A 66,322-nucleotide genomic window follows, 5' to 3' on the forward strand; every position below is an offset into this window, starting at 1 on the left:
CAGTGCACGTGTACTAAGTCATTTCAGTCTTGTCCATCTCTATGACCCTCTGGACTGTAGCCCACTAGGCTCTTCTGTCCATGGGATTCTCCAGGCAAGAATACTGGTGTGGATTACCATTTACTTCTCCAGGGGATTTTCCCAACACAGTAGCAATGATCAAATAAAAAATGAAGTCAAGAAAATAATTCCATTTAAAGTAGCATCAAAAAGAATAAAATACTTAGGAATACATTTAACAAAGGAAGGGTAAAACTTATACTCTAAAAGCTACAAAACATCATTGAAAGAAATGTAAGACCCTAATCAACAGGAAAACATTTGTTTTCATGGAAAATATTTATTGCTACAATGCCAATATTCCCCAAATTGATGTACAAATTCAATGCAATCCCTATCAAAATACCAGCTAACTTTTCTGCAGAAATGGACACGCTGATCCCAAAATTCATATGGAGACACAAGGCATGCAGAATAGTCAAAATAATCTTGAGAAAGAAAAACAAAATTAGAAGACACACTTCCCAGTTTCAAAACCTGCTATGAACATATAGTAGTCAGGACAATGTGGTACTGTTATAAACAGAGACAAATAGGCAAAAGAAATAGAATTGAGGATCCTGAAATACACCCTTATATTTATGATCAATTATTTTTAATAAGAGTGCCAAGTGTTGGATCACATACACACATACATCACACCATACACAAAAACTAGCTCAAAACGGATCAAAGATCTAAATGTAAAAACTTAAACTATAAAACTCTAGAAGAAATGATATAAGTAAATCTTCATGAACTTAGATTAGGCAATGGTCTCCTAAACATTACATCAAAACAAGAACAAAAATAAATAAACTGGACACTGCCATTTTTTAGTTAGTTTTCTGTTTGTTCTGTTTTTTATTTCTGTTTTCTTTTTCTAGTCTTTTTATTGGTTTTCTGTAACAGTTTTTAGAATCGTGCTTTTGAACTGTGGTGTTGGAGAAGACTCTTGAGAGTCGCTTGGACTGCAAGGAGATCCAACCAGTCTATCTCAAAGGAGACCAGTCCCGGGTGTTCATTGGAAGGACTGATGCTGAGGCTGAAACTCCAATACTTTGGCCACCTCATGCAGAGAGTTGACTCATTGGAAAAGACCCTGATTCTGGAAGGGATTGGGGGCAGGAGGAGAAGGGGATGACAGAGGATGAGATGGCTGGATGACATCACCCAACTCTATGGACATGAGTTTGGGTAAACTCCGGGTGTTGGTGATGAACAGGGAGGCCTGGTGTGCTGCGATTCATGGGGTCGCAAAGAGTCGGACACGACTGAGCGACTGAACTAAACTGATAGCATTTCTTAGTTTATTTGTTTAGTGTTGTTAGGGGTTGCTCTAAATATTACATTGTATACACATAACTTATTACTGTCTATTTGGCATTGTCATTCTACTAACTTAAATGGTACATAGAAATCTTACCTGGCTTTACATTCTTTTACTCTCCTCCACTTATAAATGTAATAAATATTTCTACATATGTTCAGAGCCACATCGGACAGTGTTACAATTTTAGTTCAATTGTCAAGCAATTTTCTGTTTAGAAAACTTCCTTTGGTCATTCATTTATGGTAGATTTGCTGGCAACAAATCCTCTTAGTTTTCCTTCATTTTAAAATGTCTTTCTGTCTCCTTTCAGGCCAGAAGTATGTCTTCTCTAGGTACGTAATTTGGGGTTGACAATTCAGACTCCTAAACCCTAAGTGCATGGAATAGAGCATCTGCACCTCTGAACTTTAAAGGATCACAGACTTTTCAATGGTAACCAGTGAAGCCTACATCTCTGAAAAGTCTAGTTAGCCAGATTCCTTGCATAATACATTAAAATATGGAGAGAGTCCCAATAAATTTACAGTCTGTGGTATTGAAGCTTACAGTCAGATTTAATTTGGTTTGATTTAAAGGAAATAGATATTATGTCTTGCACATTTAGCTTTGTAAAATACAATATAAATCTCTTATACAGTTTTTGCTGCTGCTGTTTAGCCGCTCAGTCGTGTCCAACTCTTTGCCACCCCGTAGACCATAGCCCACCAGGCTCCTCTGCTCATGGGATTTCCCTGGCAAGAATACTTGAGTGGGTTATCACTTTCTTCTTCAGGGAATCTTCCCAACCTAGAGATCGAACCCGCATCTCCTGCATTGCAGGCAGATTCTTTACCACTGATCCACCAGGAAAGCCTTTTTGCTTTTTTTAATTTGTGTGTTTAATTTCTAGATCACTGTAGCCTTCTACGATACTTATATGTTCTTGGTTTTTAAAAAAGAAACACCTAAAATAAGTCAGATTTTCTTACAGAGCTAGGATTTCACACTGTAGAACTACCTTAGCCTGGGCCCCAGTGTTCAAAGGAAATATATCAAAGTGAACATGGGTTTCAAGTGTGATGTTTCTCTCACCTTGCACTGGAATGTCATCCGTGACTTTAAAGGTAAAAATTCCTCCTGTTGTACTCTCTATTCCCTCTGTGGTCCGGGAAATGCAGACTGTGAGTAGACAGTGTGAGTAAAAGTTTGTAGTAGACAGATTGGACGTTACTGGTTTTATCTGAGATTTCTGGTGTACCATATTCTCCTCCCAAGGCTGCATTCTTTATTGCTTTTTTCTGAGTACTCCCAAGAGTTCCATCCTCCTCTTCTGCTTAAAACCTTTTTAGAACTATTCTGGGATCCCATTTTTTTCTAATTATTTTCTCAATTATTAATTTTTTTTAATGTGGGTGTCCCAAAGATGCTAGAGTTGTAAATATACTCTTTACTATGAGATGTTTATCTCAAGGTTCAGTCTTTACCCCAGGTGGCACAGTGGTAAAGAATCTGCCTGCCAATGCAGGAGACGCAAGATAGATTCAATCCCTGGGTTGGGACGATTACTTAGAATAGGAAACAGCAACCCACTTGAGTATTCTTGACTGGGAAATCCCGTGGACAGAGGAGCTTGGCAGGCTACAGTCCATGGGTCTCAAAGAGTCGGACATGTGTGAGCATGCACACACGTCTGTCTCTGTCTGAAGCCAGAACTCTCCAGCTACATATGGACATCTCACTGCGGATATTGCAAATGTATCTCAAACTCATTACTTTCAAAACCAGACTCTAACTTTCCCATGAAAGTCAGCACCTCTGCCTGTGATCCTCATCTCAGGAAACGGCACTATTGTTTAGCTATCCAGTTATCCAAGCTATCTTCTCACCCACTTCTAAGTCAAACTGTTGCTGAGAATTAAAACTAAATATCATATAAAATTCTTCCCCCATGGCTGCGTCCCCCGTTGCCACTCCCTTGACTTAGCTTCCATTCATTTCTCATCTAAACACACTACCAGCTTTACTGCTACTTCTGCCTTACCTCCCTGTGCTACCACCGCGAATACAGCTGCTAATAATAGTACTAACCAAACAGTAACAAGAGCCAGCATTTACTGAGCACTTTCTATAAGCCAATGCCTGACATAATTTGATTAATTTAAGGCTCCTCACACAACTTTTAAGAGTAAATTCCACTTTTATCCCCATCATATAGACAAGGAAACTGAGGGCTCTGGGAAGTTAAATCTTTTATGCTAAGTGAAATAGCTAACTAAGAGGAAATTCAGGAATTCAAGCCCAGGAAATCAGGCTCCAGAGCCAGGAGAGTTAACCACTACACCATCGTCTCCAAAATCACCTCCACTCTCACTCTCCTCCTACCTCACTTCTGCACATGGCAACCGTGATGACGTTAAAATGGATATCCGATCATGCTACTCACCTCTGTAAAATCCCTGGGGCTTGAGGACAGCATCAAATGGCTTCCTGTGTCATTTAGAAACATTCGTCCCCTGCACCATGCAAGTTCGTACCCCAGAGGAATCAGGATCTTTTGCACAGATTTCTCTGACTTCACTGCTTCCGCCATTTTCTTCCCCTGGGTGGAGTCTGTTCTTACTCCAAGAATTAACTGGGTAGGTTGTAACTTCTCAGTAATCTCCAGGGCAGGTGGCTTTCATTCACCCTTTTTTCCCTCCAAAAGGTGGCAGGTGTATGGCATTAGTTTAGCCTTGGCAGCAGCTGAGGAAAGGGTCTACCAGCCAAGGAGTGGATATATGGCAACAATCACATCTCCCACAGCCTCTTTCATGCTTATTGCTCTGCATGCAATTGTCTTTTTCCTTGTCTTCACTCCTACACAAGGAATTTTTTCCCTCGTAGTTTTTTCCCTCTGGATCTTATTTGCAAACAGATTGTCCAGTAAACTGATGAATGAATGGATTAAAGATAATTCAGTGCATCAAGGAAACCCCATCATAAGTGGAAAGTGAAAGTGTTAGTCGCTCCCTCCTGTCTGACTTTTGCAACCCCATGGACTGTAGCCCACCAGACTCCTCTGTCCGTGGGATTCTTCAGGCAATACTGGAGTAGATAGCCATTCTCTTCTCCAGGGAATCGTCCCAATCCAGGGATTGAACCCAGGTCTCCTGCTATGCATGTAGATTCTTTACCATCTAAGCCACCAGGGAAACTCAGTTATAAATGGGTAGATATACAAACAAATTCTTATAAAATAAAACTGTGTAGTGTAAAAGAAATAGAAAGGAGTGACTCAGCCTTAGGTTCAAGAGCAGCCTCATGAGAGCAGGGTTTCTAATAGGCTTAGTCTCCAGTGTATCCCTGGAGACTGATAAGAGTGACTGGCCTTTACCTGGCACTCAATAAATACATGTGATTAAATAAGAGAACTTCTGTGAACTGAATTCCTGAAATCCAATTGATTAAAATTAATTTCTTGTACTAGCTTGTACACATCACAAGTCAGTAACTTCCAAAACAATTCTCAAAGGGAGGTCCCAGCATAAGCACCACCTGGATAACTGTTATAAATGCAAATTATGGAGTACCATTCCAGACCTAGCAGAGTAATGCTCAAAATTCTCCTAGCTCCTCTTCAACAGTACGTGAACCGAGAACTTCCAGGTGTTCAAGCTGGATTTAGAAAAGGCAGAGGAACCAGAGATCAAATTGCCAACATCCATTGGATCATAGAAAAACCAAGAGTATTCCAGAAAAACATCTACTTATGCTTTATTGACTATGCCAAAGCCTTTGACTGTGTGGATCACAACAAACTGTGGAAAATTCTTAAGATGATGGGAATACCAGACCGCCACCACTATCTGCCTCCTACGAAACCTGGATGCAAGTCAAGAAGCAACAGTTGGAACCGGACAGGGAACAATGGGCTGGTTCCAAATTGGGAAAGGAGTATGTCAAGACTGTATATTATTATCCTGCTTATTTAACTTATATGCAGAGAACATCATGCGAAATGCTGGGCTGGATGAAACACAAGCTGGAACCAAGATTACACAGAGAAATATCAATAACCTCAGATATGCAAATGACACCACCTTATGGCAGAGAGCAAAGAGAAACTAAAGAGCCTCTTGATGAAGGTGAAAGAGTAGAGTGAAAAACTGCCTTAAAACTCAACATTCAAAAAACTAAGATCATGGCATCCACTCCCATCACTTCATGGCAAATAGGTGGGAAAACAATGGAAACAGTGACAGACTTTTTTTCCTTGGGCTCCAAAATCACTGCAGATGGTGACTTCAGCTATGAAATTAAAAGACGCTTGCTCCTTGGAAGAAAAGCTATGACCAACCTAGACAGCATATTAAAAAGCAGAGACATTACTTCGCCAACAAAGTTCTGCCTAGTCAAAGCTATGGTTTTTCCAGTAGTCATGTATGGATGCAAGAGCTGAACCATAAAGAAGGCTGAGCATCAAAGAATTGATGCTTTTGAGCTGTGGTGTTGGAGAAGACTCTTGAGAGTCCCTTGTACTACAAGGAGATCAAACCAGTCCATCCTAAAGGAAATCAGTCCTGAATATTCATTGGAAGGACTGATGCTGACACTGAAACTCCAAGACTTTGGCCACCTGATGCAAACAGTTGACTCATTGGGAAAGACCCTGATGCTGGGAAAGATTGAAGGTGGGAAGAGAAGGGGACAACAGAGGACAAGATGGTTGGATGGCATCACTGACTCAATAGACATGAGTTTGAGTAAGCTCTGGGAGATGGTGAAAGACAAAGAAGCCTAGTGTGCTGCAGTCCATGGGTCATGACTGACTGAACAATGATTCCAGACCTAGAGAGTTAGAGACTCTAGGGGTGGTACCCATATATGTATATATATAAGCAAGTTTTTCAGGTGGTTCTGACATATAAGAAGGTTTGAAAGCAATTGTTCTAAAGCAATGATTTTCAACCCTGCCTGCACATTAGAATCACCTGCTGTGTTTGTGTTGTGTCTGTGTGTGTATTATAGACTGAATATTTGTATCCCCCTAAAATTTATTTGTATCCTCCTAAAATCCACTGGAGAAGGTAATGGCACCCCACTCCAGTACTCTTGCCTGGAAAATCCCATGGACGGAGGAGCCTGGTAGGCTGCAGTCCATGGGGTCGCTAGAAGTCAGACACGACCGAGTGGCTTCACTTTCACTTTTCACTTTCACGCATTGGAGAAGGAAATGGCAACCCACTCCAGTGCTCTTGCCTGGAGAATCCCAGGGACGGCGGAGCCTGGTGGGCTGCCGTCTATGGGGTTGCAGAGTCAGACACGACTGAAGCGACTTAGCAGCAGCAAAATCCACCCATAGGGTCACAAAGTCAGATATGACTGAAGCGACTTAGCATGCATGTATGTGTGTGTGTGTATGTACATGTATGTATATATGTATGTGTCTGTGCATATATGCACACACCTACCATGGTCTCCTTGGCTGCTGTAACAAAAAATACTGGGTGACTTAAACGAGAATTTATTTTCACAGTTCTGGAGGATGGAAGTTAAAGATAAGGATGCCGGAAAGGGCCACTGCTAGTGAGGCTCCTCTCCTTGGCTTGCTGATAGCCGCCCTCTCTGTGTTTTCACCTGCTGGTGGTGGGTGTGGAGAGGGAGCGGTGAAGGGAACAGGGAGACAGAGGGGGAAAGGAGGGGAGGGAGAGGGAGAGGTGGCTCTAGTCTTTGTCCCTTCTTATAAGGACACTAACGCCATCATGAGGATGAGCTGCACCCTCATGAATTCAACCTGAAACCAGTTTATCGCCCAAAGACGACTCCTCCAAATACGCATTGGAAATTAGGGCTTGAGTATATGGGGACCTTCCCAACTCAGGGATCGCACCCGGATTTCCGGCATTGACAGGCAGATTCTTTACCACTAGTGCCACCTGGGAAGCCTACGCATTTATTCAATCCTTGGTTTTTCCTCAAGGAGCTTGATTTAATTTGCATTTGCAAGATTTGCAAGGTGTTTCCTGGGGCTCCCAATGCTTGGGGCTAAGTCTCAGAAGTCCCAGGTTTGTTCTAAGAATCAAGCGTGTATTCTGAAGCTCACAGATTTTTACTATTCCCCAGAGCAGGGCATTTTCTTGTTCTTGGCCCCTCACCCTTCACTTCCTTATTCTTGGACACTGTGAGCTGGTAGAAAGAATGTGGACTTTGAAGCCAGAGACACAGATCCTGTTTATATCCAGCTCCACCACTTAATGGCTTTGTGAGCCAGAGCAAGTCACTTAGCCTTTCTGAGCCTCAGTTTCTCATCCCCCCAAAAAGTAGAGGGGGGATAATGGGATAACACCTACTCTCTGAACAGTGTAAAGATTAAATTAATTAAGATCGTATATAAAATTCTAATCTAACATTTAATGCAAAACAAATATCAGTTATTGCATAAATAGCTGTCTTCTTAAAGATCATATTATAAATTTAAAGACTTCCCCAAATTTTGTAATCATAACAAAAAAATAAAAGGTGTATTTTTGTCATTTCTGACATGTGTATATTGAAAGAATAGAATACAGAGCACTTTTATTTTAGAAAATATGTTTTCTTCAATGAACATTATTATATTTGCATATTTACTGATAAATAGTATTCACCTTGATATTCCAATTATTAAAATACCAAGTGATAACAAAGCTTTAAGCACTATTTTTAATAAGGGATTTTAATAAAGAATCTGAGACATGTTCCAACAACCTTCAAGAGAGTCTTTACCATAGTCTTACTTCCTTGGTGAATGAACACAAGAAATTACATTTTACGGTTATCCTCCCCTGAGCTAAGAGAAATTTTCAGTTTCATTTTCTTACACTTATCTTCTTACTTTCTCACCTCAGAAACTGACCAGAGGCATTAGGTGACAATCCTAGAGAAAGGGTGATTATTCTTACTTCCATGAAAAATAATTTAGTTTTCTTTTGCAGTTTTTTTTTTTAATTTAGCTTACTGAAGCATAATTTACATACAATAACATTCACCAGTCTAAATCAGCAATTTGATGAGAATGGATAAATGTACCCAGTTGTAGAAATACTACACAATCATGATATAGAATATTTCCATCACATCAAAAAGTTCTTTTTCTTTTTGAGGTTAATTCTCCCCTACTCCTCAAACTCTAGACTTTAAAACCTAAGGGTCTGCTTTATATCACTGTAGTTTTGACTTCTCTAGAATTTCGTATAAATGGAATCACACAGTCTTCTGCATTTGACTTCTTTTATTTTAGCATTATGTTTTTGAGGACATTGGATTTGTTTCCAATTCTTGGCTATTATGGATGAAGTTTCAATGAATATTCCTGTACAATTTAATATGTGGACGTGAATATGTTTTCATTTCCTTGGATCCTTAGAGTGGAATTTCTGGGTCATATGGTGGCTATATGTTTTGGCTCATAATAAACTGCAAAATTGCCAAAGTGGCTGTACCATTTTATGTGTACATACGCAATGCGTGAGAGTTTTGTTATTTCCACACCTTACCAGTACTTTGTATTGTTATTTTCATTTTAGCCATTACATTGTAACTGCAGAGCATCTACTGTGGTTTAATTTTATATTCCTCTGATAACATAAGTTTTATGAGAGATTAATTTTGTATTAAGTAATACAATTTTAAAATATTTTAATATTAATTGTATTAATTTCATGTTATTTTAATTTAAAGTCAATTTAATAATATAACTCATTTGACATTAATGCTATATTTAACTTATTTCAGCAAATATTAATCCTATTACAGTCTAAAGTAGGCTTCCGCAGTGGCTCAGTGGTAAAGAATCCACCTGCTACTCAGGAACTGCAGGAGACTCGGGTCCAATCCCTGAGTCAGGAGGATGGGTCCCTGGAGGAGGGCATGGACAGAGGAGCCTGGTGAGCTAAAGTCCATAATGTTGCAAAGAGCCAGACACAAATGAAGTGGCTTAGCATGCGTGCATGCACAGCTTTAAGTATATAGATCTTACACATATTTTATAAATTCTTTCCTAAGTGTTTTATTGTTATTCTAAATGATACTTATTACATATTACTTTCCAATTTATCATTTCTCTTATATAGAAATACAACTGACTTTTGTTCATTGGCCAGGCATCCTGCAACTCTGCTAAATTTATATCACTCAGTAATTTTGTACAATATTTCTTAAGATTTTCAGCATAAATTTGTGGTCTGAAAATAAAGGCAACTACACTTTTTCTTTCCCAAAAGCTCTGAAACCACAAGTGAAGTTTTATCTCATGTAATAACTATATTCATTTAGCAAAGCTTCATTTCAGTTCCTGAAAAATTACATCACATTTTGAACTTTTTTTTTCAGAATAATATATTTTTTTCACTCGAAGTCACACTAAATTACACAATGAAATGTGATATTTTGACATTATACCCTGACTTATTTTCTTGGTACCATGGTTTCTAGCCAAGGAATATTCCATGGAAACCAACATAAATTGTGTGCCCATTTGGATGACTCCAACATACTTTGTTTATATAAATACATGTGCAGGTGTACAGATGTTTTGCTTTTACACACAAACACAGAGCAAGGGGGTTGAAAAAGTAGCATCTACCACGTTTCTGGCTAAGTTGGATGTGTGCTAGTTTCACTCGTTTTTAAGAATTCGGTCTTTATTTTGTCCTAAAAGGGACTTTGTGTGCTATAACTTCAAGGTGTAGTCTGATTGTAAGATAAGAATGAGCCCCAAAGTACTGTCAATTTATTTGCTATAGAATTCCCATTTGCTTCCTTCCTGTTCTTGTGACTGTAAGCACCTGCTTAACAACGCTTTTTACCTTGGAAGCAGCAGCTGCTTTCAAACACAGCAGCTGAATCCAGTTTTCAATTTTTCTAATACTGGTAGAACCATCTTCATCATCCACCCCGCCCCACCACCCATCGTCCCAGCCCAACACAAGAAGATACCCGCAACAGCTAAGCAGAGCCTCTCTGTCATTTAAAGTCTGACTTTCAGCATCACAGACCTCTCTTCCAACTTCTAGGACTTAACATTTCCAGCCTCTCCCCCTTGCCCCCCAACCCCAACCCTAAGAGTGGTGGCTGCTTCCTTCAATAGCTACTTCTGTGACACCTTCATGCTTTGTCTTTCTCTTGCTCTCACTCTTTTCATTTTTCTATTACATAAAATAAAACTTTAAACACAGTGACTATTTCATTAAATGAAATTACTTCATTTCAAAAAAAAAAGGTTGATATGCTTTGTTTTTGAGGAACCCTGAGTGATAAAGATATTGGCACGAGGCATAGTCCCAATCAAACATAGTCCATTAGAGTTAATTTGGTCATTTTGTAGGCTGCAGTGAGTGTTGAACTGTTTGTTAATGTGAAATGGATAGTTAGTGATCCATGATAAGAACTGGCATATGACTAATCAAGGCATTGCTGGTGACTGATGGTGAAATGCCAGTGGAAGCAGGTCCGTAGAAAACCAAATGGTTCCTCTCCTTCAGCACTGTGGCAATGAAGATAACGAGGACTACAGTGAGGGGCAGATTTTGAATGTGTTGGAGCATTTACAGAGAGGAAATGAAGAATACTGTGAATAGATCCTCAGGGTGTTTGACCAAGGAGGATGGAACAGGATTCCAGAAAGAACCAAGCATCTTGATATTGATGGTTTTCTGAGTGTTTCTGGATGGAAAATGTCCATTGGAAGTGGTTCTGATGGTCTGTTTTGATTGAGTGGCATTTGACTCTTTGATAGCCTGCCTGTAACAAGACTGAGATGCCAGAACATCCCTGGGAAAATGTAGAAAAGCGGGTCTAAAAGGCTTAGGGTAAGGGGCAAGACTGTTCAGGAGATTTATCACCTTTGACCTACATTCCCACCCCTCCACTACCTTTAACCCACATCACATTCACAAGAGGGCTCCAAGGTCTCTCTGTTTCCACTGCTGAGGGGGGGAACCTGAATCTTGGGAAAGCTCTCTGGTCGCTGTCATTTATAGCTGCAAAAGTAAGAGCTGCTGCCATTGAAATGCGTTCTCTGATTTTCAATAGGAAACTGTGCTGAAGTGGCTTAACTGACGTTTAACCAAGCGTCTGTGCTTAACTGACAAAGACAACGTGGAGGCATTTACCATAATGAGCAGAAGGAATAAACTGGTAATCAATTTGTTTTGACTTGCAAATATATCTGGCAGTGGAAAACTGATTTGAGTGTCTCTAGGGAAAAGACCCTGATGCTGGGAGGGATTGGGGGCAGGAGGAGAAGGGGACGACAGAGGATGAGATGGCTGGATGGCATCACTGACTCGATGCACATGAGTTTGAGTGAACTCCGGGAGTTGGTGATGGACAGGGAGGCCTGGCGTGCTGCGATTCATGAGGTCACCAAGAGTTGGACACGACTGAGCAACTGAACTGAACTGAACTGAAGGATGAAAGATAGAGACAGGTTACTAAAATGTTACTTGATCTATAAAATACAAACAATTCAAATGCCTGATAGAAACTAGGCATGGACTGATAAAATGCAGCGTCAAAACCTCCCACCTGGTTTCTGTACATAAGCCTGGAACCCCTTGATCATAGGGGAGAACCTAGGTTCGCTTGAAATTAGAGCCTGCTACCCTGCCATACGTATATACTATGAACCTTCCTTCAAGCCTTTTCCAAAGGAAACTGTAGGCATTTATGAGTATGATTGTGCTATGGCAAAAAGAAATATCTGAATCTTTCAGGAGCTATGAGGCACTGGCTTTGAACTGGCTCTGAATTCTAGGAATCCTAAATGCCACTTGGTCCACCAGTCATATTGAGGGTTTACAGGGGCCATGTAGCAGACAGAGTCGATGCTGGAGAAACATGTGCGATGGAGATAGAATTTTGGAGTTATTAGAACACAGACGAATATTTAGAACCACGAAACAGGATGATATCACCAAACAGTGGTGTGGATAGATAAATGAAGTCCAAGGGTTAAGTCATGATCGCACTTCAAATTTTAGATATTGATAATATGAGAAGGAACTACAAAAAAAGATAGAGAGGCAGCAGCCAGAAATAGAGTTAGGGGTAGCAGTGTGGTGTGCTGGAAACTAAGGGAAGAAAAGAGAAGAAGCAAGTGTTAAATGCTGGTAATCAGGCAAATAAGAAAAGGACCGAGAAATTGCAGCTGGGTTTTAGCAACACTGATAACCTGGAGTAAAGGAGATTCAGAGCAATGGTTGGTGCAGAAGTTCAAGGAAAAAAAATAGGAGGATACACTGGAAACAGCAGGTACAGACAGCTTTTTCAAGGAATCGTGCTATAGAGAGAAGGAGAGAAATAGGGCGACATCTGGAAGTAATGAGGTCAGAAGAACACTGATGTTGTTGTTGCAAATTGAAGAAGTAATCGCATATTTTATATTGATGGAAATGTTCCAGTAATGGGGGGGGGGGGGCTGTGATGATGCAGGAAAAGAAATGAGAATTGTCAGACCAGTGTTCTGAGTAGGAGAAAGGAATGAAATTTAATGCACAAATGACGGGGTTAGACTTTGCTTTGAGCACAGAGAGTCTGTCCATAATAATAGGAGAGAAGGTAAAAATTATTAGTACAGATTTAGGACATACATAAAATAGAAATAATCTGCAAATTTAAAAGTTGGTTCTTATGAAATTCTTATAGATTTATAAGCCATATACATATTTAAAAGTTCTTATAAACTTATAAAATTGACAAAACAATGGCAAGGTTTATCAGGAAAACAGATAATGCTTTCATAGGCAAAATTAGGAATAAAATAGAAGTCATAACTAGAGATGCTGAAGATATTTCAAATATAACAAAAGAATATCACGACCAACTTTATGGCAATGGATATGAAAACAAATTCTAGGAAAATGTAACTTAGTAAAACTGACTAAGGAACAGAAAATTGATAGTCCTATAATTGTCTTAAAAACTGAATCAGTGCTATAAAACTGTCCTACAGAGTTTTATTTAATGATGAAGTATTGAAATCATTTCCTTTAGGATGAAGGTAAGAAAAATTAATCTATTACCATTTATATTCATGACCGTATTGGAGAACCTATCCAAAGGAGTAAGACAAGAAAAAGAAATAAAAGCTTTGAGAGGGCTTCCGAGGTGTCTAGTGGTTAAGAATCTGCTTGTCAAGGCAAGGGACACAGTTTTGATCCCTGGTCTGGGACTATCCCACATGCAGCAAGGCAACTCAATCCATGTGTCAGAACTACTGAGCCAGCACTTTAGAGCCTGTGAGCCGCAACTGCTGCGCCCATGCACCACAGCTACTGAGGCCAGGGCGCCTGGGGCCCGTGCCCTGAGACGAGAGGAGCCGCTACAATGAGAAGCCCACGTACTGCAATGCAGACCTGCCCCTGCTCACCACGATGAAAGAAAGGCCGCATGCAACAACAAAGATCCGGTGCAGCCGAAAATAAATAAGAAAATAAGTCTTAAAAAAGAAGGCTTTGCAAACCAGAAAGGAAGTAAAAATAATTCTTGATATTTGCAGATGCCATCACTGTCTACATAAATAAAAGAATCAATAAAATCTAAAAGAATTATTAAAAGGCATCTGGATTAAAACCAGTATTTAAAAATCAATTGCATTTTAATACTCTGTCAATTTTTGGAAAAACAGTATCATTTCAGTAGTAAAATCATAAATACTTAGAAATGTACAAGACCTATATAAAGAAAATTCTAAAACTCTTGACACATTAAAGAAGACCTATGCAAATGGAGATATACCATACTCATGGTTCATAATACTCAATGTCATAAAAATGTCTTTTGCTTCAAAATTAATGTACAGCATCAGTGCAGTTTATCAAAATCTTAACAGGTTTTTTGGTATGTGTATCTGTGTGTGTCAGGGTGCAACCATACATGTGTAAATGAATAAGTTAAACCTGAAAGCTAATTCTAACTTCAATAAAGAAGTTCAAGTTTATAAGAAAACCTAAAATTCTCTTAAAGGATGAGTAGGAATTGACAATAGATTTGAAGGAAAAAAATGATAAAATTTATCATTTATAAAAATTTTTAAAGAATCCTGTGAAATTTTAAAAAATAGTTTTATTGACGTAAAATCAAGTACAATAAACTGCACATGTGCTAAGTGTACAGCTGAACAAGCTTTGTCATTTGTATACCTGTGAAACCATCACCCTCTGAAAGTTCCCGTATATTCCTTTGTGATGCTTCCCTCGGCATCCCCGCTCCATTTCCACGCAACCAGTGATCGACTTTATGTCACTATGGATTGTTTCTTTTTCCTAGAATTTTATATAAATGGACTCATACAGAATGTCCTGTTTGTCTGGCTATCACTGGGCGTAATTATTTTAAAACTCATTCACATGGTACCATGAATCAGTAGGTCATTCCTTCTTGTTGTTGAGCGATATCCCCAAAGTGAAAGTGAAAGTCGCTCCGCGACCCCGTGGACTATACAGTCCATGGAATTCTCCAGGCCAGAATACTGGAGTGGGCAGCCTTTCCCTTCTCCAGGGGATCTTCCCAACCCAGGGATTGAACCCAGGTCTCCCACATTGCAGACGGATTCTTTACCAGCTGAGCCACAAGGGAAGCCCAACAACACTGGAGTGGGTAGCCTATCCCTTCTCCAGAGGATCTTCCCAAACCAGGAATCGAACTGGGGTCTCCTACATTGCAGGTGGATTCTTTACCAATTGAGCTATCAGGGAAGTCCCCAAGTTAGATTTTAAATGGCAGCTTCCTGAAAACATGGGCAAGTGGAGACCAGGTGGATGATCTCACATTCTAGAAATCCTCATAGCAATGGGCCTTTACAAATTTTCTTACGTTGGCCCTAATTTGGCTGCCGCACTTTAAGAGGCTGTGGTTTTAAGGAACCAGATTCTCAAAAGAGCCTGTTGCTGAACATCATCTCTCCTTTTCACAGACTTTGTTTAGCTGAATACAGTTTATTGTTACAAATTTGTCACTATGAATGTGGTTTCCCTGTGGGCCATTTAGGCTTTACTTTACTCTGTTTCTACAAACTGTAGCCCTGTGCTACAGTTTATTGTTAGCTGTTGATCCCAAGAAACGGTTTATGGAGAGGTAGGTCGTGTTTGAGCAACTGCAAGAAAAGCAATTCGAAGAGCAAGCTGACTAATTATCAGGAGAGAATTCTCGTCCAAGAATTCTAACGGATACATCATTTATTCTAATGCAGTCATGCAACCAGTATTTACTTGAGTATGTTCTATGTACTTGCATTGTTATCAGAGTTTTACATTGCATTGTCTCCTTTAATCCTTAATTCCCAAAGAGATTGATGCAATTAGCTCTCTTATACAGAAGAAACTGAGGCACGCGGACAGTAGGGTCACAGAGGAAATGGCAGAATACAGAGCATACCGTCCAGAGACAGATATACTCTGCTGTATTCCAGCCCTGATATTCTAGAAGTAACCAGCTTCCTTGGTTAAATAGACTCCTGTAAAATAAATAGTATAAAATAATAGTGCCAGCATATAAGGTTGTTGTTTGGCTTAAATGATACAATACTTGCAAAATGTTTGGCAGAGTGCCTGGCACCAAGTAAGTAATAAATGGTAGCTATAATAATTATTTTATTACCACTATTATTATCATGACCAAGAGTAATACTTTCAACCATTATCACCAGGAGCCAATCACTTGAAAGTAAAATGTTTCCAAACCTCCTAATCAAAAATGAGATTGTGTCACATCTAAATACTGGACATTTAAGAAGCATGGGAGATTAATGTTAATTAAAATACATTATGATCTTCCACAAAAAGTGTTGATTTATACTCTGTCACTAATCATGTTTTCTTACTTGGAGACAACTAATTTAAACACACACACACACACACATACATCCATCCAGAGAGAAACACACCTGATATTTTAATCCTGTGACAATGGTCTTCACCACATAGGTATTATCTGAAAGTTAGCAGTTTGACTCCACAATCAACAATCCCTGCTTTATTTTGTTCATTTCAGGCAACTCCCATTTCTTTTACATTTCTCAGCACATAACGTGATGAATGTCCCTGCTGCAATCTGACTCACAGGGGACGTGAGAGGTTGTCGAGGCACAGATACAAAAAGTCTCACCGGGAGATGAGGAGGGTAATGTACCAAGGCTGCCATGGCATTCTGGGGTTCTTCATGGCTGGGAAAAACCTGAGGGCTTTCTCTAGAAGACAGGTAACCTCATGGTACTTGGGAGTATAAATGTTTTCTTCTCCTACATCCGATCACAGCCAAGGACTCTGGGCTCCTAGCTTAGAAAAGTAGACCATTAGCTTGCCACTTGCCCTTGCATGCCACATGACAAAATTAGCCTTGCCAGTTACATCTCTCTCTACCCTCATTCCAGCTCAGGATTAGTGCAATGACCTTTTCTAATTGGATGACACAGATTCTTGTCTGGAGTCTTGCTCTGAATTGTAGCTACCAATCATATGACTGTAATAAAATACTCTAAGCTGTTACCACCAGGCAGCTGGAGAAGGAAACCTAGGTAGGAATCCTTGTTCTACAAAGCTGGCCTTGGCGCTTCCTTTATAACAGAACAGAACTGGAAATGCTGTCTAGTCTTGTGGGAAAATAAAGACAAGCATTTGGCTATTGTCACTCAGAGCCATCAAGTCCTTCTCTAATTTCAGCCTCTCTTGGAAACAAGAAAGTTGGAAGTGACCTTAGCCTAAACCCACCACCTCCTCAGCTTAGGTCTATCTATTGCCCCAGTCATTTGCTTTCAGGTTCCATCACATTGCATGGTTATGTCTCCCTCATTAAGAGCCCCTCCTGGAACTTCCCTGGTGGTCTAGTGGTTAAGAGTCTGCTTGCCAGTGCAGGGGACATGGGTTCGATCCCTGGTCAGGGAACTAATATCCCACCTGCCACCGAGCAACTAAGCACAAGCAATGCAACTACTGAGCCCGTGCTCCAAGTCCTGAAGCCCAAATGCAGACAGCCCGTGTTGCGCAAGAGAAGTCGCAGCCGTGAGAAGCTGACGCACCACATTGACAGAGTAGCCCGCACTCGCTGCAACTGGATAAAGTCTGCATGCAGCAACGAAGACCCGGCAAGCCAAAAATACATAAATAATTTTTTTTTAATTAGCTCCTCCTGCACATCCAAACATTGAGCCCTCAATACCATCTAGGAATACGACAATATATCCTTTGTTGACACACTCTTCCATTTGTCAGCACGTGTGCCCAACTCTCGTGCATGTGTGCCAAGTCACGTCAGTTGTGTCCAATTCTTTGCAACCCTCTGTGTGCAGTCCACCAGGCTCCTCTGTCCATGGGATCCTCCAGGCAAGAATCCTGGAGTGGGTTGCCATGCCCTCCTCCAGGGAATCTTCTTGACCCAGGGATTGAACCTGTGTCTCTTATGTCTCCTGCATTGGCAGGCAGGTTCTTTACCGCTAGCGCCACCTGGGAAGCCCCCTGACCAACTCTCAACTCTCCTTAAATACCCAGCCTCCCTTACTTACCCATTCCTTTCCTGTAAGGAAAAAAACACAACAGCAAACAGCAAATCTTCTCAAACCTAAAAGATACAAGCATCAATGTATCTTGCATCCTTCCACAATAAGGAATGATCTCTTTATTTAAGAGGATAACCACTCTATGTGTACTATGGATCCTCTAAGAATTTGCCTTTCTAAGAACCTAATCCTATGAATTGGTTGGTTGGTTGGTTTAGTCATTAAGTTGTGTCTGACTCTTGTGACCCCATGGACTGTAGCCTGCCTGGCTTTTCTGTCCATGGGATTCTCCAGCCAAGAATACTGAAGTGGGTTGCCATTTCCTTCTCCAGGGAATCTCCCCGACTCAGGATTTGAACCCAGGTCTTCTGCACTGCAGGCAGGTTCTTTACCACCTGAGCTACAATGGAAGCATCCTATGGTTTGTCCCAACTCATTAATTCATCTTCATCCTTCTTTCTCTGTGATCTCTTTATATTTTAATAACCCAATATATCTAAAATACTATTTCAACATACAATTAGCATAATCAATGAGTAATGTTATACCATTTTTTATACCAAGTCTTTGAAACCTACTGTACACATTTCTACCATCTTAATTGGTTTTTTCCCTTTTATTTATATATTTTTATTGAGATATATTTGACTTACTCTCTGTGGCCTCTTTGCCATCAACATTTAAACATTCTTAAGTTTCTCTTCTCATAAAAAGAAAAAAAAATTCTTCAACTGTATTCCCCCCACCAGCTAGATCCTCAGAATCTTGTTTTCTATCCTACCACAATCCCCTGAAACAGTTCTTGTGAAGGTCACCAAAGACCTTGATATCCTCAAATTTAATTGGTCGAGCTCTGTTTCAGGGCTTCCCAGGGACTCAGTGGTAAAGAATCTGTCTGCAGTGCAGGAGATGCAGGAGATGTAGGTTTGATCCCTGGGTTGGGAAGATCCTTTGGAGGAATAAAATGGCACCCCACTCCAGTATTCTTGCCTGGAAAAATCCCACAGACAGAGGAGCCTGGGGGCTACAGTCCAAGGGGTTCCTAAAGAGTAGGACATGACTGAGCACTCAGGCAAGCTCTGTTTTCCCGATGTCTCCTTGGTATCTGACACACTCCCTGCTCGAGACATTCTCTACTCTTGACTTCAGGACACAGCAATCTCTTGTTTCCTCCCATAATTGCTATCTCTACCTTTTCTCAACTTTCCCAGCTCATCCTGCTCTATCCCACCAGTAAATGATGAAATTTCCCAAAACTTAGTTCTAGACTCTCTTCTCATGTAAAACTATAAATTCTCCCTAGATGATTCCAGCTGCTCTGCACATTTTAATTTATCATTAATATGCTAATTAGGCCAAATTAACTTTGCTGCTAGCCTTCTATGAAGTCCATTTCTAAACTCTTAATTATTTATTCATCTTGTTCACACATTTCAAAGGCATCTTAAAGGTAACTTGTTCAAACCAATCTCAGTATATCTTCCCAAAAATGGTTCTATAGAACCTTTCCCCATCTAATAGCAGTATAGTATATTCAATTGCTCTCACAAGAAACTGGACTTATTCTTGTTACTTTCTTCTCCTTAACTGTCATATCTAGTCAATCATCTGGTTCTCTACTAGCAAGAATCCCTATTTTCCTCTGGTCGTGTCGCCTAAAAGGAACTTCTTAGTCCTAGGAAAGAATTGTGTTGAATAAAACTTCCTGTTCTTGTCCCATCCTTCCTCCCCCAACTTTCATCTTTTCTTGTCAGAGGAGAAGAAATGAATCACCTTACTGGGGAGTTTAGGTGTAGAAGCCAGGCCATTCACCATTTCCCTCTTTTGGCTTTTTACACTGCAATAGTGGCTGTATTTTAAAACATGAAGAAATAAACTTCATCAAAAATGCAAAACTTGTGCATTGTAAAGTACAAAGCATTGTTGAAAGAAATTAAAGAAAATCCAAATAAACAGAAATACATCCCGTGCTCATAGATCGGAAGATTTAATTTTATTAAGATTTTCCCCCAAAATGATCTACAAGTTCCCTGCAAACTATATCAATATCCTGGCTGAGTTCTTTGCAGAAATTGACAAGCTGATACTAAAACTTGTATGAAAATGATGAGATAGGACAGTCAAAACATTCTTGAGAAAGAAAAACAAAGATGGAAGACTAAGCTTCCCAATTTCAAAACATTAAACATCTACAGTAAGGAAATAGACATATTCTTATGGCTGATTCACATTGTTGTACAGTGAAAACCAACACAAATTTGTAAAGCAATTCTCCTCCAATTTAAAAAGAATTTTAAAAACTACAGTAATCAAGACAAAAAAAAAAAAAAAAAAAACTACAGTAATCAAGACAGAGTGGTACTGACACAAGGAAAGACAAATCAATGGAATATATTCATTCTAATTAAGAATTAATAAATAAAACTTTACATTTATGGTCATTTGATTTTTCAACCAAAATTCCAAAACAATTCTTAGAATAGCCTTTCTGACAAATGGTTCTGGGATGACTGGATATCTGCATACAAAAGAATGAAGTTGAATGCCTACCTCCTGGGTGCGTGCTAAGTTGCTTCAGTAATGTCTGACTCTGTTTGACCCTATGAACTGTAGCCTGCCAGGGTCCTCTGTCCATGGAATTCTCTGGGCAACAATACTGGAGTGAGTTGCCATACCCTCCTTGAATGCCTACCTCTTACCATGTATAAAAATTAGCCCAAAGTGGATCAGAGACCTAAATGTAAAAGACAACTTAAAATAAGTTGTATAAAACTATAAAACTCTTGGAAGAAAACAAAGGAATACATGTCTATGATCTGACTTAGCAACAGTTTACTAGATAACACTTTAAAAGTACAAGCAGCAAAAGAAAAATTAGATAAATTGGACTTCACAATCAAATACTCTTGCACTTTCAAAAGACACTATCAAGAAAGTAAACCCACTGAACTGGGGGAAGTACTTGCAAGTCATATATATTACAAAGGACTTTCATCTAGAAAATATAAAGATAACCTCTAAGAGCTCAACAATAAAAAGATAAATAACCCAATTAAAAAATCTTAGCCCATAGGCTAAGAATCTGAAGAGCTGTCCAAATAAGCTATTCAAATGGCCAATAAGCACATAAAAAGATGTTGAGCATCATAGTCATGAGGGAAACACAAATCAAAATCATGATGTGACACTACTTCATGTCCACAAGGATGAATAACATTTTAAAAGCCAGACAAGTGACGGTGAGGATGTGAAAAAATAGAAGTCCTTATATATTGCTGGTAGAAATATAAAACAGGGTAGCCACTTGGGAAAACCATCTGACAGTTCCTAAAATGTTGAACATAGAGTCATCATATATGGACTTAGTCACTCAGTCATGTCTGACTCTGTGACCCCATGGATTTGTAGCCCACCAGGCTCCTCTGTCCTTGGGATTCTCCAGGCAAGAGTACTGGAGTGGGTTGCCATTCCCTTCTCCAGGGGATCTTCCTGACCCAGGGGTCAAACCCAGGTCTCTCACACTGCAAGCAGACTCTTTACCATCTGAGCCACCAGGGAAGCCCATCTGATGACCAGGGAAGAGTCATCATATGATCCAAAAATGTCATTCCTAGTTATATCCAAGGGAAATGGAAACTTTGTGTCAACACAAGAACTTGTACATGAATATTAGCAGCAGGATTCCAAATAACCTAAAAGTAGAAATAACCCAAATGCTCATCAACGGATGAATGCATAAGCAAAATGTGCTACATCTGCACAGTGGAATACTATTCAGCAATAAAAAAGAATGAAGCAGTAATACATACTAGAATATGGATGACCCTCAAAAACATTAGATTGTCACACAACGTCACATTATAGTCACAAAAGACTACATATTATATGATTTCATTTATATTAAAGCTTCAGAACAGGCAGGTCTATAGGGATACAGTCAAAATCACTGAAATGTTCACTTTGCTTTTTTGTTTGTTTTTGTTGTTTTTCTTGGCCATGCCATGCAGCTTGCAGATCTTAGTTCCCCAACCAGGGATTGAACCTGGGCCATGGCAGTGAAAGTTCCAAGTCCCAACCCTGGACCTCCAGGGAATCCCCTGAATTCTGCATTTTAAACAGCAGATGGCTTTTATGGTATGCATATTACTTTCTTACCCATCTTCGAAGTTAGGAAAGTCATCTCTCTCTCACCCTTAATACACTGTCATAGCTTTCTAACCCAGCCAGTAACCCAGATTCCTAGTAGGAGTTTTTTCATTTAATAAATGTTAACTGCTTTTTCAGTTGCTTGGGAAAATTTTAGCCAGGATATTTCAGTCTACTTGTCTTTAGAGTAGGTTTGAAGGACTTTCTAAAATATATAATTAAGACTCTAGGTAATGAGGCCACAGAGCTACCTACAAAAAGACTAAATTATACGAAATTTGAAAAAGACTAGTCAGGGCTATTGCAGAACATAGTTCTACAAACTGTTAGAAAACAAACTGGCAATAACATAACAAAAATCTTAAAATATTTACACCTTCCAACTTGTGTAATAATCCACAATAAAGTTATTATGAACAAGGATGTTCATCTTAACTCTAATGACTAAAACATACAAAAATACTAAAAATCCAAATAAAAGAAAATCAACGTAAGACTCCACATAAACAGTCAAGTGATGTTCTAGAAATACTAAATGTTCAAAAAGAGTTTTTAGTTGTATTATACCATAGACATTTTCTCATTTATTATGTTCTAGGTCAGGGACTGGCAAGCTATGTTAGCCTGCGGGCCAAACATATTCTGCCACCTGTCTATGTATGGCCCATAAGGTAAGAAATCATTTTTACCTTTTCATGACTGAAAAAAGATCTAAAGATTTTATTATACAGGAAAAAATAGATGAAACTCAAATTTCAGCCCCATAAATAAAGTTTTATTGGGAACACAGCCAAGCTCGTACGGTTATGTATTGTTCATGGTTTATTTGACACAACTGTAGAGTTGAATAGATGTGAAAGAAATTTTGTGGTTCACAGAGCCTAAAACATTTATTATGTGGCCCTTTACAATAAAATTGTTGCCAAACTCTGCTCTAGGAATCAGTGTTATTTCAGGTTGGTCTGATTCCAGAGCTCCTTCCTCCATGCCTTGCTGCTCCCTCATGTGCATATGGGGTCCATATAGTAGTGGGAGAAAATTACCCTTGCGAGAACAGCATCTGGCCCATGACAGACACTCAATGTTTTTTGCATGAATAAATGTGTGTATGGATACTGATGCACACAGAAGGATTCACATGGAATAAGTGTTCTTGAGTAGTCCTATGTCAGTCTGTCTCTTGGGATTATCTTCAGAGAAGTGGACTTCCCTGGTAGCTCAGACAGTAAAGAATCTGCCTACAATACAGGAGACCTGGGGGTTCCATCCCTAGGTCGGGAAGATCCCCTGGAGAAGGAAATGGCAATCCATTCCAGTTATTCTTGCCTGAAGAATCCCCTGGACAGGGGAGCCTGGTGGGCCACAGTCCATGGGGTTGTGAAGAGTTGGACCTGACTAAGCGACTTACACTCACTAAGAGAATTATCCACTCAGTGAAGAAGCCAACAGTTGCTCGAAGGAGTCTTTGGGTTCCTTATGACAGTCAAAGTGTTGGTCGTACAGTCATGTCCAACTTTTTGTGACTCCATGGGTTGTAGCCTACCAGGCTCTTCTGTCCAAGGGATTCTCCAGGCAAGAATACTGGAGTTGGTTGCCATTTCCTTGTCCAGGGATCTTCCCAGCCCAGAGATTAAACTTGGGTCTCCTGAACTGAAGGCAAACTCCTTACCATCTGAGCCACTAGGGAAGCCCTATTGTGAGATGATGCCCTGTCTTAAGATCTTCTAGAGTCATGGAATAATGGGGGAAAAGTCTTCTCCCACTGAAGTCTGATTTCCAAGAGGGCCCTTCTGACCCTCCTGAGTTCAACAAGCCAGCATAGCCATTGGAATTAATGCTGCTTAGTCCAGAGGCAATGAAATAGAAACTTCTGGTACAAGTTGTCTCTATACCTAGGCCACTAGCAACATGTGGCTCTTGAATTTGTATACAAATTAACTAAAATGAAATAAGATTAGTATTTTAGTTCCTCAGTCACACTAGTCACAGTTCAATCGCTGATTCACAGCTAGTGGCTTTTGTTCTGGATGGTTCAGAATAGAACATTCCCATCATCAGAGAAAGTTCAACTGAACAGTACTGCTCTAGACAGCAGAACTGCTCTTTCATGCAATTATAGTGCTGTGTAGGGTTGAGATTTTGCCCTAAGTCATCTGGGTAATTTGTTAAGCTTCTGTTCCCAGTATTCTCCATGATGACACATCTCTAAATTTAGAAATCACAGGGAGAGGAGATTTGCTTTCCAAAATTCTGTTTTCCAAATATCAAGAATCTCTATATCTCTTACTTTATGCTTGAGATCCAAAGATTAGACATGGCTCTCCATCTCACATTAGGGACACAAAGGCAGACTTTGTCTTAATTCTTAATTCTTCTCATGCAATTATGATACAGGAAAGTCTGTGGATACACATTGGCAATTACTTCTTTCCTTTCTGTACTTCTCTATTATGTTTTCAAATCCTTGTGGACTATAAATCAAGTAATTGTTGAATGTGTACTGGCTTGCAACTTTACTTAACACTTCTCTAATCCCAAGGCCTTTTATCCAAACTGAGAGTACTTTATATTTCTGTACTCACTAGAACATCTCATTCTCCTGGGCAGATGATAGAGATTAAAATCTGCTCACAGATGGAAAGTCAAGGGAAAGAGAACTACATGGTCACTTTATGACACTGACTGTTCTGAGAACTGAATCTGCTAAACCAACAATAACTGATCCAGTGCTAAAAATGATGACTTGAACTCTAAAGAACATTCCTCATCCAAAATTTTTTTGCAGGTATTTTTAATTTCTGGAACTACTTTCTACATCTGTGGAAAAGGGCAAGCAAGTCTTTTTTCTCTCACTTCCTTCTTTTTAGGAATTGCAAAAATAATGAATACTCTTTTTTTTTTTAATTTAAGCAAGAATGAAGGAGAAAAAAAATCTAAAAATCACTTGCTAATTAATTTACTTTTTCATTCAAGGAAATGAAAGCATTTATTAAATGCTTATTACATGTCAAAGACCTTTTTACTTTGAGACAATTTTCCACTTGACCTGTTTGTGTTAACTCTTCCCTTTGTATACATTTGGGAGATAGCATGATATGGTGGAGACGGCATGAGCTTCTGCATCAGACCAATGTGTGTGTCTAAATCCTGACTCCAACACCGTGTGAAGTTGGGTAAGTCATTTAAACACTCTGAGTTCTGTTTCCTTACACGTAAAATCAGTGTGTTAATAGAGCAATGCAGGCTTTCTAAGGATTTGAATAATTTCTGCTCTGCTGGGCTGTGTGGGTCACAAACCCACCAGCCACACCCAGATCTTTGTTCTCTACCAACCTGGAGTGACACAATTAAGCAGGATCTTTTTTTTTTTTTAATCATAAAAAGATGGCTGGAGTAGGGAATCAGGGAATATGAGCCACTGGGATAGTGGCCAAGTTTTTCCAAGATTCTGAGAGGGAGGACAGATTTCTTTTTCCCGGGCCAAACTTGCAAATTCCCAAGTGTATCACCAACTACAAAGCCCTCCATGTTAACACACCATTCAGGGTGATTAATGTTAGGTTCTCAAGCAAGTTGTAGACTCAACACAGAGGAGGATGTATGCAGGGCAAGTAGGGCTGTGTAATCTTAAATTATAGTGAGTTAAATGGGAGCCTTTGAGAAATGATTAGGTTTATCCATAGTATTTGCAGGTCTCTCTTGCCAGCTCACATACTGCGGCCACAATGAGAACGAGGGAATCATGGAACCTTCCATACAGCCTTGCCAATTCTCTTTTTTAGTAGGAAGCTGATTATTCAGTTTGGAAATTAACCCAGATTCCTTGTTTCTCTTTCTGCCTACTTTCCTTCACTGTTTTCTGATCAGTTGGCTTATTAGAAGCTCTGCCAGAGGGTAGAAAGGAACACGTTCAGGAAGCACTGAGTCAGGGTTTCATTGTTTTCCGGTAACACAGATAAAAGTTATTTGGGAGACTATACTCTAAGATTGTCCTTTACTCCTGATTATGCAAATGACAGATCAATCAAAGCCCTGGTAGGATTATCTGGTTTTCTACACTAATACTCCATTCTTTAGAACTGGACATTCAGGAGTTACCATCTCCTTTTCCCCTCATTACCATGGACAAATTAAAATCTGGGTGTACCAAAACTCTCCCAGAGGTTTTATATTTATTTTTAGCTCTACGCATTGATGCAAAACTAGTTTAGGAAAACAAACAAAAAAAAAGTGAATTTCATCTTTGAACTGGTGAAAACAATTTATAACATATTGAATAACTTAGAGAGTTTCCAATGTGTAATAAGCCAACAGTTGATATAGTTTACTTTCTTGCCTTATAACTTATTTGATGAAAAGTATAGCTGGCTTCTTAGAAAATGTGTAAGGACGTTGTTTTCTAACCACCTAGCCACCATGCAATATTTATTGTTACTGCAGAGATTTTTTTTTCCACCCTTAGCCTCAGCCTGAGATCATTTTACGCCCTAAAGCACATCACAGTATGCCCTGAAGCAATCCTGGGAATCAGAAGTGAATCTTTAAATCACCTAATTTCACATCCCAGCAGCTATGGTTTGGTCAATATCTGTGCAGAATAGACACTGAGTCAAAGGTTAAAAACACAAAGACAAAAACCCCAAACTGAGTGGAATAAATAACTTGTCTTCAGGTGGAAAGAGTCTGTATCTTTGTCAACTTTGCTTCCATAATACCCATTTTCAAAAACATTAGCATCTCAACATCCACAGAACAACCCTCCTGAAGTACTTTTCGAATAATTAGGCACTGTCTTTATTACATGTGAGTATAGAGAGAGACCTGGCTCTGGAGTCTGCTTCTAGGTGATCATCACTTTTGATCTTTATTTGTTCAAACTTGAAGATTATTGCTTTTCGTATTGCCTGTGAGCCCTTGGAAGCTAAAACTGAGATCCAGCTATCAAGATCTAGGCAAGCTATTGATTCAGAATCCTTTAAAAGTGCTCAAATGTGCAGATTCAACTATAGCCATACATATAATTTTATTTTATTCTTAAAATGATAGAATATACATGGACTTTGGACAATGGCAAAAATTGTTGTGTGACTTTCATCAATTTAATTAGGCCAAGTCTTTTGTTTTGCATAAACGATCTAGAAATACTTATTTTGTAAGATGTTTGTAAAGTATAACACAGTTCTCATTGTAAACTTTCCAGAACATTACCTGTTATATGAGAGCTATGCAAATGTTCCCTCTCTTTATAAGCAAACTTGAAAAGTTAGTTGAATATCTTTTTCTTATGTTATGGGCTAACAGGACAACACAATTTGGAAAAATAAATTTTCTGGAGTGTTGTTGAAGTGTCTAAAGAAGGAAGATTACTTTGTTTGGTTTTGGCTTATTACTTCTGTGTGAGGTCCTGCTATGTACACATGGTAGGCTTGTTGGGGTTGTTGTTTGGTTCCTAAGTCGTATCCAACTCTTTGCGAGCCCGTGGACTGTAGCCTGCCAGTCTCCTTTGTCTATAGGATTTCTCAGGCAAGAATACTGGAGTGGGTTGCCATTTCCTCCTCCAGGGAATCTTCCAGACCCAGGGATCGAACCTGTGTCTTCTGCATTGCAGGAGAATTTTTTACCACTGAGCCACCGGGGAAGCCCACACACAGTAGGCTAGCCATTCAATATTTATTTCTATCTGGACTAGAGCAATAGGAGTGGGCTCCCTATTATCCACTCCATCCTCAAAGTATTCACTCAAGTAAATACTAATAAGTCCATAAGTTCTGTCAGTGATGGGGTCAGGAGTAACCGATCCTGGACCAAGAGGTACTGGGGCAGGGACTTCCCTGGTGGTTCAGTAGCTAAGGCTCCATGCTCCCAACGCAGGGGACTCGGGTCCCATCCCTGGTCGGGGAGCTAGACCCCACATCCTGCAACTAAGAGTTCGCACACCACAACGAAAAATCCTGCAGGCCTGCAGCTAGGCCTGCCGCACCCAAACAAATACAGTAAATACAGTTTTAGAAACAGATATGGGGCGTATTTAGAAGGACACTTGCTAAGAGATTGCCACATGATATAATAACTTCTCTCCCACCTCTGGACTTGGTGATTTGGGGGCATCACTCTCAGAGTTATAGCAACTGTTTTGTGACTAGCGTGAGAATAACACAAAATCCAGGGGTGGCAGAGGGGTCTCCTTGATGACGTCATGGAGTTGCTGAAACAACCAATCCTGGAGTCCACCCTGCTACTGGACTTTTTATATATGAAATGAAACGTGTCCTTTTGTAAGTCAGTCTGAGTAACTTGGATTTAACAAATCAAAACATCTTTCTAACTAAAGAGAGTAGCCTCCAACTGATCCCCTTGCTTCCAGTGTCTCCTCTCACAGCTTATTCTCAACACACCAGCCAAAGTCATTTCTTAAACATAGATCTTCTCCTTTTCTGGCTTAAAATCACCTGGTGGGCTCCTGTGACCTTTAGAATAAAATTCAAAATCAGTACCGAGGCTTCTGTAAGTCACCTTCTATAAGTAACTCCAGAGGGGCCTCCAGTAAGGCGGACGCCAGCACCCCGTGTGCCCTGGCCCTTGACCACTCCGCCACCATCAGCTCCTGTCCACCTTATCCTCTTCAGCTCAGCTATAGCCAAAGTGGCCTTCTCTATATTCCTCAAACAGCTCTTTCTCACCTCCAGGACTTTAGTCTTGCTGTTCGCTCTGCCTGGAATTCTCTTTTCCCAGTTCTTTATGTCAATCTCATCTCAGCTCATAGTCACCTTCTAGAGGAGTCTTAATCATCCTATTAAGAATGAGAATTCCAAAAAAGAAGAGCTTACCTACTCAACTAAATCTAGCTCTCCACCTCATTAGGCTACCTTATTTTCTTCACAGCATATATCATTATTTGAAATCATATTATTCATTTGATTTCCACATTAAAATGAAAACTCCATAAGGGCAGAGATCCTGCCTGCCATCTGTGCCCTTGTATCTCTAAATCCTTGATTAGTGTCAAGGATATAGTGTTAGTCACTCAGTCGTGTCCAACCGTCTGTGACCCTATGGACTGGAACCTGCCAGGCTCCTCTGTCCATGGGACTTTCCAGGCAAGAATATTGGAGTGGGTTGCCAATTCCTTCTCCAGTCGAGGATATAGTAGGCATTCAATAAATATCTGTGGAATAAATGAATGGAAGAACTAGTGTTGGGACAGGAGCAACTCAACCTGAGACAATTAGACAATACAGAAAGTGAATCAAATGAGACAGGGAGAAAATATTCAAGAAAAGTCTTCACAGAGTAATCACAATGTAAAAAGTATAGACAGAAACATGCATTACAAAAGAAATAGCTGTAAATATCAATGGCTAAAAGCCTAGCTCTGAGAGAAGAAAAACAAATGGATGTTGTTTTAATACAACAACAAATCTTAATATGAAGAGGAAGACATGGTACCCAGATTCCAAGGGGAGCTTCCCAGGGAGGAGTAAGCCCCACCAGCCCAAGAAGTCAAAAGGACCTGAAATCTAAATTGAAAGGCCCACAAGTGTAAATTTAATTGTAACTGATCAAAGACAAAAAATTGGAATTATATAGTCCCTCTCTTCTTTCTGGGGAAAAAAAAAATAAAAAAAAGATTGGAAAGAGATATGAGCTCTGTCTCTAGGAAACTGCTGTAAATTTAGAACAGTATGTAAATATGGGGGGCACACTATTTTAAACATACCCTTTTAAATAGTATTAGGATGCCATGCTCTTTGAAAGAAACATACTATAAGTTAGTGAATTAGGAAAATGAACACAAAGAACAAGGAAAGAGATAAGGAGCCAAATGAAATATTAAGGGTTATCTCCTCCATTCACACAACAGTATACTCAAAAATCAGTTTCCTAAAGTTTGCAAATCAGTTATACAACCAAAAGGAAAAGTGTGAGATATGCCAGGAAGTAGTGAAAACATGCTTGAGAGGGGGATCAAGATGCAAGCACTTTTTAACATATATTTTAAAATGCATCAATAAAGAGTTAAATTCAAAAGCTTTAAAACACTGAGAGGTCCCCATCTACATAAGTGGCTGGAAAGAAGGACAAAAAAAAAGCAGTTTTCATGGACTTCAAGCAGCATAGAAAAATAACAATTGGTTTAAGAAAACATACAGTGGTCTTTCTGAACAGTTGGTTCCCAACCAGAGCTCAGCACCTATGACTCTATGGTTACATAAAAGATAACCATTAAGTTAAGGACAGCACTGTCACTATAAATAAACCAAGGGGAAAATATATTAAAAACAGTGGTCTTCAAAACAAACAAACAAAAGCCTTAGAAAAATGATGCTCACCTAGCAGACACAAGAAAAGAGGAAAATAATGAAGTCATCTGTCAACTTCCCTGGTGTGTCCAGTGGCTATGACTCCATGCTCCCAATGCAGGAGGCTGAAATTTGATCCCTGCTCAGGAAACAAAATCCTTCAGTTACTCAATTGTGTTAGCCTCTAGACTCTTCTCCCAGTAGTCTCTCCCTCGGAGAGCTATCCCTCCTCTTACCTTCAACTATTAGTTCCAGGCAGACAAAAGTCAATATTATGGATCTTACCTCTGCTCCGGGAGTTGGTGATGGACAAGGAGGCCTGGCATGCTGCAGTCCAAGGGCTCGCAAAGAGTCCGACACGACTGAGCAACTGAACTGAAGTGACCTCTCAGTCAGTAGATAACATTGGTAGCTGAGAGTACTGGTTCTGAGCTGTTGGCCTAAGGGAAACTTTATACCCTACTACCTCTTAATTATACTACAGACAAGTGAGAAGAGAGCTACTCCTAATGATTGGAGGATGCCTATAGACACCTTATCTTTGACAAAGGAGACAAGAATATACAATGGAGAAAAGACAATCTCTTTAACAAGTGGTGCTGGGAAAACTGGTCAACTACCTGTAAAAGAATGAAACTAGAACACTTTCAACACCATACACAAAAATAAATTCAAAATGGATTAAAGATCTAAATGTAAGACCAGAAACTATAAAGCTCCTAGAGGAAAATGCAGGCAAAACACTCTCTGACATAAATCACAGCAGGGTCCTTTTTGACTCTATGACCCAGAGTAATGGAAATAAAAGCAAAAATAAACAAATGGGACCTAATTAAACTCAAAAGCTTTTGCACAATGAAGGAAACTATAAGCAAGGTGAAAAGACAGCCTTCAGAATGGGAGAAAATAAAAGCAAACAAAGCAACTGACAAAGAATTAATCTCAAAAAATATACAAGCAGCTCATGCAGCTCAATACCAGAAAAATAAATGACCCAATCAAAAAATGGGCCAAAGAACAAAACAGACATTTCTCCAAAGAAGACATACAGATGGCTAACAAATGCATGAAAAGATGCTTAACATCACTCATTATCAGAGAAATGCAAATCAAAACCACAATGAGGTACTATTTCATGCCAGTCAGATGGCTGCTATCCAAAAATCTACAAGCAATAAATGCTAGAGAGGGTGTGGAGAAAAGAGGACCCTCTTACACTGTTGGTGGGAATGCAAACTAGTACAGCCACTATGGAGAACAGTGTGGAGATTCCTTAAAAAACTGGAAATAGAACTGCCATACAACCCAGCAATCCCACTGCTGGGCATACACACTGAGGAAACCAGAATTGAAAGAGACATGTGTACCTCAGTGTTCATCGCAGCACTGTTTACAGTAGCTAGGACATGGAAGCAACCTAGATGTCCATCAGCAGATGAATGGATAAGAAAGCTACATATACATACGGAACATATACACAATGGAATATTACTCAGCTATTAAAAATAATGCATTTGAATCAGCTCTAATGAGGTGGATGAAACTGGAGCCTATTATACAGAGTAAAGTAAGTCAGAAAGAAAAACACCAATACAGTCTATTAACGCATATATATGAAATTTAGAAAAATGGTAACAATGACCCTATGTGCAAGACAGCAAAAGAGACACAGATATAAAGAACAGACTTTTGGACTCTGTGGAAGAAGGCAAGGGTGGGATGATTTGAGAGAATAGCATTGAAACATGTATATTACCATATGTGAAATAGATCGCCAGTCCAGGTTCGATGCATGAGACAGGGCACTCAGGGCCGGTGCACTGGGATGACCCTGAGGGATGGGATGGGGAGGAAGGTGGGAGGGGGGTTCAGGATGGGGGACACATGTACACCCATGACTGATTCATGTCAATGTATGGCAAAACCACTACAATATTGTAAAGTAATTAGCCTCCAATTAAAATAAATTAAAAAAAAAAAATAAAGAATACTGGAGTGGCTTGCCATTTCCTTCTCCAGGGGCTCTTCCCAACCCAGGAATCAAACCCAGGTCTCCAGCATATCTCCAAGACCATTCCAAATATCATATACATGTGACTTTCTAGAGAACCAGTATTTGGACACCTATTGTATATTTGGACACCTATAGTACAGCAGGCCAGTTGCGTTGGCCAGAGAAGCAAAGACAATCTACAGAAAGAGAACAACCTGGGCAGCTGAGTCAAGAGACATCTGCCATTCTTCCCCTGTTTTCCCTGACCCTCCCTCAACACTAGAGTTCATCCACCTTGAAAAGAGAATGAGAGAACCAGATCATGACCCTAATTACCAACCCCAATATACACACACAGTGCCAGGCCAGGAGTGGGCAAGGAGTGAGAAGAAATCACAACTTTCCCCCTTCAGGTCTCTTGAATCCTAGATGTAGCTGTTGATCCGGGAAGGAAAGGTCTTACTCTGGTAAGACTGGAGCTGTGAATTGATTCATTTTTTAACACCAAAAGTGACTTAAGTTATAATTCTGTTCAAGACATGGCTAAGGAATTTATAACTAGGAAAGGAAGGGGGCTGCGAGATAAGACACTGAGGAAAGTGTTTAAACAAAAATAAGTCCTGTTTCATCTTTAGGCTGACCTAGTTGAAACTGGTCAATAAATTGGGTTCTGCCTGCAGTTCAAGAGACCTGGGTTTGATCCCTGTATTGGGAAGATCCCCTGGAGAAGGAAATGGCAAACCACACCAGTGTTCTTGCCTGGAAAATGCCATGGACAGAGAGCCTGGAGGGCTACAGTCCATGAGATCATAAGGGTTGGGCATAACTTAGCGACTGCTGCTGCTGCTGCTAAGTTGCTTCAGTCGTGTCCGACTCTGTGCGACCCCATAGACGGCAGCCCACCAGGCTCCCCTGTCCCTGGGATTCTCCAGGCAAGAACACTGGAGTGGGTTGCCATTTCCTTCTCCAATGCATCAAAGTGAAAAGTGAAAGTGAAGTCGTTCAGTCGTGTCTGACTCTTAGCGACCCCATGGACTGCAGCCTACCAGGCTCCTCCATCCATGGGATTTTCCAGGCAAGAGTACTGGAGTGGGGTGCCATCGCCTTCTCCGACTTAGCGACTAAACCACCAATAAACTGGAAGTTTCAAATGCTGGACTGTCCACTGGCAGCTGTTGACCTCAGGCAAATTACTTAACTTACTTTTGTCTTATCCATGAAATGGGAACCCATGAAATGGGAAGACATATAAAGTACTTAGGGAAAGGGATGAACCCATAATGTGTTCAATTCACACCAGTTTTCATCATTAGAATTCACATTATCTCATATTCACCTTAAAATCAATGTGTCTGGCAATAAGTGGTGATGGGATTAATAGGGGACATAAACTCAAATGCATTGCAAGGCAACGGTTCAGTTGCTAAGTGGTGTCTGACTCTTGTGACCCCATGGACTGTATCCTGCCAGGCTCTCTGTCCATGTGATTTTCCAGGCAAGAATACTGGAGTGGTTTGCCATTTCCTTCTCCAGGGGATCTTCCTGACCCAGGGACTGAAACTAGGTCTCTTGCACTGCAGGCAGATTCTTTACCTAGTGAGCTACCAGCGAAGCACATTCCAAGGTATGGAGTGTCAAAAAGAAAAAGTAGGGAAGCTAAGGAGCTGGAGAGTAGATGACCCACCTAATAGATTCAAATTCAAATTTTTAAAAATCTAAAGGGCCAAACAAAACTACTCTACAGACAAATCCTGCCTTGGAGACTGCAGTTTCCAGGGTAATTTCAAGATCTCACTCAACTTTAACCTGGACTGACCAACCAGTCAGCTTTGACCCTCTTCTCCATTTGTTGCCTCTTTACCCTGTCAATTCCCACATCCTCTTCCTGCCTCCATTCAATGAATCCTTAGTCTTCTTTCCAAAATAAATTCTGAATACTTCCTCTCTTTGCCCACTTCCACACCTGTACTGGTCAGCTATTCCTGCAAACCCAGAGTCTTCAAAGATGTATTTTTCTTACTCACTGCTCTGATGGTCAGCAGAAGCAGATTTGCTTCCATCTAAGTTTGCTGGCTCCAGGCTTTAGATCAGGAACAAATTTACATCATATATCCCTCATCATTCTTAGACCAGCAGTTATTTGTGGCATGTACTTCCTGTGGCAAAGGGCAGGAACACAAGAGGTCATACAGGGAAAGCACAATTTCTCACGTGGTCTTGGCCCCAAACTGGCCAATTGTGACTTCTGCCCACATTTCATCGGCCAAAGCAAACCACGCAGCCAGTATCAACATCACTGAGGGTGTGAAGTGTTGCAAAATCATATGACAAAGGATATAAATGTATAATTCTAGCAAAGGGAGGGTTCATTTGTGGATTCTAGTAAAGGGAGGGTTCATTGTGCCAATGAATGAATCAATTGGCAAAATCCCATCCTTTGGACACAATTATCCATGTACTTCTCATGTTCAAATTACATTTAAACCCTGCCCTGATAACACTTCCCGGATGGCACAGTGGTAAAGAATCTGTCTGTCAATACAGAAGGTGCAAGAGATGTGGGTTTGATTCCTGGGTTGGGAAGATGCCCTGGAGAAGGAAATGGCAACCTACTCCAGTATTCCTCCCTGGAAAATCCCATGGACAGAAGAGGCTGGCAGGCTCTAAGTCCATGGGGTCACACAGAGCAGGACACGACTCAGGAACTGAGCGTGCACACACACAAATAACACAAGGCTGGGGACGTATGGAGCACAATGGCACCCGACCCGGGTCTAACGGCAGCTCCAGTTGACTTAGGCGACCTGCAGCCTTTCACAGAGCTACTTGACTAATGCAGCCTCAATCAGCAGACCCGTAAGTGTGAAAACAAGTGCTCGTATTAGACACTGAGCTTGGGAGTTATTAGGCAGTATTATGTGGCCTTGATGATTAATAGAATGCACTTTCTCATAACTTTTCTATGTCCTTGACATGACTTCAACACTTTCTCAATCTTTTTACATCCTCCCTGTGTCTCAGATTGACCCAAAGCTTCTCTCAGTTCCTATATCTTCATCTCATCTCCAATAATGTCTACAGAGGCTAAGCTACTTTCTACTTTAAATATAGTCATTCTGTGTATTTTTGAAAACTTGTTATTCACTCACATTTCAACAGAGATTTTTGAATCCTCACTATATGAACAATGACAAGAGCTGGGAATACAAGGATGAAAACAGAATCCAGCTGCTTGGACTGTACAGTCTAACAGAAATAAAACAGTAACAATTAAGAAGGTACATGAAAGCTCTAATTCCAATACATCAGTCTTAGCTGCTTAATTAAATTTTAAGGTAAGGCAAAGAGTTAAAGGTGAGGATTATTTTGTTCTTTCCTGATCCCCTTATAGTACTAAGAAACAGAGTTTAGGGTAAGTTTTCAATAAGCCATTGATTGTTTTGTTATTAAATGACCCCTGTATCCCAGCTGCCTTTGTGCTGTGTCTAGCAGCTGACTCTTTCATCCACTGTCCCCAGTCAAACATTTGCTAAATGGTTATTATGTGCCAGACATTGTGCAAGGCCCAGGTGGTCCTGGCTGTCAAGAAGAGTAGAGTCTGGCCGAGGCAGACATGTATATACATAAATACGACAGCACTTAAGACACGAGAGTCCTGGGAGAGCAAGGAAGAGGGACAAGTTCATGTTGGGAGCTACTTTCATAATTTCATACTTGGATCTTTACCATGTAGAACTTTTCCGGCAGAAAAAAAAAAAATGGGAAAGGCTACTCTAGGTCACAAGAACATCCTGTACAAAAGTACATAGGCATGAAAAAGCAGATGGGTTTGGAGATTAGCAAAGCACTAAGTATGGATAGAATTTAGGTTAGGCGGGAGCTGAGTGATGAGAGATGAGGCCACAGCTGAGTTGAGAAGAGCTTCATATGCCAAAGTAATAAACTGAGAAATTATTCTATGGAGTTCCAGCCAGAAAGCAACATTTTAAGAATGAAAGAATTGTGATTGTTTTGTTTACTTGAGGCCAACTACCTCACGAAAATGTGGAGATTGGAAGAAAGATAACTCGATCATAGAAGGAACAGTTAGGAAACAGCTCCAGGCCCAAAGTGATAATGGCTCATCTAGACTGGGGGCTGGACTGAGAGGAGTTTCTGGAAGAGTCGACAGGATGTATGAGACGGTAGATGGGAAATACAGAGAACAGGAGGGTAAAGCAGGTCAGTGCTGTGTCTAAGCTTTGGGGACTTCAGTGACCATACAATAAGAGGAACGGCAGGTTCTGAGTAGAAAGGGCCACCTAGTTGTAAATCCTGGCCTACCCATTTCTTTGCCATTTGGATATTTTACTTGTCTGAACTACAGATGTATCAACTTTAAGTGGAAAAACAGCATCTACTTTATGTGATTGTCATACGGTTAAACAGGAGCAAAAGATAAAAACATTGAGCATACTGCATGGAGAGAAAGATCCTTGATAAATATTTGTTGAATGAAGGAAACTGACAGAAGTATTGTAGAAGGAATAGTGAGATCAGGGTTTTACTTGAGGCTTCTTGATGTGACCTTGAGCACATTACCTAACCTCCCTGAGACTCAGTTTCCTCACATGCCAAACACGGAAAATCTGTCCTACCTCACCAGCTTGTTGGGAAGATTAAATCTGAAATACTATGCAGAGTCTGATGTCATCACTGGCACATAATTGGTGCCAAATAAATAGGCATTTCATGAAGGTATAACCAACCTAGACAGCATATTCAAAAGCAGAGACATTACTTTCCCAACAAAGGTCCGTCTAGTCAAGGCTATGGTTTTTCCAGTGGTCATGTATGATGTGAGAGTTGGACTGTGAAGAAAGCTGAGTGCTGAAGAATTGATGCTTTTGAACTGTGGTGTTGGAGAAGACTCTTGAGAGTCCCTTGGACTGCAAGGAGATCCAACCAGACCATCCTAAAGGACATCAGTCCTGGGTGTTCATTGGAAGGACTGATGTTGAAGCTGAAACTCCAATACTTTGGCCACCTGATGCAAAGAGCTGACTCATTTGAAAAGACCCTGATGCTGGGAAAGATTGAGGGCAGGAGGAGAAGGGGACAACAGAGGCTGAGGTGGCTGGATGGCATCACCAATTCAATGGACATGAGTTTGGGTGAACTCCGGGAGTTGGTGACGGACAGGGAGGCCTGGCATGCTGCGATTCATGGGGTCGCAAAAAGTCGGACACAACTGAGCGACTGAACTGAACTGAACTGATAAATTCATTCAGTTGTTATCTGGCTTAAGGAAGTAGATGGAAAACTACCTCAGTTTAGTAAATATTTACATTCATACTCAGACACATACACAAAAGAGAATCATATATGTTTTACATTAAAAATGGCGAGCTTCCATTATTTGGAAAGTTAACTTAGAAAAGTTCATTCTTCAATAATGTTTAAAAAATTGGCATGCCTCTCTAATATGCTTATGTTATATATTAATAAAAACTAGAAACTACCTTCATATCTTCTCATTAGAGACAAAGCCATGTACACAGCTAAATCTTTGTTCAAAAGGTAGTGACGGGTAAATTTTACACCAAAGAAGTTGTACTAGATTGAGAAAACTTGAGAGTCACTACTTTTAAATAACACAAGCACTCAGTTCAGTTCAGTCGCTCAGTCGTGTCTGACTCTTTGTGACCCCATGGACTGCAGCACACCATGTTCCCTGTCCATCACCAACTCCCAGAGCCTACTCAAACTCATGTCCATCGTGTCGGTGATGCTATCCAACCATCTCATCCTCTGTTGTCCACTTCTCCTCCTGCCCTCAATCTTTCCTAGCATCAGGGTCTTTTCCAATGAGTCAGTGCTTTGCATCAGATGGCCAAGTATTGGAGCTTCAGCTTCAGCATCAGTCTTTCCAATGAACATTCAGACTGATTTTCTTTAGGATAGACTGGTTGGATCTCCTTGCAGTCCAAGGGACTCTCAAGAGAGTGCTTCTCCAACACCACAGTTCAAAAGCATGAATACTTTGGTGCTCAGCTTTCTTCACAGTCCAACTCTCATATCCATACATGACCACTGGAAAAACCATAGCCTTGACTAGACGGACCTTTGTTGGCAAAGTAATGTCTCTGCTTTTTAATATGCTGTCTAGGTTGGTCATATCTTTTCTTCCAAGAAGTAAGTGTCTTTTAATTTCATGGCTGCAATCACCATCTGCAGTGATTTTGGAGCCCAAAAAAACACAAGCACTACCAGAATTATTTTTTAATTATTTGATTGCCTTTGATGGTTCCTTGTGGATACTATGCATTTTACTTTGTATATAGTGACTATGACAGATACTGGTAGATGCTTTCCAGTTATCTTTTATTCTCCACCTTCTTTTAATAGATGAACCCACCCCTCCACCCTTCCTCCTCCACTCTATCTTTTAAAAGAATGGTCTCCCAGTTACAGACTACATTTCCCAGCATCCCTTGAAGCTAAGTAAGTTCATGTGCTAAAGTTCTGGGCAATGAGAGAGGAGTAGAAGGATATCTTTCATTTCTGGATCAGCTCCTTAAAGACACTTGCCCTGGACTCTCTCCTATTCCCTTCTTCAATGGGCTGTAGCACAGACGTGGTAGAGACTCAGCTTTCGGTAACGCTGATGAGCAGATCAGGGAATGGCAATGCAGCAGAAAGGAAGGAAGAGACCTGTGTATTTTAATGACCTTCACCACCTGGACCGGCAGGACTGTAATGTGAGAAATACATTTCTATCTATGTAAGCCACTCCATTGGGTTTTGTTTGTTTTGTAAAAAATAATTTCGGGGGTGGGGGGAGGCAAGTTAGAGCATCTTAACTTTTACCCCAGGGAATGTAGGGTTTTACCTTGTTTTATAAGAAGAAACTTGTTTCAATTGTGAAAATTGCCCTTGGGACATTATGGGAGGAACAGATTTTTACATATGATAAGTCTGAAGGGTCAGGCTGACCTTTCTGAATACTTATCATGCCAAGGTTACTATAAGGAGTTCTTGACTGCTCCTTATATGTTAAGAGTATTTTGAATTCTAAGGGAGAATATATGTTTGTCAACTTGGTTCGTTTTGATTATGAGTATGCTGTTTTCGTAATGAAGTAGCAGTTTCCCATTTCTTTGACTAATTCTGCCAGCAAGGGCCGGTTGAATAAACTAAATACCTTTCAATTTGCCTGTCTCTATTAAGCTTAACCATAAATTAAAATGAATGGGTATCTCCAAAGAGAATGTCTAAAAAAATGGTTAATCAAATTTTAACCTTGCAAAAAGTATCAATTTTGTAATACCATAATCTCTGATTTCTAGTAAAAGTTTTTTGTTGACTAAAGGACAGTATTGGAAATTGACTTTCATCATATGATTCAAGGTTCCAGTTCTGTATACCTTCACAATCTTGCATCAGTATTTTCATTACTAGTGTAATGAATAGCAGCTATGTGATGGTTTGCCAAAAATAAAGTTAATAAAAAGATAGTTAACATAAAAGAATTAGAGCAGCATTGCATAATATAGACAGAACATAGCAAAGTTATCATACATGGTCCTTCACATAACTCGCTCACACACAGGACTGTCTTAGATCAGCTGGCTTTGGAAAATCACGGCACTGATGATATTTCAGTCATGATCAATAATTCTCAACTTCAGAGAAGTTAAATCAGTTTCTTCCCCTCAGCTTCCCAATAACCAGTGACAACTGTTCCAGTGGAAAGAACTCTTGGCCAGCAATCAGGAAAGTTCCTTGCTAGCCCTGGCTTTCTTAGTGTGAAATTGGGCAGGTCATTTAACCTTTGCACAGGTTAATTATGGAGTTCAGTAAAAGATCATCTATAAAAAGCCTTTTGCAAAATAAAAGTCTTTATACCAATTCACAGTGGTACATGTATATATACATATGCGTCCCTGGTGAAGGGAACGGCAACCCACTCCAGTATTCTTGCCTGGAAAACCTCATGGACAGAGGAGCCTGGTGCATTACAGTTCACTGGGGTTGCAAGGAGTCAGACACAACTTAGCAACTGAGCATGTACACATGTATATATATGTATGTGTGTATTGCTTAAGGAAAACATCATTAACAATATAAAGCCACCTATAAACGTATTTGTTCATATACATACAAACCCATATACACATGTGCGCTTATAAAAATATACACATTAGCTAAATTTAAAATTTTTACTATTTAGGATTTATTTGCTGGCTGCTTATAAAATGAGTTAAGGCATTTATGGGTTAACACAGAATGCAAAAGTGCAATGAGAAGCTTTAAAACCAAACAAAGTCCATGCAGATGCCATTTAAGAAGCGTTTTTAGTGGAGTCCTCCTGTTCCTCCTTGATGGCTAAAATCAGATAAGGGGACTTCTGTAATAATAATAACAACAGGTTACTAATGGTTTATTAAACAGTTGTTGACTGTCCCCTACAAATCAAAGAATCTAACAATGACCTACATCTAACCGCACAGAGTCACCCTGATGTCATTCCTCTATTGCAGTCTCCCTGGGTGATAAAGTTAATAAGCCAGATTTGCCAGAGTTTTCTGGAAGTAACAACTGAGAGTGTCAAATTCCCATAGTGGAGTCCAAGGCACACATTAGGCTTGTACCTTAAATTCAAGAGGACTGTAACATTCCTTTGAACTTTTTTCCTTAGTGATCACCTTTAATCATGAGATTAAGGAATCGCGAGATGATAAGAATGAAAATGACTAATCTTTCCTTTTCCTAGACCCACACCACCTGTTAGTATTAAGTGAGCTACAATCCTTTTTATATACAGGTAAATAAATTAGGGTTTAAATTGATTGTGAGGTAGAGGGTAATATTGACACAAACAACTTTGATTCATCAGCTCAGGTAATACCATCCTATTTGAAACCATCCATAAGTTTCCTTTGATCTTTATTTTAAAACTAAAAGCAAAGCATTGCATTTTATGGCCTTAGTCCTTAACATGAACAATAAATATCTTACACTGTGTTTTTATTAGATAGGTTACTATTGAGGGTCATCTAACTCAAACTGGAAGTCTCAGAGTAAAATCACTAGGTTAACATTGGGATTAGCAAAGAATGGCATTGGAGATTCTCCCCCATGTGCCTGTCTTTTAAGAAATGACAAAATATAATAAAATGGGTTATAAACCTCTGTGCAGATGTCATGGAAAGAATAAAGCAAGAGCTGGTCATTGAATATCACTTTCATACTTAATCCTAATGGTATGCTTGGCCTCATCGCTTAACCAAAGCATCACTCCAAAAGGATCTCTGGGCATCAAAAAATGCTCAGAGCTGGGATACAGGTCTTTCAGAAGTTGAAATTTCTGGGTGAGATGAATTGGGAGATTGGGGTTGACATATACATACTACTATTTTTAAAGTAACTAATGAAAGCCTGCTGTACAGCACAGGGACCTCTACTCAACGCTCTGTGGTAACCTAAATGGGAAGGAAATCTGAAAAAGAGGGGATATATGCATACACATAACTCATTCACTTCACTGTATAGCGGAAAATAACACAACATTGGAAAGCAACTATCTCCAGTAAAAATTAGCTAAAAAAAACCTCCCCTACCCGAGTCTTGTGACTGATGCCTGAAAGTCCATATTACAGGCTCCTTTCATCACTTCAGAACATTTGATCACTGAGTAAATAAAAATGCCTACTAGACTAAAAATATTTTAAGCAATTATAAAAAAAGAAGTTGGAATTTCTTCTCCAGACTAGTATTTCTACTTTCTGACACTTAAAAGAAAGCAGTTCCTAAAGAAGAATTCTGCAGCAATATATTCAAAGTTTGTCACCCTAGAACCAAATCGTAACATGCCTTTCTTCCAAATGCAGCCTCTTTTAGTATCACAGTGTACCTGCCAAATAGGCCGCAGACCATGCCAGCCCCGTCTGACAAATGGAGGCCTGAGCGTCATCCCAGCCTCTCCCGATGCAGAGAAAATGAAAGGAAGCAGTGGCGGCCATGTATTCTACTCATTTCTTGAATGTGCATTTGTGGGCTCACATGTCAATGGCTGACTCCTTTAAGCAGGTTCAGAGTAAACAAGTAGAATACATTGGGAAGGCTGGTCCTTATGATTCAAATTTAAGTCTCACAGAGCAACTGCAGAGGGACAAAATGTATGTAAGTCTAGTTGATCCCAGACTCACCTGACTCCTTTTGTCCTCTTGGAGTTGTAGAAATACCTGCCCAGATTGGCAGGTGTTGACTAGAACAGAGACAGTGGAGCAAGAGAGAGGAGCCCCAAACCCTTAGTCTTTATATGCACTCTCTCTTCACTCTGATTGGCTTCTGGTTCCCTCACTGCCCCTTGCCTTTGAAGCGTTCTGGACTCAGCAGCACCCAAGGTTAATGCCTCCAACTTGCCCGCAGCACCTACGCGTGTCCTGGGCACGTGTATTTCCACTGACCCAGAGTGACAGTGGGAAGTAGCTTCTTGTAACTCCTTTCCTGGAGACTTGTCTCTCCCTTGCACTGCTTGTCTTGGCTCTGCTAAAAGGCTAAGGGAGGATATCTATTCTTTTCACCCACAGGTTATAAAACACAACATGGTTCAGTTTTAGGAGGATGGCTGACATGACGGTCATATCACTGCCAGGAAGAAACCTCAGGTTCCATATTTGAACCCCCTACCTTGTATTCCAAATCAAGCACCTCCGAAAAAATGATGCATCCGTTACTGCCTTTTCCTTTGTCATTCCTCCTCAGATTAACATTTTCCTTTCCTAATATGATTTTTTTCATTTTTCTTCTTTACAAAGTTTTCTTTATAAAGTTTCTTCACACCTCATTGTAGAATGAACACATGTGATTTCCAGTGAACAATAATTGGAATAATTCTGTTTGTCATTCTATCTTCATTTTTTAACTACGAAAATGAATATTCAGGTCAAATTCTGTTGTAATGAGGCAAGGAGTTTGCGAGCTCCTTTCTTAGGATGAAGTTTTATTATACCCTTTATTGAGTGAAAGCAAAAGAGAAGCTTAGGAATGAGCTTCTTGGCTATGAGCTGTCTTTGCTCTTACAATGGTATTTGCTGAAATGGCAAATATCCAATATACCATTGTTGAATTTCAAGATGACTGTTTTCTGATAACCAGAATGTGATAGCATGATCACCTACATGTAATTGAATTTTAGTTTTGGTCTACACAGTGACTGCAAAAACATTTTTTTGAAAAATCATGTTTAATTGAATTTAACTGATTTCTGCCAAATAGATAAATATCAGCTTTCCCTGAAGTCTTTATTTCAGTGAAATTCAATTACTAATGAGATTTAACACTTCCAACAATAAATTTATAACGTACTAAATTTAATCTCTTGAAATTCCGAAACAAACTAACACATCCCTCCCTCCCAATTATTCTAGATGGAGATACACTGGATGTCCTCTCAGAATTCTCAAACGTTGAGTTATTTTTGATTCAGAACATTTCCACTGGTTGCCCTTGAGTAGACATGCCATATTATCATGTTACCTTTGGAATCTCTTTAGACTGTGACTGACATTCTCAGCAAGGCAACTAGATATGAACACCTTCTCTACCGACTTTTTTTTTTAATGACATCTCCCTTGAGGAAATGGTCACTTTGCAAGGTCTCAATCCAGAGTTGAGAACATGCGTTACATATTCCAATGAACCATAGGAATTGATTTTCTGCTGTTGGTGTTTAACTTAGAAGAGAACTTTGTTAATATCTCCCTGCATATATGAGTTGTGAAGTATACAATATTGTCCTAAAGAATTACATTCCTCAATATTTCTTGTACGTTCTTTCTTGCATCCCAACTGTACACACACAAGTATCATTCACTCTTGGAAAGTTTGCTTTATGCAACTCTGCTTTTACAAAATATCTACGTTAGTATTTGTTGTCTCTAACCAGAAGAAATCCAAAAAGGATTTTTGCATATATATATATATACACACATAATATATATGTATATATATGTATATATATATACACATATATGTATATATATGTACACATGTATGTATACATGTATATATACATGTATGTATACATGTATGTATACATGTATATATATATACATAATATATATATTATGTAACTATTTCTTTGCTTTATGTCATTTCAACTTATTATGGAATTCTCCAGGGAAGAATATTGGCATGGATAGCCATTCCCTTTTCCAGGGTATCGAACCCAGGTCTCTTGCATTGCAGGCAGATTCTTTACTGTCTGAGCCATGAGGGAAGCCCAAAGGTGTCATCAGTTCAGTTCAGTTCAGTCGCTCAGTCGTGTCTGACTCTTTGCAACCCCATGAATCGCAGCACGCTAGGCCTCCCTGTCCATCACCAACTCCCAGAGTTCACCCAAACCCACGTCCATCGAGTCGGTGATGCCATTCAGCCATCTCAACCTCTGTCGTCCCCTTCTCCTCCTGCCCTCAATCCCTCCCAGCATCAGAGCCTTTTTCAGTGAGTCAACTCTTTGCATGAGGTGGCCAAAGTATTGGAGTTTCAGCTTTAGCATCAGTCCTTCCAAAGAACACCCAGGGCTGATCTCCTTTAGAATGGACTGGTTGGATCTCCTTGCAGTCCAAGGGACTCTCAAGAGTCTTCTCCAACAACACAGTTCAAAAGCATCAATTCTTTGGTGCTCAGCTTTCTTCACAGTCCAACTTTCACATCCATACATGACCACAGGAAAAAACATAGCCTTGACTAGATGGACTTTTGTTGGAAAAGTAATGTCTCTGCTTTTGAACATGCTATCTAGGTTGGTCATAACTTTCCTTCCAAGGAGTAAGTATCTTTTAATTTCATGGCTGCAGTCACCGTCTGCAGTGATTTTGGAGCCCAAAAAAATAAAGTCTGACACTGTTTCCACTCTTTCTCCATCTATTTCTCATGAAGTGATGGGACCAGATGCCATGATCTTCATTTTCTGAATGTTGAGCTTTAAGCCAAGTTTTTCACTCTCCTCTTTCACTTTCATCAAGCGGCTTTTTAGTTCCTCTTCACTTTCTGCCATAAGGGTGGTGTCATCTGCATATCTGAGGTTATTGATATTTCTCCCGGCAATCTTGATTCCAGCTGTGCTTCTTCCAGCCCAGTGTTTCTCATGATGTACTCTGCATAGAAGTTAAATAAGCAGGGTGACAATATACAGCTTTGACATACTCCTTTTCCTATTTGGAACCAGTCTGTTGTTCCATGTCCAGTTCTAACTGTTGCTTCCTGACCTGTATACAGGTTTCTCAGGAGGCAGGTCAGGTGGTCTGGCATTCCCATCTCTTTCAGAATTTTCCACAGTTTATTGTGATCCACACAGTCAGAGGCTTTGGCATAGTCAACCAAGCAGAAATAGATGTTTTTCTGGAACTCTCTTGCTTTTTCGATGATCTAGCAGATGTTGGCAATTTGATCTCTGCCTTTTCTAAAATGAGCTTAAACATCTGGAAGTTCACGTTTCATGAATTGCTGAAGCCTGGCTTGGAGAATTTTGAGCATTACTTTACTAGCGTGTGAGATGAGTGCAATTAAGGTGTCATAGGAACACTCTATTTTAGGGTAATGTGTGTATATGTGTATGTGTGTATGTGCATGCGTGTGCTCAAACATCTGTTGAATTCAGTCACTTAGTCATGTCTGACTCTGTGACCCCATGGGCTCTGCACACCAGGCTTCCCTGTTTATCACCAACTCCTGGAGCTTATTCAAACTCGTGTCCATTGAGTCAGTGATGCCATCCAACCATCATCCTCTGTCATCCCCCTCTCCTCCTGCCTTCAATTTTTCCCAGCATCAGGGTCTTTTCCAAGGAGTTCTTTGCATCAGTTCAGTTCATTTGAGTCACTCAGTTGTGTCTGACTCTTTGTGACCCCATGGACAGCAGCACGCCAAGCCTCCCTGTCCATCACCAACTCCCGGAATTTACTCAAACTCATGTCCATTGAGTTGGTGATGCCATCCAACCATCTCATCCTCTGTTGTCCCCTTCTCCTCCCACCTTCAATCTTTGCCAGCATCAGGCATCAGGGTCTTTTCCAATGAGTCAGTTCTTCGCATAAGGTGGCCATAAAAATTTAAGTTCTACATCAGTCCCATCTATCTAACTCATAATTTAGGCTTTGGTAAAACAAATTTTTTTAAAGGGGGCAGAAAGGTATAAATTTCCTGCTGTAAAATAAATAAGTTTGTTATAAAACTAGAATAAAACCAAACGTGAGTGTAAGATAGGCTAGAAGGAAGCACTGTACAACATGGGGAATAAAGTCAAAATTCTGTAATAACTGTAAACGGAATGTAGCCTTAAAATTGTATAAAAAATGATTTTTTTAAAAAGAGAAGAGGGATCAGTGAGCTATATACTTCTAAATAGAATTATTTAGAAGACTATCACTAATAAAAATTGCATTTAAAAAGTCACAGACATGCTACGTATAGCATGGTGACTATAATTAACAGTCCTGCACTGCATGTTTGAAAGTTGCTAAGAAAGACCTTTAAAGTGCTTACCCCAAGGAAAACAATTTGTATAATTATGTATGGGGAATACTGGTCATCTCGCAAGGTCAGGTGGAGACAGATGTGGTGAGAGACAGGTGTGTTGTACACTTGAATATAATGTTATATGTCACTTATACCCCAAAAAACAATAAAATTTTCACTAAAAAATGAAAATTTTTACGAAGCTCTTAGTATTGCTCTCTGTGGATACAGATCAGGGTATGCTATCTTTCGTAATCATCTTTCTCATATGGTTTATCCAAAAGCATCTGTGAAGTCCCTTTCTCCTTGTCTTCATCTCCCCATTCTGGGTACCGATACTAGTCTTCAGAAGTATGTTTAGCTAACAAAGACTTCAAAGGATCTGCCTTCTCCCGCGATTCCTTCATTTCAATCAAGGATGAATCTTACTGAATTTCTAAACAGGAGGTTTCTGGATACCCTTCATGGGGTAAGCGGGGACTGGGGTGGAAACATTGTAAGTGCTCTGAAACGAAGGGACAAAAAAAGAAAGTGGCAAAATGCATAACCTGAGTGTGATTTTAAGGAACAAAATTGTACCAACTAATAATAGTGTTTTGATACATTATTTCTGATCTTCACCCTGCGCAGTGGGCATTATTATTAGCACCATGTTTACAAATAAGGAAGCTGAGGCCCCCAGTTGTTAAATGATTGGCCCCAGGTCAGGTAGCAGAGAAATGGCAGAGCCAGGATTCACACCTAGTCTTTGGGTGGCCCACTCACGTGTGCCTACACCTGTCAGAAGGCTTCGGGGAAGGAAAGATGAGAGCTTGGGCTTGTGAGGTGGGGCTAGTGGTAAAGAACCCGCCTGCCAACACAGGAGACATAAGAGACATGGGTTCAATCCCTGGGTCGGGAAGATACCCTGGAGAAGGGCATGGAAACCCACTCCACTATTCTTGTCTAGAGAATCCTGTGGACAGAGGAGCCTGGTGGGCTACAGTCCATAAGGTTACAAAGGGTCAGACATGACTGAAGTGACTTCACACAGCGCACCACAGGTGAGAGCTCAGAATCTCCAAGTACCAGCTACAAATGTAGAATTTGTACAGTAAGAGAGACTGGACCAGAAAATATATATGGAGAACCAAAAAATGCCCCTCCCACCATCTTTTTAAAAAGTCAAGGAAAGAATAGGAAAAAAATAGAAGGAACATGGACTTGGCAGGCACTGGATCAAATTCAGTTACTGCCAGTTATTATACTAGCTCTTACCTTGGGTAAAATTACTTACTTTTTTGGTGCCAAATTCTTTTATACAAAAAAATGAATATAGCAATATCTATTCCATCAGGCTATTGTGAGGATTAAATGAAATGACTTACATGAAACTCTCAAGATGAGTGCCCCACTCATTGTAGGAGTTCAATAAATGGTCCTTCCTAATCCTTTCATTCATTGTTAGAGTTTATTTAAATGGACGCAAAGGAAGTGGCTTTTAAATCTGTAACAGCCTATTCTTATGAGCACTGGACCACAGCTGTGCCATCATGCCTAAGAGCATGAACTCTAAATCCTAACCTCTGGCTCAAATCCTGGCTCTAATTTTTAAAACTTGTGTAATCTAAGCACATTTGCTCCAGACTCGGTTTCTTTATCTAGAGAATAGAGTTAATAATGGAATTTACCCTGTGAGATTTTATAAGATTTGATTTCATTAATGCAAGTGAAGTGCTTATTACAGTGACTGGCATTTAGTAAGTGCTCCATAAACGCTATTACTATTAACCAAGCAAATAATATAGTTAGAACACCAATTCTCCATCAGGGGTGATTTTGTGTCCCCTGAAAATATTTGGTAATGTCTGCAGACATTTTTGGTTGTTACAACTCATCAAGGAAATGGCATTTAGAGGGTAGAAGGCAGGGATGCTGCTAAACATTTTAATATACACAAGACAACCACCATGACAAAGAATTACCCAGTGTAAAATATCCATAGTGCCAAGGCTGAGGAATACTGAGTTGAGAAAAGTCATCCCAACTCAGTAGGGATCCTGAGATATTTTCCTCATGAGGGCATAAGAGGTCGCCAACCAAATATTGCTGGAAAACCAAATACCCCTACACCCCATTTAATATACAATGGACTTCAATGGTGGCTCAGATGGTAAAGAATCCACCTGCAATGCTGGGTCGGGAAGATCCCCTGGAAGAGGGCATGGCAACCCACTCCAGTACTCTTGTCTGGAGAATCCCACTGACAGAGGAGCCTGACAAGCTACTGTCCATGGAGCTGCAAAGAGTCAGACACAACTAAGGAACTAACACTTAAGCTAAAACATTGGAAAAAGTAAAAATAATTATTGAGCATATGGAACTATAACACTATGTCTTAGAGTTATGGTAAAAATACTGTTTTAAAAGGGTAATATATCTCATTATTATTGCCATTCTAAAATTCACTGAATAAGAATTTGAGAGTGGGTGAACGATACACAGGGCTTTAGAGACCACTCCATAAAAATTAATGCTTGCAAATACACCTGGATTCCCTCTGCTGCAGGAATGAGCAAGTGAAAATGGTCTGCCAGTAATGGATACAGGTAGGAAAGTGGGCAAAAATTTTCATGCTCCTTGTTCATATTTTCTTCCTCCTCATCCTCACCCAGATACTTCGTGGGTGATGGGATTACTTAGAGAAAGGTAAATGTGAAGGGCTCAAAGCATCTTTCTCGCAGTCTTAGTATCTCAGGTGAATTCAGCAGGATCTCCAGCTGAGAGGATTCCTTACTGATTCCGTGTGCTTTTGTACATCTCCTGCAGCTTGAATTGATAAAGGTACACTGGCAACTTGAACCAGAAACTAATAAGCCCAGGGGATAGCTCTTCCTTACTGAAAAAAATACAAACTCTCAAGTCTGAGGAGGAAAATAGGGAGCACTTTATGAGGAACACACACTTAATCCTGAACCTCGTTATTTAGGACTTAATGGTTGGGACTTAGGGAATTGGAAAGTTACAATGAGTTCCTTTTTCAGTCATTAGCAGGGAGGTATTGCTCACACACAGAACACTGTCCAGTGAACACAAGGCACATGAAGAGGTAAGAGTCCTTTCTCAAGCTTGCAAGTGAGATCCACCAGAGAGGCTCCAGTGTGTTCGGGATGGACACGCTGTTGTCTACCATATGTCAACGAAGGCATCTTCATAATATTCTGAATTTGGTGGCTGAATAATGCTGCCCAAATATGTTAGGTCCTAATCCCTGGAACCTGTAAATATTACCTTATTTGGAAAAAGGGTTTTTGTAGACATGATCAAGGATCTTGAGATCGGGAGATTGCCCTGGATTATTTAAATGGGCCTTGAATGTAATCAGGATTATCACTACCTTTTTTCCTGACATGCAGAGATTTACAATATTACATTAGTTTCAGGTGGACAACATAGTGATTCGATATTTTTGTAGATTATACTCCAATTATAGCTATTATTTTTTTAAAGCTATATCTCCCTGTGCTGGACAATATATCCTTGTTGCTTATCTATTTTATACATAGTAGTTTGTGTCTCTTAACCCCATACCCCATCTTGCCCCTCCCTCTTCCCTCTCCCTCCTGGTAACCACTAGTTTGTACTCTATAACTGTGAATCTGTTTCTGTTTTGTTTTATACCTTCATTTATTTTTAGATCCCACATACAAGTGATAACAGAGTATTTGTCTTTTTCTGATTTATTTATCTAAACTTAATACTCTCTAGGTCTATCCATGTTGTTACAAATGGCAGAATTTCATTCTTTTTTATGACTGAATATTCCTCTGTGTGTGTGTGTGTGTGTGTGGTATCAGATCTTTATCCATTCATCTGTTCTAAGTAACACTGATGGTTACTTAGGCTGCTTTCATGTCTTGACTATTATAAATAATGCTTTTGGGAACACTGAGGTGCATGTATCTTTTCAAACTAGTGTTTTCATTTTCCTAGATGAGTGTTCTTGTAAGAGAGAGGCAGAGGAAAATCTGATAGAGAAGAGGAGGTCATGTGACCATGAGATAGAGATTAGAGGGATGTGGCCACAAGCCAAGGAATGCTGGCAGCCTCCAGAACTTGGAAGGGTCAAAGAATGGATTCTCCCTAAGGGCTCCTGAAACAAGTGCAGCCCTTGATTGCTGTCCAGTGAAAATGATTTTGGACTTCCAGCTTCAGGAACTGTGAGAGAATACATTTCTATAGTTTTAAGTCACTAGTTTCTGGTAATTTGTTTCAGCGACAATAGGAAACTAATACACTGGTCATAACTGTGGATTCTCTTCTCACAGACCTCTGTTGGCCTACTGAAGGGAAAGAGGAAGAAAAAAAGAGTTAAGAAACATGATGCAAGCAAGAGATAAAAGAAAGAAGGAAGAGGAGAAGAAAGAAGAATCAGGAAAAAAAGTGGAGGAGAAATAACTCACTGAATGGTTTAGGTCATGTGTGAATTATACTGGGGGGAAGTTCACATGACCCCTAAAATCCACTTCTGTCAATATGGTGGATATTAAGGCTATGCTTAAGCCTGGGTCAGAATAGGAATTTGTCTTTAAAACTTATGATTCATCCAATAGTTGTAATGTGGCTTACTGAAATTTTTCTCATCAAGATCACCACTGACCTCCTTTTGGTTAAAAAACAGTAACCACTTAGTCATCAAGTTCTTTAACCTGACTTGCCAACTTTCAAGATCCTGCTTATAACCCACTTCCTCTACAAAATCTCCCTTGATCTGTGTTATTTTTCCATTTTCTGAATTCCTACTATACTCACAGGAAGTATTTCTGTTATTTCTGCCCCTCTAAAAAGAGGCCAGAAATGCTTACTGCTAAACACCCCAAAATGTATAAAACAACCCCATACAGCAAAGAATTGTGGTATTTTTTTACCCCCTTCAACAATCTGCAGAGGGCTGGTCTGTAATAGAGTCCTGTGGTGACTGGCTACCCACCATTTTGAGTCCAACAATATAGATGGTCTCACCTTCTTCATTTATATCTATTTATTATGTTATACAATGATGACTGATATTAGAATTATGTCCCTGGCATGCTAGATCTAAATCATAAAAAATACACTGACAAAATTCATTGTCTTTCTAGTTAAGAAAATCTATTCATACATTTCAGAAAAATTCCCAATTGGAAGAGTTGAAGCCAAAATCATTTATTTGTCCTAATTTAACCCCCCCAAATGCAATTAGCAACAACCTCTTAAGTCTCTAATATTCAAAACATGTGAAGATTTACTTTCTTACTTGACGAGTTACAGGTTTGTGCTAAGGCACACCTGAAGGTACCTGCTTTCTGCTATATATTTCCCAATATGTGCCAAGTCTCATAGAATATAAGCTTATTTTTTAATTGATGTATGTTCCTGGCTTAAAACCTTCAAAAGGAAACTCTGCATTGTGGGCCTATTTATACTTTAATATTGCTCACTTGCATCCTCTGTAACTGAAACTGAAGCTCAGTTCAGCAGACTATCCCACAGAAAGTGATCAGATAATTGCCCGCATGAAAACCATTATGTACACACATGGCTAAAGAATCCAGTCAGGACATACACCTGTAGGTGGTCAGGCCTTGTGTTTTCACTTTTTTATTTTTAAGCATAAAAACACCAAAGGCACAGGGTGGCATTGCCCTCACTTACAAGCAGTGGACATAAACCACACCATACAACTAAGAATCACAACACAGGCAGGATGGTGATAAATTACACCAAACAAGTGAACTAATTAACATACTTCCAAAACAGAAAAAAAAAAAAAAAAAGCAAACAAGTTTTAAAACACTGTATACCTCACTGAAGTAGCAGCTGCTCTTATCAAAAACCATATATTCTCTTAGTACAGTATTTTGCAACTTATTGCCTTTCCTGCCTTGGAAAAATTATGTAACATCTATACTGCCCATATTAACGTTTTTTGGCCTTTTATAAGTAACAGCTTTTGAAATCAGACATTCAGATATCCATTAAGTCAGCTACTTGAAAAAAGTTTTCAGTTTTTTTTTTATCTCTTTTAGAATGCTCCAAAAGAGTGATTCAGATAACTCATAAAAGGATTAATTCATTAATGATGAAATGATGAACTTCATAAAATATAAATGTCCTTCTCCACCTAATGTGTTGTATATGATTGTAAAGCATGATGCAGTCACAACATCCACATGTTCAGTTCAGTTCAGTTGCTCAGTTGTGTCTGACTCTTTGTGACCCCGTGGACTGCAGTACACCAGGTTTCCCTGTCCATCACCAACTCCTGAAGTTGGCTCAAACTCATGTCCATCGAGTTGGTGATCATCCAACCATCTTATCCTCTGTCCACCAGGCTTCTCCTCCAGCCTTCAATCTTTCCCAGCATCAGGGTCTTTTTTAAGGAGTCAGTTCTTTGCATCAGGTGGATGCAAAGTACTGGAGCTTCAGCTTCAGTATCAGTTCTTCCAGTGAATATTCAGGACTGATTTCCTTTAGGATGGACTGGTTTGATCTCCTTGCTGTCCGAGGGACTCTCAAGAGTTTTCTCCAACACCACAGTTCAAAAGCATTAATTCTACAGTGTTCAGCTTTTTTTTTATACTCCAACTCTCACATCCATACATGACTACTGGAAAAACCATAGCTTTAACTAGACGGATCTTTGTCAGCAAAGTAATGCCTTTGCTTTTTAATATGCTATCTAGATTTGTTATAGCTTTTCTTCCAAGGAGCAAGCTTCTTTTAATTTCATTGCTGCAGTCACCATCTGCAGTGATTTTGGAGCCCCCAAAAATAAAGTCTGACACTGTTTCCGCTGTTTCCCCATCTATTTGCCATGAAGTGATGGGACCAGATGCCATGATCATAGTTTTCTGAATGTTGAGTTTTTTTGTTTGTTTTTTGTTTGCTATTAATCACTTGGTATTATCTTTAATTACAAAGACTTTTCCAATCACATCACATAGAGATCATTTTATCCACTGCTCTGTTTGACTGCCAATCTCTTATCTCTCTCCTCAGCAATGGTAAGGCGAATACCCTTTCCATGGGGAAGAGAGATCCATGGTTTGTTGCCTTTGCCAATAACAAAAATGTCTGAGAGCCGTGTGGCAAAGCTGTTGCCGTTCGCATCTTTCACATGAACCACGTCAAAAGAACCTGGATGTCTCTCCCGGCTTGTAATCACACCAATTCTTCCCAGGCTAGCACCTCCAGTCACCATGCACAGGTTACCAGTGTCAAATTTGATGAAATCAGTAATCTTGCCAGTCTCCAAGTCAATCTGAATGGTATCATTCACCTTGATGAGGGGATCAGGGTAACAGATGGTACTAGCATCATGGGTTACCAGATGAGGGATTCCTTTTGTCCCCATAAATATCTTTCTTACTTTGCACAATTTATATTTGGCCTCCTCAGGTGTAATACGATGAACAGCAAAGTGACCCTTGGTGTCATAGATCAAACGAAAATTCTCTCCAGTCTTATCAATGCTGATGACATCCATAAAACCAGCAGGGTAGGTTATATCTGTGCGGACTTTGCCATCGATCTTAATGAAACGCTGCATGCAAATCTTCTTTACTTCATCTCCAGTTAGGGCACACTTAAGTCTATTCCTTAGGAAAATGATTAGGGGGAGACACTCCCTTAGCTTGTGGGGGCCGGCAGACGGACGAAGGGCAAACACACCGGTCAGTTTCTCCAGCATCCAGTGTTTTGGAGCTGCTACGCGTTTCAGGTGCTTCTTGGGACCCCGAGCCATGGCTGCGCCAGGCATGAAAAGAGCTGAATGCTGAGTTTTAAGCAGCCTTTTTCACGCTCCTCTTTCACTTTCATCAAGAGGCTCTTTAGTTCCTCTTTGTTCTCTGCCATCAGGGTGGTGTCATCTGCACATCTGAGGTTATTGATATTTCTCCTGGCAATCTGGATACATGTACCAGATTTCTATTTTGATGACCTTGGTACAGAATGATGATTAGGGTCAAAAGGCCCACACATCCTGGAAAGCTTAGAGGATTTTAAGTAGGGAAAAGGGTCCTTGAGTAGGCTGATATGACCAGGTTCCTTTTTCAAATTACCAAAGATGATTCCAGAGAGTGTAGCTCATTTTCCTGTTTTCTTATGATAAAAATGCTTGGTCTTCAATTACCACTTTCTGACACTCAGACTTCACCGTCATCCTGAGAGAACTCCATCCTGAAAAAGGAAAATTCTTTGCTTCACCCAAGGTCTTTTCCCCTTGTATTAATATCCCATGAGATTGTTAGCTCTGGAGGAAAGAATTCAGTGGCAAAATTCCATATTTGCTCATGAAATTCACTCCCAGCTTCCACTCACACATCAATACGGAGGTTAGAAGAGAAGCTCCTCACTTCCTCTACCCTCTCTGCATGCTTCCCCTCAGCTTCTTCTGACACCCACACTGGTTTGTTTTGTTTTGTTTTTTTCCTACTGAACCAAAAGTCCCTTTTATTAGCACAGGCTCTTCTTTAGGCAGAGTGTGTGTATACACACACACACACACACACACACACACACACACACACACACACACTCTATGCTTGTTAGGACAGACAAGCATTTAAGTTTACAAAAAGTGCATGGTACTGGCTAGTCCATAGGGACAGGAAATGGAGTCTGCTCAGTCCTCTAGGTGCTAACCCCACCTGATGCTCCTTCACTCCTCCTGTGGGCTACAGGAAGGACGTATCAAAACCTAATGCATTCTCAAGCCTTAGTGAAATTTAAGCAAGGTCAGCAGAGTTGACCCCTGTTTTGCCCTCTTTCTTTTCCTAGAAATGCTGTGTAAATCTTTCTGGGAAAAAAAAAAAAAACAAAACCACCACCAACAAAACACAACGACAGCAACAAAACAGGAAAAAACCCCCCAAACTCCTTAGTGCCATTGATTCCTTTGCATTTTAAACATTTTACTTTTGCATTTTTAAATAAAAGTGAATAAAATGGCTGTTTGCAAAGGTGACCCAGTGACCAAGTGCATGCATTCAACTGTGGGCTCCATACTTACGAATGCATGCCCTTGAGTATGGCAGTCAACCTCTCTGTGCCTCAGTTTCCTCATTTCAGATAGATTATTGAAGGAAAATGATAAATACTTACCTTATAGGGTTGTTGTCAGGAGTAAATGAGTTAAACTATGGAAATTACTTCAGAATAGAGTTGGCACTCAGTAAATATTTGATTAATTAATGCAATTTAACAGAATAAATATGTTCTAGAATCCAAGTAGTTTCAACTTTGATTTTTGTGCAGTTAGAGTGATACATTGCTCTTTAGTAAGTGGAGACAAGAATCTGAGCTCAGGGGAGATTTTTATGAATGAAGTGGATCAGGCATTGATGTTAAAGAAAAGTAAGAAATCTTCATGGAGAATGATTGAATGCCACATTCTGAGCCTGGCATTTTTCAAGTACCATTGCATATAAATCTCCTAACAGTTCTTTTGAAGTAGACACAATCAATTCCACTGTGCAGATGAGATAAAAGAGCTCAGAAATGTTGATTACCTCAAATCACACTTACCCCAGCACCAGTCAGTGGTAGATGTAGGATTCTAATCCTGTATCATTTAAAAACCAAACATAACATGGAAAAGGGAGGAAGGCAGATTGTGCAAGTAAAGTGATTTTATGAAAAGGTGATTATTGAATGGATCATTGACAAGGTTTATGACCCAAAGCTTCCCAGGTGGCACAGTGGTAAAGAACCCGCCTGCCAATGCAGGAGATGCAGGAGATGTGGGTTCAATCCCTGGGTCAGGAAGATGCCCTGGAGAAGAAAAGGGCAACCCACTCCAGTATTCTTGCATGGAGAATCCCATGGAGAGAGGAACTTAGGGGGCTACACTCTATGGGTCACAAAAAGTCAGACATGACTGAACCTAGCACAGTTACAATGATCCAAATATGGTTTGATAGCTCTTAGAACTAGCTTTGAGGTAGAGATTCAGACTACACACGATACTTTTAGTCTAGTGAAGAATGCCATTGTACATATCAACAGCACACTCACAAACCATCAGATAGAAAGCGACCCAGAAGACCATTTAGTCCAACCTCCTCCATTAACAGCTAAGAGACAGAAGTGAAATGGCGAGCTCAGTGTCATATAGGCGATTAGTGGCTGAAGTAGCCAGGATTCCTCTGGTCCCAACACTCCTCCCCTTGGCAGCATGCAGGATAGCAAACTGGATCACCATGTTTTTAAACCCAGCCATTTGAATGATGTAAATTCTAGTTCATTTTAAATACCCCAACCCTTACTTTGGCATTTAAACCTAAAACAAGTATTAGAGTGATTCTTAAAATTCATTGGGAATATATAATAAATAATAAGAATATTCTCTAGTGAAAATAAAGTTTCTATGATCTAGAACCTTCTTTTTATTTATTTTTTTTAAATGTTTTTCTTTTTTTTATTTTATTTTTTTTTAATTTTATTTTATTTTTAAACTTTACATAATTGTATTAGTTTTGCCAAATATCAAAAGAACCTTCTTTTTAAAAACTGACTAAAATTCTGGGATTGTTGTATTTTGTCAAACAAGAGTAAAAATTAAATATTGTCTGGGTAGGAAAGCCCTTTAAAGGAAAATATTGCTCTTTTTCACACAGAGAGGAATTAAAAAGTGCTTTAACTTTGTTGTTGTTATTGTTATATTACATTCATTCACCAAATATTTACTGAACAGCTAAAATAGCAGGAGTCCTACCTTCCTTGCATATTTCACAGCACCCATTACAGTGCTAAGCTTTCGGGAGTCATCGATTGGTTGGTGGAATCTTCTCCCATGTTCAATATATTAGAAGGCTTCAGGACAAAAGTCACTGAGGTTATGTCAGCCACTACTGATGTTCTGGAGGTGAAGGAAGGAGACAGCTCTCGACTATTCAATGGTTGTGTTGTCCTGAACCATGTAGAATAACATGCACTTTCTTAGTTATAATCAACAATGCAAAGTCCAAAGTTTCATAATTTCTTTCATTGTGCATGCATCAAAAGTGTATAATCAACTGTACTATTTATTAGGCTGGCAAGCATCAGGCTTGTGATGGTAGCCATATTGAAAAAACGGCATTATCGAATTATGTCATAGTACACAGTTCTATCATAGGGCCAAATCTTGTTCATGCAGGTTATAAAAGACAGATGAAAAGCACATTATCCACTGCTTCAGCAATACTGCATTATTATAAACATAAGGAAGCTAAAAGTGCTAGATCTTGGGCCACTCAAGCTTTTTGACCTAAACTTCAAAGTACGCAAAACCTAACTATGGTAGAAAGGGTTTTGGATTGCTAGTAATGTGGAGAGAAAGGAAGTACTAAAGGGAAAGATGAAGAAGAATGGAAGCACACAATTTTCAGTGATTTTTATAGTAGATACTTAGCTGGTCAGCAAATAAATTGTTAAATAACAAGAAATTGGCATATGAACTAAGTGAGTTTTTCAAGCAAAACATCCTGGAATAAAGGAATGCTAGTAGGCTGAATGGAGAAGGCAATGGCACCCCACTCCAGTACTCTTGCCTGGAAAATCCCATGGATGGAGGAGCCTGGTGGGCTGCAGTCCATGGGGTCACTAAGAGTTGGACACGACTGAAGCGACTTAGCAGCAGCAGTAGGCTGAATAGGCAACGAAACCACAATTAGCCACAGACTAGCTGGATATCGGCAGGCCTATAAAACCTAGCAGAGATTTACCTGCCTTATTGTGTAGAGGGTGAAGCACAAGTTCCGGCAGATGATATTGAAAAGTCAATAATCATGGAGCAACTGATCTTAATTCATCACATGGGTCTCTCCACTTTCCTTAAAGTACCATAGCAAAATTAACTTGGGGTTTAAGGGACCAACATTACAATCTCAAGGATTTTTGTTCTATGTTAGCTGTTCAGTGGAAAAGGCTTGGGGTGGCAAACTAAGTGGTGATGATAGGAATCTCTAAAAAGATCCACAAATGTGGTATCAGGCCAACACATACTCAGGCCTCAATTATACACTTACACAACACAAGAGATGGGGCATGCAATGATAATGTAGATATCAATATTTAAAGGATATTCATTATGGTAAATTCAGCAAATTTCACACTCATTAAGTTAGTCATCAATACTGGTGATGCAGGGGTGCTATCTAATTGGTTTGGTTTTCCTGCCATCATGGCTCTGAAGACATTGTTTAAACCCTTAGGAAATTCCAAGGACATGATGATTTGAATTTTCATGAATACACTCTGGCAACTGGTCTGTTAAGTGCTGAACAATTCTGCAAATCTGGCTGTCCAGACTAGTTAATAAACACTGTTTGCTCGCTGGAGTAGGGAAGGATGGTTGACGGTGTACGTGTGATTAGTTCAGTTAGCAAATACAATCTGAAGACTGAAAATATGCCCATCCACTGTGCTAGACAAAACATGCTGCCTTATTTAAAGAGCTTACTGTCTACTGAAGCATCCTGTAATTTAGAAATATAGTATAATTATATTTAAAGCAAATATACATAATTCATCAATTAAAGATGCTTTCTAGGTACCACTGATTGCATTCAGCAATTTTCTACATAATTTTCAAAGATTCTGATTCTCAATACAATATTGATTGTAAGAGTTAAGATGATGTTTGATCTATTATGATATCAAATCAATAATAAAAACCTAATACTTGGTTCCTACTATCCACATTTTTCTCTATTCTAGACCTTTGGCTCATGATGACAAAATGCACTACAAATATTAAAGTGGTGATGAATTATGTTGGTCTGACCTTCCCAACACCTATGTGGATTCCAAATATTAACAAATGTCTCTTCACATAAGTGACGGATAACTTGGGAATTAGCTCCCAGGATGCTACCGGCAAAGGTAAGTAATTCTGTTGGTAACAGTGTCACTTTTGTAAGTTGATCGAACATTGCTTTACAGATAATAGCCAAGTTACAGACCCCAGAAGACTTTAACGTTTTCTTCTTTCTTCTGTAGATGCCTACTTTGTTCCCAGTTCACTTCTAATCACTGTCTGAAAAGAGCAATCAACACTAAATATTTAAGGGTAATGAAGATTTAGCCTGAACATCTACTTGCATGAACGTTGCATGAGAAAGTTTTCCTTTAGCTGCTCTGCAGTACCAGTATCTGAGCCCGTACGTCCCACTGAGAAATATAAAGAGTCCCAAAGGACAAAATTAAGGGTAGACAACATCTGACCTCAATCCTGGGCGTCAGGATAAGAAATGCATAACACATGGTCACAACTCAAAAGTAGTGATGTCAAGGTTACTGCAGAGGATGGCAGCTGTTCAGTTGGACATCTGGATCTCGGTGGCTCCAGAACTGATTGTTCTCACATGAGATCTGTCCATGAGAAGCTCAGCCCATCTTCAGTAACAGTTCTCAGAATCTGAATGAAATTTTCATGTAACGCCCAGTGAATAATACATTTTCACACGTACAAAATATTCTTATTTCTGGAAAGTAAATGTTGCCCAAAAGCAAAATATTAAAACAAGAAGGATTATTTTGGGTTGTATGGCTGTGCCAAACTGGTTCTTCACCTTTAGTGTTTATAGTCAGAAGAGATCAAGGACAATGGAAGGGTTTTGGCTGTCTTCCTATATTATCTGATACTATCTAAATATGCACAACTTTGTACTTACCTTTCGAAAGTTCACTTTCCTTCTCTTTTCTGAGAACAATAACCAGCAAAATGTTGATAGGCATGACAGGTTTAGCACGTGCAAGTCTGCTATATCAATTTCAAATGGTGCATAACTATTATAATTGGCAGGCAGGAGTTAAGAAGTATGAGCACATTTAAGCATACATATCCAGCTAATCAAATTTATCAGCACATTAAGTGAAGAAATTATATTTAAACTCTTTAAAATTATAAGGTTAAGGTTGGTAATATGTACAGAAAACCTTTGTAAGCCAATTAAACAAGACACACTAGATTCACACTAATGAATGATATGGAAATGTGATAGACAGTTAAATTAATGGAAATAATGCTTTCTTGGATAGAAGGTCACTAGTCCTGAGTAACATATGAACATAACTATGTGGTTGGCACAGTCCCTGATCAACAATGGGAAGATTTTCCAAAGCGTATAGCAGCAGGTGTAATACGATGCATTTGTATATTCAAAAGTCTTTTATAAAAAAAGTTATCTATGTATCTATCTGCTATGAATTTCAAACCCTAAAATTACTGAAGACATTTCAAACACAGTTGAGGGGTTATGCTATCTGCAACTTATTTGGTTTTGTTATTTATGCAAGACCTGTAAATTTCAGTAATTTTAGGGCTGCAGTTGGCTAGCTGGCGGTGTAAGTTCCTCAGCAAAGTCTCTGGATGGATCCTGTCACAGTGTGGTTGCTCAAAAAACAAGACTCTTCCAAAAACCATACTTTCTTTGATGGATGGCATAGTGTAATATGTAATTCAAGTGTTCAGAAACTGAAAGAAGTGCTTTAAAAGCTTTAGTTAAGAGAATTGGAGAATTCTATATAGATTTTTATTTAGTCCATTTCTAAGTATATACAGGGATGGGGAAGCAACCTGATTTGAAACCAGTCAAATGATCAGTGATACATAATGGAGGGTAAAAAAAAAAAAAAAGTAAGATAAAAAGCCAAGACAAATTCTATTTATCCATTAATTATCAGAGGATAAAGAGATGGACCAATGTAATAAATATCTGGTCTCAGTTACAGACAATGAGGAAAAGTTGGATGAGACTTAAACATTCAACAGTCATTAAATCAAAATCTTTCTTAAAGTGACAATGTCAGAGTCTGGAAATGTTACTCTGACCCACAATGGATGACTGTGAGCCATTGGTATAGACAGGAAAAATTGAAATCACATGTAAAATGACAATATAGAACCAATGCCTCAAATCTCTCAAGTTCCTGGGAGGAAACAGGATAAAAATTCTGCCCCAAAGAAGTTCACATCCTTTTGATAATCAAATATTAGTCTGCATTTCACCAGAGAGAAGAGCTATACCTGTAGGTCCTGATTTAATTAGATGCCCTGATGATGATTCTCAATGGTTGACAAGCTCTTGTTAATAGAAGCTTGCTAGGTGAAGCAAGGAGAAGTGACCTCTAATAGTAAATCAAGCACCTTTGGAAGCTGCTTTATCTCCTTAACCTGGGTGACCTGGGCCTGGAGTCATAGTTTGGATATCTGGGAGAATATATATTAGGAACTGGAAAATAATTTTTTTTTTTTTTTGGTTTTGGGATAGACTAAAGCTCAGAGAAGGTTGTAATCAAATGAACTTTTAAGTTCATATGACTCTTGAACATTCATCAGAATCACCTAGAAGACTTATTAGAACCCAGACTGCTGGCACTTTCCCCAGTTTCTGAATCCTTAGGTCTGGAGATGAGAAATTTGTAGTTTTTACAAGATCCTAGGTGCTTCCTGTTGCTGCCACTGGTTTGGGGACCACACTTTGAAAACCAGTGCTGTAAGGAATACTGAATAAAAAGATATGTATTTTCCTCAGAAAATTATGACTTGTCCTCAGTGGAATCTAATCAGTAGGTTTACGCACAGTTAAAATTTAAAAAATGAGCAATGACCCACCACTGTTAATTTGGAACAGTCAAACTAACCTCACCAAAGGCTGCTCCAATGGAAAAAGTGGGAAACTCTTTCCACGGTACACACTGGCTTTACTGGCTGTGGTCTTAAGTCAAAGCACAGAATGAACCTTGGCCAGTAGCGTGAGGTCTCTCAAGTTTGCAGCTGTTGGGAGGAGACTGCTCTGCCAGTGACTCTGGGCAGGAAGTTCCTCGTTAGAACTGATGCATCTATTTTATTCAGCTTGGAGTGAAAATAAATAAATAAATAAAAACAGGCCAAAGTCTCTAGGCTTCTCCGAACTTCTTTTAACTGCCTGACCTCCCCAAAGCCGCCATGTTAGATGGCTTTGCCGCCATGGCTGCTTTACTTCCGGTAACCGACGGCTCGAGGTTCGGCATGATGGGAAGTTCTCAAAATGGCCGTCATAAATCACACCTGTGGAATAAATAAGATGAAAATCCCAAATGACAGACAAACACAGGGCACTCAGACTGAAAAAAATCTATCTGCAATAAGGCCACTCTGCATCCCAGTCCACACGGCCAGCAAGCAGTCCGTCAAGAACATTAAGGAACAGTGTCATTTTCATCAGAAATGGGCCTTTATGGTGCACAAGTTCTACAGGACTTCTGGCAACACAAGTTCTACAGGACTTCTGGCAACGCTGCTTTCCAGGACCTTGCATCAGATAAAGGATGGAGGGCTACTGCAGTTTCTTCTTTCAAGTAAACACTTTAAGATATTGTTGTTGAAGGCGACACAGCTTCCTCTGTGTTCATATCATTTTACAGAACTCCTGCCACTCTCCATTCCCTTATTCAGCTAAGTGCTCAGCAATAATGGACAAACAAAATCTAAACTAGCGTTACCACTACCCTAGGGATAACACTGAGTAAGAGTTATGCAGTATGATCTGATAATAGCTGGCTTTGGGAGCTGAAAAGGAAAAAAAAATGTCTTGTAAGGGGATATATTAAGACATTTAGATTTTAAATCCTAAGTCCAACATGACGCATAATTTGGGAATTGCTCTGTTGGCTTTAAGGTTAAAAAATAAAAAAGGGATAGAAATAAGTCCTGATATATAAAATACATATTTTTGTTCAGTTGCTAAGTCGTGTTTGACTCTTTGTGACCCTATGCTAGACTGCAGCACACCAGGCTTCCCTGACCTTCACTAGCTCTTGGAGTTTGCTCAAACTCATGTCCATTGAGTCAATGAAGCCATCCAACCATGTCATCCTCTGTCACCCTCTTCTCTTGCCCTCATTCTTTCCCAGCATCAGGGTCTTTCCCAATGAGTCAGCTCCTCTCATCAGATGGCCAAAGTGCTTAAAAAACAGCTGTGTATCATCACACAAGGATGAAAAGAAACAATCTTGTCTTACCAAGAAAAGTCTTTCACACCTAGTTGACAGATCAGCCAGATCATTAAAAAAAACAACTTGTGTTTCATGTGTTAATCTCACTCTTTATGGTGGCATTGTCTTGGTATCTTAAAATGCCTGCCCAGGCACGTGAGCATGACTCCAGTCTACAAGCTGGCCCAAATCAAGGACACAGTTAGCTTCCAAAGATGCTTGAGGAAATGACTATGGATCCCAGGGGAAGAAATGAGAGAAACTTGAAGGGAAAAAAAAAATTTCACTTGAAATATATTATGTCAAGAACAAAGAGAGATGCACTATCTTAAAGTACAAGTTTTCACGCTGTTGGCCAAGCTGGGGCTTTTAAAAGCCATCTGAACCCTTGGTGGCCTCAAATGATTCAGAAATAAATTGAAATATTTGCAAGGGGGAAAAAAAAGGAGACTGTAATTTGATGGAAAACATATCATAAAAATAAGATGTGTCCCACTGTCACAGGCAAAGCCCATAAAAAACTCACAGGAAATAAAAATAGAATATGGGTAATAAAATAAAATGTAACTTTCCCCCCTTGGTCCTTAGTCTAGTTCCACTTGCTTATAGCATGCAGACGCCTCCAATCTGGCCTTTCAGACCAGAGTTCCCAGGGCCAAATGGCCATTCTGGACAGAGCTCTGATGGGCTATGCTGAAGGCAACTCACAACACTGATTTAAGATGATGGTGGCCGGCCTTGTGCAGAGACACCGCCCAAGGTGTCAACACTGATCTGGGGTCTCAGTGGCCCAGCTGTGCCCCCCTCACCAGACCCCTGCACCCTGCCCCTCCCTGCTGCTGGGACCCCTATAAAGCAGCCCCAGCCATGGCCAGTCCAGGAGACTGTGTCCTCCAGAGCTCATACCTCCTCATTCTCTGATCAAAGAATAAGGCTCCTCTTTGCTTCTTCTTCTATTGGCTTGATCAACACTGGGCAGAAGGACCCTCACTGGGGGACCAACTCTGGAGGCTTGGTAACAATTTCAGAAAAAGCATGATTTTACAAAAACATGAAGTCAGAATCTAAAGGAGATTGTCCAACTAGTTACAAACGAACATATGATGTTATCCTCCTTTCCCTCAGAATAAGATATTTTCTCTTAAATTATGACATCTGAACTGGTGGTGGTTTAAAATCCACTAATTTTGTTTAAAAAAATACTGCTTCAAGCCAGTATTCTGATCTTTTATTTTCAGTCGAGTATACAGATGACACAGAGCTCCTATATTTAAGGATAAATGGTAATTTTTGCTTTTTATTTAAATAATGCCAGTCAAAATGCTTTACCAAAGGATGAAAAATGAGAGGGTGTCAACTCGTGAGGATCTATGGAGAGATGATAGAAGACAGTCTGGGCATAAATGTCCACCATCTGCCAGCTTGAGGAAAACAGCATTCATTCCAGGGAATGGCAAGCATGCAGCCAATGCCGTAGAACAGCAAGTTACTGTTACAATTACAGGTTATAAATGTATGACTCTAATTTGACTACTGCAGCCCTTTTTTCATGCCCCCCCTATATGCTCAAAAGCACAAGGTTTTACATTCTGAAAGGTGGTGTGTGCATGCTAAGTTGCTTCAGTTGTGTATTTTTGCGACCTTATGGACTGTAGCCTGCCAGGCTCCACTGTCCACAGGATTCTCCAGGGGATCTTCCCAACCCAGGGCTCGAACCCATTTCTCTTATGTCTCCTGCATTGGCAGGCAGGTTCTTTACCACTAACGCCACCTGGAAAACCCCTGAAAAGTGGAGGCCATCAGATTATATGTTTGTTGTTTTTACTGTCCTGAAAGAGCACTAACATCTGCTATGTTTAGAAATACCACATATTCCTGCAGAGAGCAAGGCAGCAAGTTCAAGCCGATGTTTGTCTCATGGCTTTGCACTATGTCAGAGTTAAGCTGTATTATGGAGGAAAAGATACCAGCTACAGAAGTATTCCTGGGTTTTCAACCAGGAGAGTAGTCCAAGACATGTGACACTCAAATCTTTTAACTGGCCAGTCCTTAAAGACATGAAGGTGTTATAAACACCAGCCAGCCAGCCCCTTCATTGTAGGCTACGGAGACCTATCAGACTCCAGAGGTGAGTAGTAGAGGCTGACTTGGTAAAACTCCAAGTGACTTGGTTTGGGCTTGGATTTGGGTGGGACGTAGGCATGGGGTGGATAGAGCCACAGAGGCTAAGATGGGGACAGATGAGCTTAGAACTTGAAGGTTCAGCTGGTTTTACCAGAGCACAGCAAAATCGTTTACTTTGTTACTGATCAAAAGCAAGGGAGACTTCCTTGAAATTTATTTGGGGGCTTAGAATCCAAAGTTCTGCTTCTAGATGTAAGCACTTCTCCTAGCCTTAAATGAGATGTGTTGTGTTTTGTACGGAAATGAAACTAAATGGAATCTTTCATGGTTTAAATTTTTTTCCTGAAATAGGGAATAAGCTGATATGTTTTTACTGCTAAACTTTTGGGAACTTAAAAGTTGAAAGATGTGAC

The 66,322-nt window shown here is 39.8% G+C and overlaps 1 protein-coding gene and 1 long non-coding RNA gene across 3 annotated transcripts; one reads left to right on the forward strand and one right to left on the reverse strand.

The window, feature by feature from the left end:
* The first annotated feature begins 38,812 nt into the window (after positions 1–38,812).
* Positions 38,813–60,476, forward strand: LOC109565395 (uncharacterized). Of its 2 annotated transcripts, none has more exons than XR_011569036.1 (3): positions 38,813–39,063; positions 59,526–59,690; positions 59,808–60,476. It is a non-coding gene; the product is annotated as an uncharacterized lncRNA (long non-coding RNA). The 2 variants fall into 2 exon arrangements; XR_002181668.2 differs by having other exon boundaries at positions 38,813–39,040.
* On the reverse strand, positions 52,409–54,594 carry LOC109565393 (small ribosomal subunit protein eS4, X isoform-like). Its single transcript, XM_019969344.2, has one exon. The coding sequence runs from the start codon at positions 54,583–54,585 to the stop codon at positions 53,779–53,781; it is 807 nt and encodes a 268-aa protein (XP_019824903.2). The 5' UTR covers positions 54,586–54,594; the 3' UTR covers positions 52,409–53,778.
* Positions 60,477–66,322: the final 5,846 nt, after the last annotated feature.

This window comes from Bos indicus, chromosome 10, assembly GCF_029378745.1.
Source record: "Bos indicus isolate NIAB-ARS_2022 breed Sahiwal x Tharparkar chromosome 10, NIAB-ARS_B.indTharparkar_mat_pri_1.0, whole genome shotgun sequence".
In the NCBI taxonomy this organism is placed as follows: Eukaryota; Metazoa; Chordata; class Mammalia; order Artiodactyla; family Bovidae; genus Bos; species Bos indicus.

What these genes read in the sequence shown, in the direction of transcription:
- LOC109565393 (XM_019969344.2), bottom strand. Translation starts at nt 54,585, where the DNA reads ATGCCTGGCGCAGCCATGGCTCGGGGTCCCAAGAAGCACCTGAAACGC.